Source organism: Heterodontus francisci, chromosome 1, assembly GCF_036365525.1.
Source record: "Heterodontus francisci isolate sHetFra1 chromosome 1, sHetFra1.hap1, whole genome shotgun sequence".
NCBI lineage: Eukaryota > Metazoa > Chordata > Chondrichthyes > Heterodontiformes > Heterodontidae > Heterodontus > Heterodontus francisci.
The window spans coordinates 168,371,144-168,443,232 of NC_090371.1; the positions used below are offsets into that span (position 1 = coordinate 168,371,144).

Below are 72,089 nucleotides of genomic sequence, written 5' to 3' on the forward strand. Positions count from 1 at the left end.
TGGAAATCACGAGGGGTGTGGACAGAGTAGATAGGGAGAAAGAGTTGCCGTTGGCGGAAGGACGGAGAAGCAGGGGCAACGATTTAAAGTGATTGGCAAAAGAAGCAACGGCGACATGAGGAAAAAGTTTTTCCCGCAGCGAGTTGATAGCAAGCGGAATGCAATGCCTGAGAGTGTGCTGGAGGCAGATTGAATGGTGGCTTTGAAAAAAGAATTGGACAATTATCTGAAGAGAAAAAATTTTTGCAGGTCTACAGGAGGAGTGGGTCTAGGTGAGTTGCTGTTGCAGAGAGTTGGCACTGACACGACGGGCCGAATGGGCTCCTTCTGTGCTGTAACCATTCTCTGATATTAATGATTCCAGTTATTTCTATTGTTGTGTCCTTTTTTCAAATGCTGTGCGCCTTTAATACGCTGAGCAGTTTTGTGTATATCCGCCCCGCACAGGGAGGCGAGAGGGAATGTGAGATCGGAGGAAGCATTGAGAAAACAGTTCGGGAATAGGAGGAGGAAGCATTGAGAGCAACAACAGGCTGCACACGTGATGGCCTTGTTTACCAAACACTATAAAAGGAACAAAGCTGTCGCGAAGAGAGCGGGGGCACAAGTGTCTGACGAAGTAATAGGGTGTTCTTTCAATTTGTGGTATTATTGGGCAATAATCGGAAGTAACGAGGCCGGTTTTGAAAGCAGCCTCCTGAAGCAGTGTTGAACTGACAGCTCACTGCAGCTAGTGGAATGGCCACTGAACTCTTCAGCAAACAGCGAACCATTGAACTCCGGCACAGGCACATCGGGTGAGTGCATCCATGGATACTTTATAACGACCCGTCCTGTACCATCCCCTCCTGTGCTTGGTGTGTGGGCTCTGTGAGACTTTATCCGGGAGCTGCTACAGTGTTAATCAACAGTTCTGTGTGAGGGTGGGATAAAAACAGAAAATGCTGAAAGCAGGTTAGGCGGCACCTGTGCAGAATTGCATTCCATAGAATTTGCACATAGAAACAGGTCATGCTGCCCAACAGGTTTCTGCTCCACTCGAGCTTCCTCCCACCCTATTTAACCCCAGCAGTATTTCCTCCTATTCGTTTCTCTCATCTGTTTGCCTAGCCTCCTCTTAAATGCATCAATGCTATTTGCCTCATGAGTTCCACATTCTAACCACTGTCAGGGAAAAGGAGAGAGAAATAGAGTTAATGTTTCAGGTCGATGAACTTTTATCAGAACTAGAAGGTGTTACAGATAAGTAGGTAGTGAGCCTAGGGAAAGGGGGAGGGGGATGCTGGTGCAGGAAATAAAGTGTGATGAAAATCCCACATGCCAAATGAAAATATTAATTTAATCATGTGGAATTTTGCCTGAGATTTTTCCTGGAAATTGTTTCAAATAACATTTTAAACAGCACAGCAAGCAGCCAAAATGGCCATGCACAATTTGCATATGAAAAAACCAGAGGATCAGGCTGGAGACAGATGTAATTAGCCAGAAATATGGGGTCCTGTCTGATTCTTTTATCTGAGATAACCTTGTCAATGTTCATCGACATCCATTGATTTTGAAAGGGGCAACCCCCACCACCGAGTATGTCTGAACAGCCTGAGGGGAGAGCCTTGAATTTCAAAGACCATTCCAGAAGATTCTGATTCAAACATAGAGGTGGTCATGTCATGTGACTGCTTGTGCAACTCTGGGAGTTTGTGTGTGACGTCTCAGAAGGCAGACGGTAACTGAAAATCATCAAGGGAACAGCATCTCTCTCCCCGTCTCTCTGACTCCAGTCGAGATCCAGAGAAGCCTCAAGCTGCAGCTGATGGAAGTCAGGTTTACAGATCCTTACCGTCAGCAATCAGGGGACAAGGATCAAGCCCCTCTTCTGTCTTCCAGAACCTGAGAAGCAAGCCCGACCCATGCAGGTGGCCCAGCAACGACCTCAGGACTACAACATCAACTAAGGACTCTGGGACTAAGCTTCAGTATTTAAATTCCATTTATTACGGACTCTACTCCAAGTTCCCAACTCTGTTTTTCCCTCTATAATCTATTTGTGTGTGTGTGTGTGGCTCTTGTTTGAATGTGGGGCTTGGATGCATAGTGTATTTTAATAATTTTTAATTGGTTTCGAGTGATAAAGTTAATAAACTTACATTTTTTTGTTTAAACTCAAGAAAACCTGTCTGGTTCATTTGCAATTATATTCGAGAACAGGAGCAAGTGCTCACTGAGGTGGTAAGTTCAATCACTGTGTAAAAAGGATAAACCCTGCTGCAGTCAAACCAGAGAAGGGCAAAAGGGGAACCGGAGACCCCCTCCTCACCTAGTCGTAACAAAAGGAATGATCTGTTTGTGATCGGGTGGAGGGCATGAGATCATTAAATTACAGAAGACAAAATGATTTGATCTGATAGTGAAAAAGCACAAAATACTCAGTCGGTCAGGCAGCATCTGAAAACAAGAAAAGCTTGCATTTATATAGTGCCTTTCATGACCTTCAGACATCCCAGAGCACTTTAAAGCCAATGAAGCACTTGTGAAGTGTGGTCACTGTTTGTTGTAACGCAGGAAAGGTGGCAGCCAATTTGTGCACAGCAAGCTCCCACAAGCAGTAATGTGATAATGACCAGATAATCTTTCTTGTGTTGCTGATTGAGGGATAAATATTGGCCAGGATATCAGGGAAAAATGCCCCTGCTCTTCTTTCAGATAGTACCAGGGGATCTTTTTATCTTCACCTGAGAAGGCAAAGGGAATCTCGGTTTAACATCTCATCTGAAAGACAGCAGTTCCTACAGTGCAGCTCTCCCTCAGTACTGCACTGGAGTGTTAGCCTTGATTTTTGTGCTGGCACAAAGATGTCACCTCTGAGTCAAACTTGAGCACAAAATTGAACTAGGTTGCAAGCTTCATGAGGGGTCTTGTATCCTGTTTCAAAAAAACTGGATTCACTTGAAGCACCCAGTATGCTGGGATTTTATCCAGGCGATGGGGGTCTCAACCACCAGCTAAAGCACTGGCGAGAGCCCCGCATCAGCTCCTCTGGAGAAGGCCCACCAAATCAAGTGACAATTAGGTATTTAAGTGGACAGCGGCAGGCCTTTCCCAGGATTGAGGACCCCAGCAGCACAGGTCCTGCCCGCTGAGAGCTGCTGGCCAATCTGAGATCGGCAGCTCTTTCAATGAGCAGCACCACTGCAGAGGCAATGGCTGCTGCCGGTAGAGCACTCACCAGAGGCACTGGAACCATGCCACGGATAAGTCAGGGTGGGAGGGGTTTCATGGGGTGGGGGTCGAGGGGAGTGTAGGGAGGTAGGCAGCAAGAGCAGGGTTGGCTCTCAGCGAACCCACCCACTTCCCGATGCCAATTTCCTCATTCAGGCACTATGTGCTTTTAAATGAGGGACCCACCCCTGGGCCATGCAAGCAACCCGCACAGGTTTGTTTGCATGCTCGCTGTACAGCGACAGGCCTGTCCGCTGCTGGACTCATCCTGCCAACGATGGGATGAAGCCCTTAATTGGGCATTAACTGCCCACTTAAGGGCTTCAGTTTATGGCAGGGTGAAAAGTCCGTTCACAGGCCTTCCTGCCCCAGAGTTAATTTGGGTGGAGGCAGAAAGGTGGCGGGGTCCCCCCCGCCATCATCCTACATGATTATATGCTCTCCCTGCCTCCAAACCCACCACGGGGGAAGCATAAAATTCCCCCCATTCTGTGAAAAATTGCACTGTGTACAGCATGCCAGGTGTGCCTGTAAAGAGTGTGCTGAATAATTGCAAAATAAAGACAAGGTGGAGAAATTGAACATCAATGCATCCGATTTAACGCGATAAAATAATGCTAAATGAAATTCCTAAGGTCCCAACTGGCAAGCTGCATCTGGTCGTCCAATTGACGTCAGCAGTCAACTGGTTTAATTCGATCGGGGCCCAATGCCAAATGTAACTCGGGCCTCTTGCCATCATCTTTTGGCACACGTTCAGATTGTGCTGTCCATTTCATTCTGGAAAGTGACACTAGTTGAATTTCTCCCCCATGATGTTTTGCGATGTAATGGGCAGGTGCAACTGAATGGCAGTCTGACATCCTTCTGGTATATAATGACCCAGGACAGTCTTGATCAAAAGGTACAGGATATGCCAAGTGCTTTACCAAGGGCTGTTAATGGGTTTAAATTGATTTTATCATTCAAGGGAGTTAGATGGAGAGTTGAATGTGATACAAAGATCATTTCAGTTGTCTGTGAAAATCCATTCCAAAAGAAAGCACAACTAAATAGCTCAAGACTGATTGGGAAAGTAATGGAATGTAAATAAAAGAATTCAGCAGGAAAGTGATGGAGATTTGTTGGAATCAATGTTTGAGCCAGAGGACTGAAGAGTGCCTGGAGGAAAATGAGGGGCTGTTGGTTAAACTGGTTGTAACAGCATGGGAAGTCCGAGAGAGAATGGGAGGGGGAGTTATGTGGAAAAGCAGCAAAGGGTAAGTTTTGTCTTTCATAGAGCTTTGCACACCAGCAACACATATCAGATATTAAAGAGGCCTTCTATACATGGTAAGAGGAAATATCTGAATTCTCTTAATGCACTCCCAGCAAACAAAGTGCTCCAACAGGAGTGCCAGAATTTACCTGGGGTAAGTCAGGAGACTTTTGACTTCATAAGCCCTCCACCATCTACCCCCACCATAAGATGCCTCTCCCATACAAATATCCCTGGGGTCCACCAAGGGGTCAGGGATCAGACTTGACCCTCCCCCCTCCCTCCCACTGTGATCAGAAACTGAGCCCCCCAGGTTGTGGATTGGACCTACCTACTCCAGCATCCTCCTGCCCAACTGGAAGCCAAGCCTGTCCATTAGGCTGGTAAACCTGTCAAGGACAAGAGATGCAAGGTATTTAAAACTCCATAGCAGGTGGGGAAATGCAGACTTTGAGGTTTCCCATTCGAAATTCCGCACCCCTGATGATGTAAGCTGCCACTGTTAATATCCAGGCCTTTGTATTTGAGTTCTTTAGAAATGGCCTCTTATTCCCTCAGTTTTACTATCTTAGCAAAAAAAAAAGTGATTTAAAACATAAAGCCTTTGATCACTACCATTCTCCTAATGAAACAATCTCCAGTAATCTCTTCCCAACCTAGCCTGTGATCTCCCTGGCTTTGTAACTCCTGACCACCCCCGGCTTCAGTTACCCATGATGCTAACAGCCCAATCTTGGTTTCCTGCTCACCAGCTCTATTGAAATGAGGCCTGAGGCACAATATCAGGGGTACTTTGGGCCTCACTATTCAGGCATTCTGTTATGTTGGGCCATTGTCAATTATTTTGTTGCCCATTGGACTATTCAAAATAAAGTCCCGAGCAGAGGAAGATGTTGCACTTTAATGCAAAATGTTCAATGCTAACATCTCAAATTTCTTTAGGCTAATAACTGCCACATGAGTAGTCATTACATACATAACTGGTTCCTTTATTGTTAATTCTTCAAACATATTTGGGCAGCTGTTTTGTTTCATCATGTGTCAATGGCCACTCAGAGTTGATTAACCATCTACTGGGACAAACCTCTTTTAGGTTATATAACCTGTAAATGTTCAGACCCATTTTTTCTTGTATGAAAATACTGAATAACGGTTTCACTTTTGACCTCTATTACTTGTTTCTATTCAGGCCATCATGCAAGGTGTTCTTTTCAAAGGACCCACTCAAGATAATCCGTGCCCAGGGCCAGTACATGTATGATGAGAATGACACAAAGTTCTTGGACTGCATTAACAATGTAGCTCATGGTAAGGAGCTGCTATTCATAACTCTTTAGATTGCAACATTCTGTAATATTGATACTAACTTCCCAGCCGAGCATTGAAGTATTTATTTTAAAATTCAAAAAGATCGGGCGATGCTATATATTTTTTTTCAGCTCTGCTCGTTGCTTTTGAATCCAGCGCAGACTTGTGGGGTGAAAGCTCAAGCTGCAATACAGTGTAAGGGATTGTAAATGAAATGTGTCTGGCAGTCTCTAGCTGGATTTTAGAGGGTGAAAGAGGTTGCCCTCATTGGCTGGCTTGTCTTTTTCAGGAATGGCTGGTATGAAAAAAAAAACAATGCTGTTCATGTGTGGTTAGGTGTATCTTTTTGAGGTTAGGGTGAGGGACTTTGCTAAGGTTAAGTAGAGGGAGTTTGTTAATGTTGGCGAGTACTCTAGCTTTATTGGAAGCACAGTCATAAAGGGTGCAAGAAAAGTGTGAATATCTATATTGCACAATAATTAATGACATGCTGACATATCATCAAGGGCAATTAGGGATGGGCAAAAAATGCTGCCCTAACCAGCAATGCCCACATCCCATGAACAAATAAAAAAAAAAACCTGCATTCTATGTATTGCATTCCTGTGATTTTTGCTAGTAGGTGGCCAATCATCGGCAATATCAGGCATTCTGTTGTTTTTTTATGCTTAGAAAGGAATTTCAGCCTTGGATGTGATTATGCTTTCGTTTGCAGTTGAACATCCTTTTTTTTCCTTTTTTTAGTGGGACATAGCCACCCGGACGTGGTGCAAGCTGCTGTCAAACAGATGGAACTGCTGAACACAAACACTCGTTTTCTGCATGATAATCTCGTCCAGTACGCTAAAAAGCTCACTGCCACTCTCCCAGCAGCACTTTCAGTTTGCTACTTTGTCAATTCAGGGTAAGGTCTGCTACTGTTTGCATGTTTTTGAGAGGAATTGTTGGTATGGGGAGTTGCACATATACACATTTTATGAAGGCATTTGGTGGGGTGGGGGTGCATTATGTGATCTTTGGGATCCATTAGTGTGAAAATATTGACATCTTTAAGTATGATTTTATTTTAACACAGATTTTAATGACATTGCACTTCACAGACATAGGTACAATCATGAGAGATTTGGGGTCCCTGCTCCCTCAAGTATGCACATGTATTATATCCCCCTCAGTTCACCCCATGGAAACCTCTAATTTACCATTGATGTGCCCTCTCTAACTCTTTATATGTGGTTGTGCTTGAGCAAGGAGAATGTTGAATAAAATGGCCTCAGTGCTGCCACGCTAAGATGAAATGAAAAGAAAATCAAATCAATGATTAAAATTGTCAGGTTTGTTTGATCAGATCTCTATTGTATGAAGGTAGCTTACAGTGCTCCTCAACATCTCCCAACATTCACACTTCAAGCCCTGTCATGAAAGGTATACACTCTGGTTTTAGTATAAGATGCCCATTTTTGTTCGCTTAAGTTTAAGGTTTCTCTCCCCCTTACAAACAACACTTTATTTGCTGTCATGTGGATGAGGGTGTTCAGTTAAAGTAATGTGCGTCATGAGAAGGTTGACCATTTAACTCTTCTTCCTGTGTAAAGTTGTAACTTGAATATTTCCAGGAGTCTCCTGCACTCTTAAATCTTGTACTGGCTGTGAACTTGGCAACATGGGCACCTGCCCGATATGATCTTGTTGCAGTACACATTGGTTAATTCCATTCTTGTGATGTTGTATTTTCTTTCAACAGCTCTGAAGCTAATGATCTTGCTCTTCGATTGGCTCGCCAGTATACAGGTCACCATGATATCATAACCCTTGACCAGTAAGTAGTACAAATTTACAGGAAAAACATATTGAAATTACACATTTTTAGTCCTGAAAGTGAGATCAGAGTTAAACATAAGAACTAGGAGCAGGAGTAGGCAATTCAACCCCTCAAGCCTGCTCCGCCATTCAATACGATCATGGCTGATCTCATCTTGGCCTCAACTCCACTATTCTGCCTGTTCTCCATAACCCTTCAACCCATTACTAATTAAAAATCTGTCTATCTCCTCCTTACATCCACCGGACTCTGGGTAGTGAATTCCACAGACTCACAACCCTTTGAGAGAAGTAATTTCTCCTCATCTCTGTTTTAAATCTGCTACCCCTTATCCTAAAACTATGACCTCTCATTCTAGATTGTCCCAGTAGAGGAAACATCCTCTCTACGTCTACTTCGTCCATCCCCTTAATCATCTTATATACCTCAATTAGATCTCTTATTCTTCTAAACTCTAGAGAGTAAAGGCCTAAACTGCTCAATCTCTCTTCATAAGACAAACCCCTCATCCTTGGAATCAATCTAGTGAACCTCCTCTGAACTGCCTCCAATGCAACTACATCCCTCCTCAAGTAAGGGGACCAAAACTGTACGTAATACAGAAGCCAACTTTAAACTAGGAACTGAATAAAAGAATGAGTTAAACACTGTCCTTTTGCCTCTGGCAACTGGGTTCAAATGCAGTCCATTATGCTTTTATGGTGATGGTTGCTTAGTTTTGAATTGTGGGAGAAAGACCTGCTATACGTAGGCTCCTTCTGTTTAGGCCAGAGTAAAATGCTTCTCTTATCCCAGCTGCTGGAATTGCTAAGCTACTCTTTTGTGTCAATTTAAAGTACAAGAATAGAATTCCACCTTACTATTCTTGCTGTTTTACCATAAGGGTAAAAAGCAGGCAGTTCAGAGAATTATCAGAGCTGTGGCATGCTACAACATTAGTTACTTGCATTGGCTCTTGACATTGAATTCAAGCCTTTGCTACCAAGATTACTGGACAGATTCCTTTCTTCTTTTTCAGCCAGAAAATAGGTGCTGATGGTTTACCGCATGGGAGGGAAGCAGGAAGTCTTCTAGTATTGTGACAGTTTACTTCATGCAGCAGGAAGCATAAGACTTAGAATAGCAAATTGGGTAATGTTACAACCAAGGCGGAAGGAGTGCACTGTTTATTATAGTTCCACATCTCCATGGATCACAACATATATTTTTTTTTCCATTTACCAATATGCTCAACCATAGACTATTTTTTATCCCAGAATAAAACACACCAACCAGGTTTCCTTAAACAACAAAATTATCAGTTTGTTATAAAACAAGTCTTAACCAGTAATGAAGCAAAGCATAAACACACAGATTGAAGTAGAACAGTTCCCTTTTTACCTTAGCCACTCACACACAAATACAACAGTTAACCGGAAAAATAAATGGATGTTTGTTTTTAGAGCTCTATTACAGACAAAAAAAAACACGGGCTGAATACTTGCTCATTCTTGAAGAAACAACAGATGGGATATGTTGTGTTCCAAAACTGGCATACAGTCTGGCCTCCTATTACACGTAGACGGGTCACTGGGATCTTTTAGAACAGTTCTTTTCAGGCGGCATTGAGAATTTAGCAGGCTTTTCTTCAAAGACAGAAGATGAGATGAGTTGACACACTGGACTTCTCAGGGTCTTTTAGAGAGGTGCTGGAAAGCGAGCTGGGTTGTGGTCTTCTCTCCTTCCTTGGAAATTCTCTTCCTTTTTATACAGTTCAACTCCAACTCAAAACAATTCAAAAGCGAAACTGACAACAGGAGGTCAACCTTTTGACCTCCATCAATCTTGAACTGTCACTTCTTTGTAAACAACTTCTCCAGGTGTCCAAAGTTCTCTGTTTATTGGAAGTCAGGTGATTTGCCGGAAAGACTTGTTGTTGCTGGAAGACAGGTGGTTTCCAGGAAAGGCTTGTTTTCCTCAAGACCTCTGTGCCCCTTTTAAAAACATCTCCAAGGCCTGTTTTTCAAAGTCAAATGGTCTTTACATGAGCCCCTTTGAAAACCCCAAAGTTGAACATTTCTTCAATCTTTCAAAAATGAATCCTCAAAAAATATATTTAACAAAACAGAGGCACTTTCGTAACAGTAATGATAATCAGAGTATGGCAAGACGAGACAGAGCGTGCAAGCTTAAGAGTACACTAGCAGTTAAGGCCAGAGATTGCAAAAATGGTGAAAAGAAAGAGACAAAGGCTCTGTATCTGAATGTGCACAGCATTCCTAACAAAATGGATGAATTGTTAGCACAGATAGAAATAAATATGTATGACTTGATAGCCATTTCAGAGACGTGGCTGCAAGGTGACCAAGACTGTGACCTGAATATTGAAGGGTATTTGACATTTCAGAAAGACAGGAAGCTAGGAAAAGGTGGTGGGGCAGCTCCTAATTAAGGATGACATTATACAGTAATGAGAGATGATCTTAGCTGAAAAGGACAAGATGTAGAATCTCTGGGGATAGGTTGTCTACCAATATCCATTATAAGCCCACTGACTCCAACAGCTATCTCGACTACACTTCTTCACACCCTACCTCCTGTAAGGACTCCATTCCATTCTCCCAGTTTCTCCGTCTCCGACGCATCTGCTCTGATGATGCCACCTTCCATGACGGTGCTTCTGATATGACCTCCTTTTTCCTCAACCGAGGATTTCCCCCCACTGTGGTTGACAGGGCCCTCAACCGTGTCCGACCCATTCCCCGCACCTCTACCCTCACCCCTTCCCCTCCCTCCCAGAACCGTGACAGGGTTCCCCTTGTCCTCACTTTTCATCCCACCAGCCTCCATATCCAAAGGATCATCCTCCGCCATTTTCGCCACCTCCAGCGTGATGCCACTACCAGTCGCATCTTCCCCTCCCTTCCCCTGTCAGCATTCCGAAGGGATCGTTCCCTCCGCGACACCCTGGTCCACTCCTCCATTACCCCCACCACCTCGTCCCCATCCCAGGGCACCTTCCCTTGCAATCGCAGGAGGTGTAATACCTGCCCATTTACCTCCTCTCTCCTCACTATCCCAGGCCCCAAACACTCCTTTTCAGGTGAAGCAGCGATTTACTTGTACTTCTTTCAATGTAGTATACTGTATTCGCTGCTCACAGTGTGGTCTCCTCTACATTGGGGAGACCAAGCGCAGACTGGGTGACCGCTTTGCGGAACATCTCCGCTCAGTCCGCAAGCAGGACCCTGAGCTTCCGGTTGCTTGCCATTTCAACACTCCCCCCTGCTCTCATGCTCACATCTCTGTCCTGGGATTGCTGCAGTGTTCCAGTGAACATCAACGCAAGCTCGAGGAACAGCATCTCATCTACCGATTAGGCACACTACAGCCTGCCGGACTGAACATTGAGTTCAATAATTTCAGAGCATGACAGCCCCCCACTTTACTTTCATTTTTAGTGATTTTTAGTTATTTTTTTCTTTTTTTTTGCATTCCTTTTTACATTTTTTACAATCTTTTTTTGCATTTATTTCATTTCATCTTAGTTTGTTCAGTTTGCTTACCCACTGTTTTTTTCAGGTTGTTTTTCTTCAGGTTTGCACTTGCTGATGTTCAATATTCAGTATATTCACACCTAATCTGTACTAATGCTTTGTCTTTTAACACACCATTAACATATTGTTTGCCTTTGCTCCGTGACCTTTTGGTCAGCTATGTGGCCTGGTCCAATCTGCACCTTCTCCTTTGTTATCTCTTGCCCAACCCCCACCTCACTTGTTTATAATCTGTGACTTTTCTAATATTTGTCAGTTCCGAAGAAGGGTCACTGACCCGAAATGTTAACTCTGCTTCTCTTTCCACAGATGCTGCCAGACCTGCTGAGTGAATCCAGCATTTCTTGTTTTTGTTTCAGATTTCCAGCATCCGCAGTATTTTGCTTTTATTTAAGATGTAGAATCAGTTTGGGTAGAGATAAAAAATAGGAAAGGTAGGAGGTAACTTGTGGGAGTAGTTTACAGGCCCCCTAACCGTAGCTACACTGTAGGACAGAGTATACAGGAAGGAATAAATGGGGTGTGCAAGAAAGATACTGCAATAATCATGCGTGTCTTTAATCTGCATGTAGATTGGATGAATCAGATTGGCAAAGGTAGCCTGGAAAATGAGTTCATGGAGTGTATTTAGGACAATTTCTTAGAGAAGTGCATTCTAGAGCCAACTGGGGAGCAGGCTATTCTCGACCTGGTAATGGAAAGAGTGACAAGTCAGAGGATTGGACAGATTTTAAGAACCAGCAAAGGATGACAAAATTATAATAGAGGGAGAAATTGGAGTATGAGAGAGCCAGCTAGAAATATCGAAAAAGTTAGTAAGGGTTTCTACAAATATTTAAAAAGGAAGAGAGTAACTAAAGCGAGTGTTGATCATTTAGAGTGAATCTGGGGAATTAATAATGGAACACAAGGAAATGGTAGAAGCGCTGAACAGGTATTTTGTGTCTGGCTGCACTGTAGAAGATCTAGAAAACTCCCCAAAGATAATTGAAAATCAAGAGGAGCTGGCTAGAGGGGCCAAATGACCTACTTCTGCTCCTAATTCGTATAAGAGGCAAAAGATGGGGAGGAACTTAAAATAATTATCATCAAAAGGGAAAAGGTACTGGGAAAACTATTAGAACTAAAGGCTGACAACTCCCCAGGACCTGATGGCCTGCATCCTAGGGTCTTAAAAGAAGTGGCTGCAGAGATAGTAGAGGCATTGGTTATAATCTTCCAAAATTCCTTAGATTCTGGAAGGGTTCCAGCGGATTGGAAAATTGCAAATGTAACACCTTTATTCAAGAAAGGAGGGAGACCGAAAGCAGGAAATTATAGGCCAGCTAGCCTAACATCTGTCATAGGGAAAGTACTAGAATCCATTATTAAGGAGGTTATAGCAGGATACTTAGAAAATCATAATGGGATCAGGCAGATCCAACATGGTTTTGTGAAAGGGAAATCGTGTTCAACTAATTTATTAGAGTTCATTGAGGAAGAAACAAGCAAGGTGGATAAAGGGGAACCTGTAGATGTAGTCTACTTGGATTTCAAAAAGGCATTTGATAAGATGCCACATCAAAGGTCACTACACAAAATAAGAGCGCACGGTGTATGAGGTAACATATTAGCATAGATAAAGGACTTGTTAACTAACAGGAAGCAGAGAGTAGGGATAAATGGATCTTTTTTGGATTGGCAAACTGTAACAAGTGGAGTGCCACAGGGATAAGTGCTGGAGCCCCAGCTATTGGCAATCTATATAAATGACTTGTATGAAGGGACCAAATGTATGGTAGCTAAATTTGCTGATAACCCCAAGATGGGTAGGACAGTAAATTGTCAGAGGAGGTAAAGCGTCTACAAAGGGATATCAGTAGGTTAAGTGAGTGGGCACAAATTTGGCAGATGGAGTATAATGTGGGAAAATGTGAACTTGTCCACTTTGGTAGGAAGAATAGAAAAGCAGTATATTAAATGGAGAGAGATTGCAGAACTTGATGGTGCAGAGGTATCTAGGTGTCCTGGTACATGAATCACAAAGTTATTATGCAGATATAGCATGTGATTAGGAAGGTAGATGGAATGTTGATGTTTATTGCAAGGGGAATGGAATATAAAAGTAGGAAAGTTTTACTGCAGCTGTACAAGGCCTTGGTGAGATCACATCTGGAGTACTATGTACAGTTTTGGTCTCCTTATTTGAAATTGGATATAATCGTATTAGAAGAAGTTCAGAGAAGGTTCACTCAACTCATTCCTGGGATGAAGGACTTGTGAAGAAAGGTTGAACAGGTTGAGCCTTTACCCATTGGAGTTTAGAAGAATGAGAGGTGATCTTATTGAAAATTAGAAGATCCTGAGGGGACTTGATAGGGTGGATACCAGGAGAATGTTTCCTCTAGTGGGGCAGACCAGAACTAGGGGACACAGTTTAAAAATAAGAGGTCTCCCTTTTGAGATGGAGATGAGGAGGAATTTTTTTCTGAGGGTTGTTAGTCAGTCGAATTCTGTTCCCCAGAGAGCAGTGGAGGCTGAGTGATTGAATTTATTCAAGGCTGAGTTAGATAGATTTTTGATAGACAAGGGAGTCATGGGTTACGGGGGTGGGGGGGGGGGAGGGGAGGGGGCAGACAGGAAAGTGGAGTTGAGACCGCAACTAGATCAGCTATGATCTTATCGAATGGCAGAGCAGGCTCAAAGGACTGAATGGCCTACTCATGTTCCTATGTTCCTTCCTCATAAAAATGATGCCCTGTTGTTGTAGCTTAATTTGAATATGTAGGTATGTCATATCATTATAATCTTAGTTCACCTCACAAAGGCCTCCCAACCCTTCTGTTGAAGCGTAACTTCCTCCTAACCAACTATTCTCTCCAGTTATTCTGTTTGCAACCTCAGGGTCCCTATTTTACCCTGAAGTCAGCCTCTAACCCCATATATGCTCTATCATAGGGACCACCTACCTCCATCTCCATAATCTCACAGATCTCTGCCCCTGCCTCAGCCAATCCACTGCTGAAAATCTCTTCAATGCCTTTGTCATCTGCATGCTTGACTATTCCAGTGCTCTCCTGGCTGGCCTCCCAGCTTCCATCCAGCATAAACATGAACTCATCCAAAACTCTGCTGCTCGTATCCTAACAAGTACCAAGCCATGTTCACATACCATCCTGTGCTCACTGACCTCCATTGGCTTCCGGTCAGCCAACTGAAAATTCTCATTCGCTTGTTCAAATCCTTTTGTAGCCTTGTCCCTCACTATCTCTGTAACAATCTCCAGCCCTGCAACTCTCTGAGAAATCTGCGCTGCTCCAACTCTGGCTTCTTAAACATCCCCACCTCCCTCGCCCCACCATTGATGGCCGTGCCTTCAGCTATCCAGGCCCCAACCTGTGGAATTTGCTCCCAAAATCTCTCCGCCCTTCTCTCTCCTCCTTTTTAAGACCTTGCTTAAAGCCTACCAATTTTTGGCCACCATTCCTAATATAGTGTCTTGAGACATTTTCCTACATTAAAGGTACTATCTAAATGCAATTTGTTATTAGCATTGCAAGATTATCAATTTTTCTCCCTTTGTATATGTTATGATTTTACGAAGTACATATAGGGCCAGACCATATTCTCCTCCTGACGATGGGTTTCATGGCAGGGTCGGGGGTGGTGGCCAGAGAATCTGAGTGGCAGTAAAACAAGGTGCTCTCCCTGCAGGCTTGGGGGGCCCTCCTCTGTGGGCAATTTGTGGCCCAAGAGGACCCCCACTGGGAACCAATTCACCCCACCCTCCCACTGGATTGCACGACTGCTCCATTTCCCCCCCCCACCCCCGCCCCTCACCGGGACCTTCCAGACTGGCTCTGGCAACCCCGCCTCACCTACCTCTTCTCCAGGGTTCCAGCACTGGGCCTGGGTCCAAGGCCTCTGCAGTACTGACAGTGGCCCCCACTCCCAGTGGTGCTGCCGTTACTGCTGAGCTACCGACCCTGTGATTGCCGGCAGTTCTTTGGGGGGGCGAGAACCCTGTCCTGATTAAGTGTTTAAAGGGACGGGGAATCCCGCCTCCTTAAACTTAGACCTCAAAACACCGGAGGATCGCACTGGTGGGACTGAAAAAATGCAGAGGTGGGGTTCCCCCGTCTTTTCGGCCTGGTGCCGGGAGCCCTGATTCCTGCACAAAATCCATTCCATAATTTCTGAAATTGCTAGCATTTATATGGAAAAATGCTCACAGGAAGGCACAAAAATCTGGAGATTTTAAGAGATTTGCATTCGAAAAGAGATCTTCATTACCATTAGAATCATAGAAAAATTATGGCACAGAAGGAGGCCATTCAGCCCATTGTGTCTGTACTGGCTGAAAAATCTAGTCGCCCATCTAATCCCACCTTCCAGCACCTGATCCATAGCCTTGCAGGTTACAGCACTTCAGGTGCAAGTCCAGGTACCTTTTTTAAATGAGTTGAGGGTTTCTGCCTCCACCACCATTCCTGGCAGTGAATTCCAGACACCCACCACCCTCTGGGATAAAAAGTTTTTCCACATGTCCACTCTATACCTTCTACTTATCACCTTAAATCTGTGCCCCCTGGTAATTGACCTCTCTGCGAGGGGAAACAGGTCCTTCCTGTCTACCCTATCTAGGCCCCTCATAATTTTGTACACCTCAATTCAGTCACCCCTCAGCCTCCTCTGTTCCAAGGAAAACAACCCTAGCCGATCCAATCTTTCCTCATAGCTGCAATTTTCAAGCCTTGACAACATTCTTGTAAATCTTCTCTGTACTCTCTCCACAGCAATTATGTCCTTCCTGCAATATGGTGACCAGAACTGTACGCAATACTCCAGCTGTGGCCTAACCAGCATTTTATACAGTTCCAGCATTACATCCCTGCTTTTGTATTCTATACGTCGGCTAATAACGGAAAGCATTCCACATGCATTCTTTACCACTCTATCTACCTGTCCTGCCACCTTCAGGGACCTGTGGACGTGCACTCCAAGGTGTCTCACTTCTTCTACTCCTCTCAATATCCTCCCGTTTATTGTGTATTCCCTCGTTTTGCTTGCCCTCCCCAAATGCATTACCTTACACTTCTCTGGATTGATTTCCATTTGCCACTTTTCCGCCCACTCAACCAAACCATTGATATAATTCTGGAGTCTACAGTTATCCTCTTCGCTATCAACTAGACGGCCAATTTTTGTGTCAACAGCAAATTTCCCAATCATGCCTCCCACATTTAAGTCCAAATCATTAATATATCACAAACAGCAAGGGACCCAACACTGAGCCCTGTGGAACACCACTGGAAACCGCTTTCCATTCACAAAAACCTCCATTGACTACTACCCTTTGTTTCCTGTCACTGAGCCAATTTTTATTCCAACTTGCCACATTCCCCTGCCTCCTATGAGCTTTCATTTTTCCAACCAGTCTGCCATGTGAGACCTTGTCAGATGCCTTACTAAAATCCATGTAGACAGTATTCACTGCACTACTCTCATCAATCCTCCTTGTTACTTCCTCAGAAAACTCAATCAAAGTTAGTAAGACATGACCTTCCCTTAACAAATCCATGCTGACTATCCCTGATTAATCCATGCCTTTCTAAGTGGCAGTTTATCCTGTCTCTCAGAATTGATTCTAATAATTTACCCACCACCAAGGTCAGACTGACGGACCTATAATTATTTGGCCTATCTCTTGCACCCTTTTTAAACAATGGTACAATGTTCGCAGACCTCCAATCCTCTGGTAGCTCGCCAGTATCTAGTGAGGATTTGAAGATGACACTCAGAGCATCCGTTGTTTCCTCCCTGGCTTCCTTTAACAACCTGGGATACAATCCATCCCCCCTGGCGATTTATCCACTTTCAAGGTTGTCAGACCCTCGAGTATTTCCTCTCATTATGATTTTTTTTTTAGATTAGAGATACAGCACTGAAACAGGCCCTTCGGCCCACCGAGTCTGTGCCGAACATCAACCACCCATTTATACTAATCCTACACTAATCCCATATTCCTACCAAACATCCCCACCTGTCCCTATATTTCCCTACCACCTACCTATACTAGTGACAATTTATAATGGCCAATTTACCTATCAACCTGCAAGTCTTTTTGGCTTGTGGGAGGAAACCGGAGCACCCGGAGAAAACCCACGCAGACACAGGGAGAACTTGCAAACTCCACACAGGCAGTACCCGGAATCGAACCCGGGTCCCTGGAGCTGTGAGGCTGCGGTGCTAACCACTGCGCCACTGTGCCGCCCTCATATCTAATCTTATCTAATATTTCACACTCCTCTTTTACTACAATGTCTGCATCATCCCTCTCCTTTGTGAAGACCGAGACAAAAAACACATTAAGAACCCTGCCCACACCTTCTGCATCCATGTGTAAGTTCCCTTGTACATCTCTGATAGGCCCAACCTTTCCTTCGTTATCCTCTTGCTCTTAATGTGCTGATAAAACATCTTTGGGTTTTCCTTGATTTTACCTGCCAATAATTTTTCATGTCTTCTCTTTGCTTTTCTAATTTCCTTTTATACTTCACCCCTGCACTTTCTATATTCCTCTAGGTTCTCTAAAGTATTAAGTTTTTTGTGATCGTCAAAAGCTTTCTTTTTCTGCTTTAACTTACCTTGTAAGCTTCTAGATAACCCGGGAATCTCTAGATTTGGCCGTACCACCCTTTATCTTTGTGGGGACATGCCTACAGTGTGCCTGTAGAATCTTGCTTTTGAATGTCTCCCACTGGTTTACCACTGATTTTCCTTCATGATGCTGTATCCAGTCCACTTTTGCCAGATCACCTCTTAGTTTCGTAAAATTTGCCTTCCCCCAATTTAGAACTTTTACTCCTGTTTTATATTTGTCCTTTTCCATGATTATGCTAAAACTAACTGTATTATGGTCACTAGCTCCAAAATGGTCACTCACTGCTACATCACTTGCCCAGCTTCATTACAGAAGACTAAATCTAAAATTGTTTCCCCCCCTGCCCACCCCCCCCCCCCCCCCCCCCCCATTGTTGGGCTCGTTACGTGCTGGCTAAAAATGTTGTCTTGAATGCAGTTCAAGAATTTTGTGCCCACTGTGCCCTTCACACTGTTTGTATCCCAGTTGATATTAGGGTAATTGAAATCCCCAACTATTTTTGCACTCAGATATTTGCCTACATATTTGTTCTTCTATCTCCCTCTCACTATTTGGGGGTCTATAGTACACTCCTAGTAGTGTAGTAGCTGCCCTTTTTTTATTTCTGAACTCCACCCATATGGCCTCATTTGATGATTCATTTGGCATATCATCCTTCCTCACAGCTGTCATTGATTCCTTAACCAATAATGCTACACCCCCTCCTTTTTTTATTCCCCTTTCTATCCCACCTGAAAACTATATGTCCAGGGGTGTTGAGCTGCCATTCTTGCCCCTCTTTAAGTCATGAAGTTTAGAATTTTAAAATTCTCATCCCTGTTTTCAAATTCCTCCATTCATTGCCTCGCCCCTCCTTTCTCTCTAACCTCCTGAAACTCTACAACCCTCCATGATATCGGCCCTCCTCCAACTCTTGTACATCCCCGATTTTTAACCACCCCACCATTGTTGGCTGTGCTTTCAGCTGCCTAGGCCCTAAGCTCTGGAGTTCCCTCCCGAAATCTCTCTGCCACTCTTGCCTCCCTTTTCTCCTTTAAGATGCTCCTCAAAACTTATTGCTTTCTGTCGTAATATTTCCTTGTGTGACTTGGTGTCAAATTTGTTTGATAAAGCTCCTTTGAAGCGCCTTGGAATATTTTATGATTGTTAAAGGTGCTATATGAATGCAAATTGTTGTTGTAAACCCCTCTGACTGAATTGTGTAAAAGTGCTGTTCACTTTACCCTCTGAAATTTGCAGCTGTTATGTGTCTCCATCAAGCAAGCTCTCTAAACACAACTCAGTGCTCAGTCTAGAAGTGGAAACTGATTTGAAAGACATTTTATCACATCTCCCAGCAGTTGAGGCTTTGTAAAGTGTGAAAATTAGCCAGTGAGGGCAGCAAACATTCTAAGGCAGGAGGAGGGAATAGATTGTTCCTTAAACAATCCCACACATTGAGAACTGAGGAGATGGGGGGGGATATACAATTTAAAAGTCCTCCTGCTGGTCCTTAGCAAACCCGGTTGCTAGTAACAAGCTGTAGTCATTTAGTTTAAGCATTGCTGTGGCACTAATGGTAAAATTATGATATGGTGCCACCTAATTTGTATACACTCATCTGCGTTTGGGCAGCTTTAGTTGTCCACCATCACCTGCAGTATATAATTCCAGAAGCAGCGGTGATGAGTGTGGAGCTGGAAGAACAGCTTTCTAGCCGATTTCCTGCTCCACCCATCCTAGTACTGCTTTAAAATCAGAGGGTAAAACTGAGAAGATCCCAGGACACCTGATCTTCTTCAGTATGATGTAAAGCTGGAAATGAATTAGTGAATGCATTGATATATCATTTCTCTGCTGTTTTAGCATGGGCATTGAGCCATTTAAAACATGGAATACAGTAGTTGGGAGTCTGTCATATGAATGCATTAAATGTTTGGCTGCTGTTAGTGCATGTATAATTTCTAGGCACTGGTGTAAAAGCAGTCTAGCACCATCTGTCCACATTGAGTAGCAGGGGGAGAAATTGCTGAAAGTATTTGGTTTGCTGAAAATGTTTAGTCTTGTAAGACAAAGAATCACGTGATGCAATTGCACACCTGAGTGCCCAAATTCCATGTATTTGGATTGATCTTGGATTGCTTTCACTTCCCATACAGTGCCTACCATGGACACGTTACGTCTTTGATCGACATCAGCCCCTATAAATTCCACGAGCTTCGGGCAGGAGGTCAGAAGGAGTTTGTGCATGTTGTGAGTATTGGTAACAGTTAAATATTTCTTGCTTTTTGCAAATGGCGTTAGCGAACAAACAGACATCTGCAGTAGGCACCGTTACCAACAGAATACCTGCCAAGACTCTTAAAGCTTCCCATGATTCCAATGTAAAAGCAGCATATAGTATGGAATCAAGCCTTATGCGCTAGGTAGGATCCGTCTTCTCCCGCTGGTCTGCTAAGTAGCTGATCTCGGAAGTAGGGGAGCTACAATCAACCTCAGTGCGCCTAGGCTGGGCAGAGGAAAAATCAGCTAAGTGTCCTGCTGCTGATTTGCAACCCACTGAATTGTGAAAAAATGTAAGTGTTGACAGAATCAGACTTGGTTGTGAAGCTTGTAAGCTCATGCATAAAGAATGGCCACTTGGGTGAGGTATCTGGCAGTGCTACTGTCCATGAATCTGCACCCAGCACCAGTCAGCGTCATCTGAAGAGAGTTAAAGGAGTAAAAATAGATATTGTGAGTTATCAGCTCAGAGTAGCATGATGGTGTGGTCATTTTAATCATATCTTACAGGAAAGTTTCTTTATTTCTGTTCAATGGAGCCACTGGAAATGGATCCAGCACTCTGAAAACTGAAAGAAATTGGATGCAAACGAGTTTGGACAGCCTAGAGACACTAGTGCCTGAAACTCTTGTATTCTGGCTATTCCCGCCGAATGTGGATTTGTAAATCGAATTGTACAGTTTTACTTACCCTTTTTCAGGCACCATCCCCAGATACCTACAGAGGAAAGTATAGAGAGGATCATCCTGATCCAGCCTCAGCCTACGCAGATGAAGTAAACTTGCTGATTCAAGAGGCGCAAAAGAAAGGCCGTAAGGTTTGTAGCCAGTTTAACAAAAATATGGTGGGAGTAATATTATCGATCCAGATTTTAGGTCAGAATTCAAATTATCCAGAGAAGATGAGATTAAAAACGTGTCTCTTTTTTTCTTCGCTCCCTGGCCTGAAGTAGGAACACCATTACTTTACATTACTAAGCCTTTGATGGTATTGATATATAATTTGCTGTATCTTTCTGTGCATATGTTCACTGACAAAAATGTAGTTCTGACCTTTTGTGATGAGCTTTACTTCTTTGAAGTATAGTTTCTGCAAAAAGACTTTTCCCATACTTTTATTTTTTGTGGACCTAGTGTTCATTTGCCAAAGGTGCTGCAACGTGAAACAGGTTTGAAAGTTTTTTTAAAAAGTGAAAAGTTTGGTAGTATATTTCAACTTATCCCAAGTCCTGGATAAAAGTTGCTTTGGTAGGAAAGCACAGTAAAGCTGTTCAAATGAGGTACAGTTGTGCTGTAGTGTAACAGAGATGGCAGCTTGCGGTATTTAGTAAAGACACCTCAAGCTTTCAACCCTGGCTCTTTTTCAACCCTGAGAGCTGAGAGCAAAAGCAGGGCAAACTGATGGGATGAAAGTTTCCTCTGTCTGTTAGCTGGAAGGGTACAATGTGAAATGAGTTTGGGCAGTCTTGGTCAAACATCAAACTCTTTCCAATTTAGCGCTGATTGGGTCTGCCTGAGTGATTTTGCCAACTTTGGTTCATGTGGAAATAGAAGAAAAAAATTGTTGAGTGGAAGGTGTTTCTGTAAGTTTGGAGCTAAAGCACATTGTTGGTAGTTAAGGGACCTTTACTCTTTGTCGAGCTCTAAGTGTTTATGCTTACATGAAGTACCAGAAATGGGAAGTGTCCATGTTCGCTGAAACTTGGAGAAATTCTAAGAAAATAAGGTTAGATAGAAAACACAAGAGGATATGGATTTCCCTGGTGGTTGGGAGGCGGGGGGCATAGGGCAACAATTTCCTCTGATCGTCCATCGTAGACCTTGGCAGAAGTCCCAAAAAACAGCACTCCCTGTGGAAATTCATCCCCAGAGTCTGTGGATTAAATATGACAAGTTGCCATCCCGATTGCATCATAACATACAAACTTATTTCTTCGCAGTGCTGTAATGACAAGCTCAAACTGGGATGCTGGCATTCAAAAATTCTGACTGATTTGTGAGATGGGCCTTGAAATGTCAATGAAAGAATTGGTCCTGACACTATAATTGCCCACTCCTTGTGTTACAAAGTAGTGCTAATGAACTTACTGCCTGGGAATTATCTCAGAGCTGCTCCTGCTCTAGCACCATCGCAAATTCACCAGACATGCAATGGGATTTCCACCCCACTTCTGGCAAAGTTATGACGGCGGATTAGGAGCAACTCCAAGGAAATTCCCAATCGGTGTCCTGACACACTGTTACAAATTTAGTGAACCATCAACAGGGCAAGTGATTTGTTGCAATTTACCCATTAGACCCACTCAAACATCACTTCCTCCAGCACTTTTTATGCAAAATGTTGTAATTTAGAGGATATCAGACAGCACCATGTCTTGCCAAATCACTTGTCCTGACCATCAGTCCAAAAGCTTAGGTAGGTCATGACTTTATACTTTTCTTCACTAATGGATAGTTTTTTTTCTTTTTTTTTCCCCTTTTGTTGGATATTTTTGCAGGTAGCCATGATGTTGGCCAGTCGCAGAGAGAGTAAAGGCTAGTGCCATGTGTGCAAGTGGCATCTCTGGTGTGCAGTAATATATTTGAAGCACCAGCTTGCTCAGTTACTCTCTAACTACTTCATCAAGGCCAGAGACGTGGTTTATTTCCAGGAGGACCATCTACTGTGGAACTGTAATATCCAGGGAGGGTCTTAACTTTTTATCTAGTATTTGATAACTTTGAAAAGTCAGACAGAGAACTTGAGTCCATGTGTGTTTGGAAAATGACCAAGTAAGATGTACTAACGTGGAATCCTTGTCCATCGAGCAGCCTCAGATGAAGCACGTTGCATATTGTGACTTTGACCATTTCTGATAAACATTGGCATTATCGCTAACAGACCTTCTGTTCATAGCAACACGTGCAAAACTAGACAGGGGTTGAAATTCCACTGAAATAAACCAAACCAGTCAACAACTTTGTTGAAGCAGTACGTAAATTAAATTTTACTTGGGGACATTAACCAATTCACTAAAGATAACAGGAGTGTTATCAGTGGCACTTCAGTCCCAGGTACTGAAATGTTCATTATGACATATTTTTACGAATGGCATTGCAAGCTTGAAGAAACAGTGGAATACTCTGGTGGACAAAGTATGCTGAAGATGTACGGTGATTTCAAATGTCCTTGCTTTGTTGTATGTGACTGGAAGTGATTAACTGTTCTGTCTCTTGGCTTTCAATGCAAGCACTGACTATTTGTTTAATTCCTTTCTGCACAGTGTAAGCTGGAGATATGCAGTATTGATGTCATCTTCTTTTGCATAGATGGCTGCGTTTATTGCTGAATCCATGCAGAGTTGCGGAGGTCAAATAATCCCACCACCTGGCTACTTCCAGAAAGTGGCACAGTATGTACAATGTTTCTGTTTCTCTTCCTCTTTAAGGAAAGAAGAGCTGATATAGCTTTTAATTTACTTTTTAGTTAAAATCTTCTATCTTTGTTTCCCCAGCGTAAGAGTACGATTGGGCCTTTACTTTGTGCTTTGGGGTGTACTAATTTGAAATTTCTGGATGTTATTTGCATATTATTTAACTTACTTTGTGGAAACTGTCTTTATATTTTCTCCCTTACAGTATTGTTTCCCTATTCTACATATTAATGCCCTGAAGATGAGACTGCGTAAATAACCTGTACTCAGGCCTCCATCAGTGCCTTTTTTGATCCACCTGCTAAGAACATCTCAAGAGCAACCTGAGTAGCTCTTTAAGCTTTTTTCTTTCTTCCATCCCTTTCAGGAATTGCCTGGATTCTACTCTGCCCCACTCTGACATTGTGGCTGAAATAGGCAACGCAATGATTATCTAAACACTTCACATGTCAGCATATTGAACATAATCTTTTTTATTCCACATTTTCAGTTCATAATACAAAATAATGAACCTCTATTTTTCCCCAAAGTCTTTTTTTGTTACTTAATAATTTTGAAATTTTACTCTATAACCCATATTAAAAGCCAAACTCCTACTAAATATTTTGGTGTATTTATCAGGAGCATCCTGAAGTAAAAACACAAATCTGGGGGAAAGGAAAATGATTTGTTGTTTGTTTACTGTGCTTATAAAAGAAAGATATTTACTAGCATTTGGTTTCTCAGTGCAAATACGGATGTAGAGTAAAAGCTGATTTTATATTGAAAAACAGTCAAAGCAATGTCATAGGAAGAGATTTCAATTTGTAAAGCATTTTGACACATTGGCAGAATTTTAATCCCAAAATACAGGAGGGTGTGGATTGGATGGGAAGTTCAAGTGTTAAAAACCTAAGACCCAACTCCAACTCTCCTGTTTTTAGGGAGATGGGCGGAGGGGGTGTGCGCGGACGACCAACCTGCTTGCAGGAGGCAAGTTGGCAATTTAAATATTATAGCGAGGCTGCGTGCCTCATATATATCCCCTATTTCAAATTTAACTTTGGCTGGTCGGATTTCCTCGGCATTTGCCCCAGGACCACCAGATGCTTCCAATTTCCTTTTGAAATCTTTTGAACCCCTGCCCCCACCCCACTGCCCTTGCATCCAATCCCTCGAGCTTCCAGTCTCGGACTGCCTCCTCCCAACGCCCCCCCCCCCCCCTGCCAAAAATCTGACACCAGAGTCGGGGATTGGATCCTGCTCAACTCAAAGCCAAGCATGTCAATCAGACTGACTTCCAGACGGGAAATCCATCAGGCATCTCACACACTGTGGAGTTAAAAGTCCACAGCATGTGGGAAAATATGGACTTCTGGGTTTCTCCGCATGCTATTGGGCAATGACACTACCCCTCCCCCACACCACCTCTAAAAGTTAAAACTCTCCTCTTGGTCATTGTGTAGGCAGACATAGAAGTCAAGTTGCACCCAGGTAATTTTTGTTTAGTAACATTGGTCGAGGGATAAATATTGTCCAAGACACTTGGGAGAACTCTCCTGCTCTTCGCTGAATAGTTGGGCTTAAATCCACAGCCTTCTGACTTAAGAGATGAGAGTGCTACCAGTGAGCCGTGGTTGGAGGGGGTGGGTGGATGGTTAGTTCTTACATGGGCTTCAAGAACCAAATTAAAAATCTCTCACATTTCAAATTAACATTAAAACATCCAAACCCCAGTTCTAAATTCTCCTCTATGATTCTCACAGGTTAAAGTATAAATCACATTTTACAGGCAAAATGTTCTTCTGAATTGACCATCTGAAGAAATCTAACAATGTATAACTGGAGCAAAGATACATTTTATCCAAACCCTAATTTGCCTCTGTGGATAAAAGGATCTGTTCTGCTGTTTGTGGTTTGTTTGTTATCATGTCTGGTGGAATTGGATTGCTGCTTTTGTTTTCAGATACATGCATAATGTGGGGGGAGTGTTTATAGTCGATGAAGTCCAGGTGGGCTTTGGCCGAGTCGGGAAGCATTTCTGGGCCTTCCAGTTGCAAGGAGAGGACTTTGTTCCAGACATTGTCACCATGGGCAAACCCATCGGAAATGGCCATCCCATGTCCTGTGTGATTACAACCAAGGAAATTGCAGAAGCATTTGGAGCATCTGGGCTTGAATATTTTAACACTGTAAGTCATTGAAAATTCCAGTTCACTAACGATTTTAGAGCATTCCAAGGGTAAAATGGAGCCATACAGAGCATGAAGGTCCTGGATCCCAACTGCTAGGTCAGTGCTGAGTTAGCTAATCTTAGCTGGACTGGTGGTAGGTCCACTAAAGTTGACCACGACATCCTGATCTAGGGAGTATAAAAATTAGCTAAAAGTTCCTGATTTTGATCACAATCTGAGGCCACCATTCCACCCCCAATGGAAAGTATATGAATATGGATATCTAGTACTGTCATAGACTCTGTAGTTGAATAACCAACCAATATTCACTTCCAGGCTCAAATGTAGGATGGGTGAAGTGCCAGAGGCTGCTGCTATATGTAAAATGCAGCGAGATTTAGTAGTTTAATGAGAGGAGGATGAAAAACCAGGGGCTTTGGTTGGGGGTGTGGAGGGGGTGGGGTCAGGAAGTGTTGGTTGAAACTTTCACTTGCTTAAAGAAAACCTAAATAATTTTTGAGGGTTAAATTGTAACATAAATAGTGCCTGATCATGAGGATTTTTTGTAGAGGGAGTTTCACTGTCTTTGACTTTTTGAAAAAAACTTTTTTCTGGAGGGAGCTTCGATTGCGCCAGAAAACTGGCTCGCAGGAGCGACTGTTGCTGGCAGTGCAAGGAACTCAATTAGTTGTTGCTGAAATAACCATTGCCAATAAATCTTGAGAGTATCAATTGTGTCTCCATAGAACTAATTCTTTCCTAGTCTCCTCCCACCCTTTGAAAATCTCCCCTATGCTCATAGGATTCTCTGGTGGTATTTTTAACGTTTTTCTCTTTTCCCATTTAATTAGAGAATGCAGATATGAATTGGCAAAGAAGAGAATTGACCCAGTCCAAGTGTCCTTTCAATATTGTTCACATGATGACAACTACTACTATATGTGCACAACCCAGTACTTGTTGCTGCACCTGAATTAATTCCAAAAGGGAGTAGCTGCTGTTAAGTCAACAACAATAACAACCTGTATTTATTTAGCACCTTTAACATAGTAAAAGGTCCCAAGGTACTTCACAAGGGAGATATCAAATAAAATTTGATGCCGAGCCATTTAAGGAGATATTAGGGTGGCATTTGGTCAAAGAGGTAGGTTCTATGGAGCATCTTAAAGGAAGGAAGAGAGGTGTAGAGGTTTAGGGAGGGAATTCCAGAGCTTCAGGCCTTGGCGGCTGAAGGCACAGCCACCCATGGTAGAGTGATTAAAATCAGGGTTGCTCAAGAGGTCAGAATTGGAGGAGTGCAGTTATCTCGGAGCATTATGGGGCTGGAGAAGATTATGGAGAGAAGGGATGAGGCCATGGAGGGATTTGAAAACGGATGAAAATTTAAAATCGAGGCATTGCTTAACCGGGAGCCAATGTAGGACAGCAAGCATAGGGTTGATGTGTGAATGGGACGGTGCAAGTTAAGAGACGGGCAGCAGAGTTTTGGATGACCTCAACTGATGGAGAATGGAATGTGGAAGACTGGCCAGGAGTGTACTAAACAGTCAAATCCAGAGGCAGCAAAGGCATGGATGAGGGTTTCAGCAGCAGATGAGCTGAAGCAAGGTAGAGTTGGGTGATGTCGAGGAAGTGGAAAAAGGCAGTCTTGATGAAGGAAACACAAAAGCAAAATACTGCAGATGCTGGAAATCTGAAATAAAAACAGAAAATGCTGGAAATACTCAGCAGGTCAGGCAGCATCTATGGAGAAAGAAACAGAGTTAACGTTTCAGGGCAATGATCTTTCATCAGAACCACAGATGCTGCCTGACCTGCTGAGTATTTCCATCATTTTCTGTTTTTATTTCAGATTTGCAGCATCTGCAGTATGTTACTTTTGTAAGGTATATAGTTGGATGGAAGGCAGGAGAGATTAGATGACAAAAGGGATAATGGTGTGAGGCAAAAGGAGATGGTAATGGGACAGATAAAGAAACAAAAGATGGGTCTAGGTGTAAATGGGAAAAAGCAGAATCATCACCAACAGCTGCTATCCAAAAACAAAAATAAGAGGGAAAAAAAGTGGACAGATGTTATGATCTGAAATTGTTGAGCTCCGTATTGAGTCCAGAAGGCTGTAAAGTGTGATGAGGTACTGTTCTTCGGGTTTATGTTGAACTTCATTGGAAATGTGTAGCATGCTGAGAACAGAGTTGGGATTCGGCTGGAATATTAGGTGATGATGCAGATATGTGATCGGAAGCTCCTGTTGGGGTCGTGCGCTTTATAAATGCATTTATGTTTTGTGTTGACAAAAATAAAGCATTTTTGTCTTAGTTCTAGCATAATCTTGGCTTCACAGAAAATTAACTGAGTTTAACTTAACACAATTGTTGCACAAAATAATCAATTTCTATGAGACCTGTGGCCAAGCCATCAGTTTAAGTGAAGGTGAGTGTACAAGTCCATTAGTAAGGAGAGGTGGGGCCTGACCCATAGGCTGAAAAAATTCTTTCCACACTTATTTTGCACATGCCGCCCACCCCCCGTGCCCCGGCACAATCCCTGCCCCAGGAGCAGCCAGCTTCTGCAATGATTCCCAGTCTCTCCAGTCTGGCAGGTGCCTGAGATGCTCTCTTAGTGGCATGAGGACCCACCATTGACTCTTAAGTAAAGTGATTGCCCCTTGACCCTGCATACTTTAGCAGAGTAAGCACTGGAAGTCACCAGTAAGCAAGTGCTTTTACTCAGGGGATCAAAAGAGTACAGTTTTTTTGGGATCCTATTACTTGTCTGTTTAATAAATTTGTTTGGCAGTTAAAAGCCTTAATCAAAGTCCAGTACAGCAATATTCTGCTGCGGTGACTATAATTTACCATTTTGATGGAGCAATAGCCTCCCCACCACTAGGTCATCACCTCCCCATAACCATGGTAAACAAATACTTGTTTGGATTTATTTGGATAGGCTGTGGTTGTTTTCTTTGGAACAGAGGATGTTGAGGGGAGATTTAATTGTGTAAAATTATGAGACACCTCAATAGAGTGGATAGGAAGGACCAATTTCTCGGAGCAGAGAGGTTAATAACCAGGGGCATAGATTTAAAGTAATTGGATTAGAGGGGAGTTGAGGAGAAATGTTTTATCCCGACAGTGCTGGGAGTCTGGAACTCAGTGCCTGAAAGGGTGGTAGAGATAAAAAACCTCAGTATATTTAAAAATACTGGAATATGCACTTGAAGTGCCATAACCAATAGGGCTACAGACTGAGAGCTGGAAAGTGGAACTATGCTGGATAGCACTACTTCGGCTAGCACAGACACGATGGACCGAATGGCCTCCTTCTGTGCTGTATATCTTTCTATGTTTCTATATGAAGCTTAGCATAGTGATCCGGCAGTCTGGTACTTTGCTATTGCTACCACAGGTACTCATGCAATTAAAATATCTCCTTTATTGGAAAGGCTGTAGTTTTGTGAAAAGGTAGCACGTGCATTTTGTAGCTTCTATTTTTTTTGAAGAGTGTGTATATTTCAAGTTCAGTTTTGGTTTTGAGGGGGAAAGTTCTTGACCCTAACCTACCCTGTACATATCTCAGTTTGGAGGTAACCCGGTCTCATGCGCTATTGGTCTGGCTGTCCTGAACATCATCGAGAAGGAGGATCTCTGTGGTAATGCAACAAAAGTAGGAAATTATCTGATGGATTTACTGAAAGAACAGCAAGCCAAACATCAGCTTATTGGGGATGTCAGGTAATGTTTTTGCCAATCCGGATTGTTAAGAGTATGTCAATGAATCTAAACTCCATGAGAGAGGATACATAACAGATGGAAGATTGCTGTGATGTATTCTTAACACAATCCAACCAGTGACTGATAGCCGAATTCTTCACATAGATTCATGGCGACATTGGGGGTGAGGATTGTAGACCCCCAAAAATGGGTGGGTTTGAGTCTGGTGCGATGCTAAAATGTTAAAAATCTCAAACCCCATCCCAACCTGCCTCAATCCCAACCAACTTACTGTTTTAACTAGGCAGGACGAGAGGAGGCAACCAACCCACTCCCAGGTGAAGTGTTGCTCATTTAATATTTTAATGAGGCTGCATGCTTCACATTTTACTGCCATTTTAAATTTTAGGTTGGCCAGCTGGTTTTCCCTCTCCAACCGTACGCCTGGCCTCAGTCCACTAAGTTTACTGTAAACCAGTCTCGTGATCAGTCACCTCTGCACCATAATCTCCCACCAACTTGGCCTTTCCAATCTCTCCCTTCCCTCATTGGAACATAGGAGCAGGAGCAGACCATTCAACCCATTGAGCCTGCTCCACCATTCATTATAATCATGGCTGAGCATCCACTTCAATGCCTTTTTCCCACACTATCCTCATATCCCCTTGTGTCATTTGTATTTAGAAATGTTGTCAATCTCTGCTTTAAATATACTCAATGACTGAGCTTCCACAGCCCTCTGGGGTAGAGAATTTCAAAGATTCACAACCCTCTGAGTAAAGAAATTCCCCTCATCTCTGTCCTACGTGGCTTCCCCTTTTTTTGAACTTGTGTCCTCTGGTTCTAGACTCCCCAACCAGGGGAAACATCTTACCTGCATCTATCCTGTCTATCCCGTTAAGTATCTCTGCTCCGCATCTGTGGCCTAGTGCCGAAGGCTGTGGGGCAGGTAGGCCTATCAATCAATCAGTCTAGCTGCCTGTGCCCAGGAAACCAAAACACAAGATGTTAATCTGATCCAGCCATTAAACTTTGCAGTGCCTGAGGGAACCCGTTCTTCCTGGTTTCCGAATGCAAAACTGCACCCTTCCCTGTCCCCACTCCCACCCTCACCCTGATGATTGCTCCCCGCCTCCCTGTAAACATTGGGGCCATTATTGCTGGTTACTGTGCTGCTCTTTTTTATATGTGAAAAATCACATTGCCAAGTTTCTGTTTGGCTGATACTGAATTTATGTCCTCTCCTTTAGGTACAACCCCCACTTGCCTAAGTCCAAAGGGCTTAGGGGAGGTTGGTAAGAACCAAGGCTTAGGGACCTCAAAGTGTGCAGAGGGATATTGCTGGAGTTCAACCAGCTAAAAGTGTGCAGCATACTATACTGATGAGCTTTCCACTGGTATTCCTGGGAAGATCATCCTACTTGTAGCATGGTTATCTGCAGCCTCATTGGAAGAGCTCCAGTTGCCAGCAGTGGGTCAACTCCTCCTGGTTCCATTAGTGAACCAAACTGACTGATCATGTTGTTCCCGTGATCTTGCTGCTCTTGTTCTTCTCACTGGTAGAGGTCACGGGGCTGGGAAATGCTGCTGAAGTAATCTTGATGAGTTGCTTCAGTGCATCCTCTTTGTACATACTGAAACCACGGTGATAGATGGGTGGATATTGAGTCCAGTAGCAGGAATGTCAATGAAGTGCTGTCAAGCTTCTTAACTGGAACTGAACCCATCCAGACCAGGCATGTATTCCATCCAATTTCTGACTAGGTCCTTGTAGATGGTAATGAGGCTCTGAGGAGTCAGGAAATCAACCAATTATTACAAAGTACCTAGCCTCTACCCTGCTCTTGTAGCCACATTCTTGATAGGATATTCAATTAGACCTGGTCAGTCAGAAATGGGGGAAATTATAATGGGAACAAAGAAATGGAAGAACAATTAAACACATACTCTGGTTTTGTCTTCACAAAGGAGGACACAAATAACCTCCCAGGGAACCAAGGGTCTAATGAGAGGGAGGAAACGAAGGAAATCCGTATTTGTAAAAAAAAAAAACAGTGCTAGGGAAATTATTGGGGTTAAAGGCTGACAAATCCCCAGGGCCTGATAATCTATATCTGAGTACTAAAGGAAGTGGCCCTGGAAATAGTGGATGCATTGGTGGTCATCTTCCAAAATTCTATAGAGTCTAGAACAGTTCCTACAGATTGGAGGGTGGCAAATGTACCCTACTATTTAAAAAAAGGTGGGAGCGAAAAACAGGGAATTACAGACCAGTTAGCCTTACATCAGTAGTGGGGAAAATGCTAGAGTCTATTATAAAGGATATGATAGCAGAACACCTGGAAAGCATAAGCCGGATTGGACAAAGTCAACATGGGTTTACAAAAGGGAAATCATGCTTAACAAATCTACTGAAGTTTTTTGAGGATGTAACTAGTAGAATAGATAAGGGAGAACCAGTGGATGTGGTGTATTTGGATTTTCAGAAGGCTTTTGATAAGGTTCCACATAAGAGGTTAGTGTGCAAAATGAAAGCACATGGGATTGGGGGTAATATACTGGTATGGATTGAGAATTGGTTGACAGACAGGAAATAGAGTAGGAATAAACAAATCTTTTTCTGGGTGACAGGTAGTGACTAGTGGGGAACTGCAGGGATCAGTGCTTGGGTCCCAGCTATTCACAATATATATTAATGACTTGGGTGAGGAAACTAAATGTAACATTTCCAAGTTTGCAGACGACACAAAGCTGGGGGGAATGTGAGCTGTGAGGAGGATGCAAAGAGGCTCCAATGTGATTTGGACAAGTTGGGTGAGTGGCCAAATGCATGGCAGATGCAGTATAATGTGGATAAATATGAGGTTATCCACTTTGGTTGTAAAAACAGAAAGGCAGATTATTATCTGAATGGTGATGGATTGGGAAAGGGGGAGGTGCAACGAGACCTGGGTGTCCTTGTACACCAGTCACTGAAAGCAAGCATTCAGGTGCAGCAAGCAATTAGGAAGGCGAATGGTATGTTGGCCTTCATTGCAAAAGGATTTGAGTACAGGAGCAAGGATGTACTTTGGTGAGGCCACATCTGGAGTATTGTGTGCAGTTTTGGTCTCCCCATATGCCATGGAGGGAGTGCAGAGAAGATTTACTCTGCTGATTCCTGGGATGGCAGGATTGACGTATGAGGAGAGATTGGGTCGACTAGGCCTATATTCATTCACTAGAGTTTAGAAGAATGAGAGGGGATCTCAGAAACCTATAAAATTCTAACAGGACTAGACAGGCTAGATGCAGGGAGAATGTTCCCGATGGCAGAGGAGTCCAGAACCAGAAGTCACAGTCTCAGGATACGGGATATGCCATTTAGAACCGAGTTGAGGAGAGATTTCTTCACTCAGAGGGTGGTAAACCTGTGGAATTCTCTACCACAGAAGGCTGTGGAGGCCAAATCATTAAATATATTCAAGAAGGAGATAGATATATTTCTTGATGCTAAAGGGATCAAGGGATATGGGGAGAAAGCAGGAACAGGGTACTGAATTAGACGATCAGCCATGATCTTTTTTGAATGGCGGAGCAGGCCCGAAGGGCCAAATGGCCTACTCCTACTCCTATTTTTCTATGTGATGTCAGGACGTTGATGGAGGAAATGCAGTGATGGTGGTGCCATTGAAGGCAAGGGAGAAGTGGCTGGGTTTCTTTTGTAGGAGATGGTCTTAAGTGGTGTAAATATTACTTGGTACCTATAAGACCAAGTCTGGATGTTACCCGGTTGTAGGCTGGCAGGGGCTGCTTTTTTATCAGAGAAATTGTGAATGGATCAGGACACTGGAATTGTCAGTGTATAGTCCCAGTCCTGACTTTCTAACTGAGGGAAGGTCATTGAAGTAGCTGAAGATGATTGGGCCCAGAATGCCCTGAGGAACTTCTACTGAGATATCCTGCGTCTGTGCTGACTGGCTTCCAACAATCACCATAACCTTACTGGCCTCAGACCTGGTTTACCTTCCCTGCTCCAAGGGGGATGTTCTGAACAATTCCCAAAGACTGTAAATGACTGACAGATCTGGTCTTGTGTAACAGGTTAAACATTCTGTTTCTCTACTGAGCTTAATATTTCTCCCACTGCAGAGGTGTAGGATTGTTTATTGGAGTTGACCTGGTTAAAGATCATAAGAAGAGAACATCAGCCATGGCAGAAGCACAGTATATCATCTACAGGTAAAGAGCAAGCATGCATCTAGGGCCCTCTGTTTTGGTAACTGTTAATTGAAAAACCAGAGTGACAAGAAAGTCACAATGCCTGGAAGTGTGAAATAAAAACCGAAAATGCTTAAAAGGCACAAAGTCCGTTGCACTCGAAAGGTAGATTCTCGTTTCAGATGTCATCAGCACAAACTGACAATTTCAATTCATATTTTGCCCATCAATCCAGAATGTTGTTAGTCAGTAGGCTGATCTGATATTTTGAAGCAGTCAGTGGGTATCATGGAGACTGTGACCTGGAAATACTTCCCCACCACTATGGGCGCAAAGGTAACAGGGCAGCCACTCCATGCATCCATTTGTGCTAATGTGAGGCCCAAACCAAATTCAGGTTCTACTCCCTGTTTAAATGCCACCAGCAAGCTACAGGCACCAAATGGGTGACCCACTGTAGCATGATGGTTGTGCCAGAGGGGGTGAGAAATCAGATGGCTGCTGTGCTACACTGGCATGCAGGTCAGGACTGTGGGAGGAGGAAGGGAATCCCAGAGAAGCCTCAAACACTCCTGCTTCTCCTGGGCACTAAAATAAAAACTCAAAAGCCTGGAATTTCCTTTGTTTTTCTTGCCTTTAAATATGGTATATGGGCAGCGTAGAGCTGATTTTTAGTGAGGAAAATTGTGGGTAAGTGATTTCCACTGCTTTTGTGCTGAAAAATTGCTACAATGAGTTCCATCGCTCATTTAGGCCTCTTCCACCACCTGTCTGTCAAAACCCCGAATTGCTGCTTTCCGTAACTCCGCCCCCATTCAACAGTGCAGTTGATGTGAGGTGCTGCTCAATGCTCCCAGTGTGCCGACCGAGATTTCCACCTGGGTGTGAGAAGCACAGCTTGGCCCCATCACCTGATATGACTGTTTAAGGAGTTTGAGCACCAAAGAGTCCCTAACATTTTGTTGGATTTCTGCAGTTTGCTTGTGTGTTTCCGCGTGATTTTTAAAATACTTTTTCTGGGTGAGACCTTCACTATAGATGACGACACTGCTGTCTGTCTCACTGCAACTAACAATTTTTAGAACGCTGACACCCACATCACCCCCGCAACATGTTCAGTATAGTTGAGCAGCAGGTGTGGGCTAACCAGTGGGTGAATCTCTATATATTTCATTATAATGGATGGGGAAGAGAAGCAGCAGAGTAAAGAGATTGAGTGAGTGTGTGGAATCATGACAGAGGTCAGTAGCCCACTCCACCCATGCACCCCCCCCCCCCCCAACCCCACCACCACCCCCCGCTTACCAAACCCAGAGAGTGTAGGTCACACCAAGACTTTTGAGGCGTAGTGTACCAGGAGACTGTGCTTCTCCAAAGAAGCCATAGGACACGTGTGTGAAATTTTGAAAGAAGACCAGAAGCCACAATCAACTGCCTGCAGAGAGCTATCTGTACAGATAAAGATCACCATGCCTCTGAATTTTTATGGTTCTATATCTTTGTACTCAGCCATGGGGATCAATGTAATATCTGCCAGGGAGCTGTAAGGGCTTGCATTCACCAGATGGCAAACGCTGCCCTTTTCCAACAGACACCTTACTCCAGCAACTATTGCATGACTCATACAACACCATTTGTCTTTTTTTTTAATTCATTCATGGGATGTGGGCATCACTGGCTAGGCCAGCATTTATTGCCCATCCCTAATTGCCCTTGAGAAGGTGGTGGTGAGCTGCCTTCTTGAACCGCTGCAGTCCATGTGGGGTAGGTACACCCACAGTGCTGTTAGGAAGGGAGTTCCAGGATTTTGACCCAGCGACAGTGAAGGAACAGCGATATAGTTCCAAGTCAGGATGGTGTGTGACTTGGAGGGGAACTTGCAGGTGGTGGTGTTCCCAAGTATTTGCTGCCCTTGTCCTTCTAGTTGGTAGAGGTCGCGGGTTTGGAAGGTGCTGTCCAAGGAGCCTTGGTGCATTGCCGCAGTGTATCTTGTAGATGGTACACACTGCTGCCACTGTGCGTCGGTGGTGGAGGGAGTGAATGATTGTAGATAGGGTGCCAATCAAGCGAGCTGCTTTGTCCTGGATGGTGTCGAGCTTCTTGAGTGTTGTTGGAGCTGCACCCATCCAGGCAAGTGGAGAGTATTCCATCACACTCCTGACTTGTGCCTTGTAGATGGTGGACAGGCTTTGAGGAGTCAGGAGGTGAGTTACTCGCCTCAGGATTCCTAGCCTCTGACCTGCTCTTGTGGCCATGGTATTTATATGGCTACTCCAGTTCAGTTTCTGGTCAATGGTAGCCCCTAGGATGTTGATAGTGGGGGATTCAGTGATGGTAATGCCGTTGAATGTCAAGGGGAGATGGTTAGATTCTCTCTTGTTGGAGATGGTCATTGCCCGCCACTTGTGTGGCGCGAATGTTACTTGCCACTTATCAGCCCAAGCTGTATATTGTCCAGGTCTTGCTGCATTTCTACACGGACTGCTTCAGTATCTGAGGAGTCACGAATGGTGCTGAACATTGTGCAATCATCAGCGAACATCCCCACTTCTGACCTTATAATTAAAGGAAGGTCATTGATGAAGCAGCTGAAGATGATTGGGCCTAGGACACTACCCTGAGGAACTCCTGCAGTGATGTCCTGGAGCTCAGATGATTGACCTCCAACAACCACAACCATCTTCCTTTGCGCTAGGTATGACTCCAGCCAGTGGAGGGTTTCCCCTTGATTCCCATTGACCTCAGTTTTGCTAGGACTCCTTGATGCCATACTCGGTCAAATGCTACCTTGATGTCAAGGGCAGTCACTCTCACCTCACCTCTTGAGTTCAGCTCTTTTGTCCATATTTGAACCAAGGCTGTAATGAAGTCAGGAGCTGAGTGGCCCTGGCGGAACCCAAACCGAGCGTCACTGAGCAGGTTATTGCTAAGCAAGTGCCGCTTGATGGCGCTGTTGATGACACCTTCCATCACTTTACTGATGATTGAGAGTAGACTGATGGGGTGGTAATTGGCCGGGTTGGACTTGTCCTGCTTTTTGTGTACAGGACATACCTGGGCAATTTTCCACATTGCAGGGTAGATGCCAGTGTTGTAGCTGTACTGGAACAGCCTGGCTAGGGGCGCGGCAAGTCCTGGAGCACAGGTCTTCAGTACTATTGCCGGAATATTTTCAAGGCCCATAGTTTTTGCAGTATCCAGTGCCTTCAGTCGTTTCTTGGTATCATGCGGAGTGAATCGAATTGGCTGAAGTCTGGCATCTGTGATGCTGGGGACTTCAGGAGGAGGCCGAGTTGGATCATCAACTCGGCACTTCTGGCTGAAGGTTGTTGCAAATGCTTCAGCCTTATCTTTCGCACTGATGTGCTGGGCTCCCCCATCATTGAGGATGGGGATCTTTGTGGAGCCACCTCCTCCAGTTAGTTGTTTAATTGTCCACCACCATTCATGGCTGAATGTGGCAGGACTGCAGAGCTTAGATCTGATCCGTTGGTTATGGTTAGCTTAGCTCTGTCTATCGCATGCTGTTTACGCAGTTTGGCATGCAAGTAGTCCTGTGTTGTAGCTTCACCAGGTTGACACCTCCTTTTGAGGTATGCCTGGTGCTGTTCCTGGCATGCCCTCCTGCACTCTTCATTGAACCAGGGTTGGTCTCCTGGCTTGATGGTAATGGTAGAGTGGGGGATGTGCCCGGCCATGAGGCTACAGATTGTGGTTGAGTACAATTCTGCTGCTGCTGATGGCCCACAGTGCCTCATGGATGCCCAGTTTTGCATTGCTAGATCTGGTCAAAATCTATCCTATTTAGTATGGTGATCGTGCCACACAACACGATGGACGGTATCCTCAATGTGAAGGCGGGACTTCGTCTCCACAACGACTGTGCGGTGGTCGCTCCTACCAATACTGTCATGGACAGAAGCATCTGCGGCAGGCAGATTGGTGAGGAAGAGGTCAAGTATGTTTTTCCCTCGTGTTGGTTCCCCCACCACCTGCCGCAGACCCAGTCTAGCAGCTATGTCCTTTAGGTCTCGACCAGCTTGGTCAGTAGTGGTGCTACCGAGCCACTCTTGGTGATGGACATTGAAGTCCCCCACCCAGAGTACATTTTGTGCCCTTGCCACCCTCAGTGCTTCCTCCAAGTGGTGTTCAACATGGAGGAGTACTGAGTCATCAGCTGAGGGAGGGTGGTAGGTCGTAATCAGTAGGAGGTTACCTTGCCCATGTTTGACCTGATGCCATGAGACTTCATCGGGTCCGGAGTCGATTGTTGAGGACTCCCATGGCAACTCCTTCCCGGCTGTATACCACTGTGCCATCACCTCTGGTGGGTCTGTCCTGCCGGTGGGACAGGACATACCCGGGGATGGTGATGGCAGTATCTGGGACATTGTCTGTAAGGTATGATTCCGTGAGTATGACTATGTCAGGCTGTTGCTTGACTAGTCTGTGAGACAGCTCTCCCAACTTTGGCACAAGCTCCCAGATGTTAGTAAGGTGGACTTTGCAGGGCCGACAGGGCTGGGTTTGCCGTTGTCGTTTCCGGTGCCTAGGCCGATGCCGAGTTTACTGGCCTCTCTAAAGGTCAGAGGCTACTCAGTGGTCGCCATGAGGCTCTGAAGGTGCCAACTCAGAACCCACTGTCATACATCAACAGGAAGGGATACCACTCTCTGAATGTGCAGATTCTCTGTGATGTGCAGCAACAGATGCTGCATGTCAACACATGGCATTTGTGAATCTATCACAATGCATTCATCCTGTGGCATTCAGTCATCAGTTATTCAGGGAGGAGCAACAAATCAATGGGTGGGTCCTGGGAGAAAGGCCTAGCCCCTGATTTCATGGCTGATGATTCCATTCCAGAATGCAATGCATTCTGCACTGAAGCAGAGGAACATTACAATTGAGCCCATGCAGCAAGCAGGCAGGTGATGGAGAGGACCATTGGGCTTCTGAAAGGTCCATTTGGATGCTTGGAGAAGTCTCAGGCTGACTTGCAGAATGTACCAGAAAGCATGGCAAGAATGATTGTGGTCTGCTGCACATTTCACAGTTTTGTCTTACAGGAAGGGCTCAGTCTTGACATACCTGGCGAGGAGTCCTTTGCATCAGAAGATCCTAAGCTGCAGGCCCCAGAGCTCATTGGTCATAATAGCGTAGATATGTCATTGTTTAAATCTGCCAGGACTCTCAGATGGCAGCTTGTTAGAGGTCTTCAGCTTCTATTTGCTTCTCCCTACAGAACGCAGCTTATCCACTCTCCAGTAAAGATTTGTCTGAAACACATCCAAGCACAAGATGGTATATCAGCCGCCTTTGCCTTGCCATGTCTGCCAAGTATCATCACCTGAATGAATAAGTCAGCACCAAATGAATGCACTACTTTTTTTTTTTCTTTCATGTGGTGTGGGTATCGCTGGCAAGGCCAGCATTTGTTACCCATCCCTAATTGCCCTTGAACTGAGTGGCTTGCTGGCCATTGCTGTGGGTCTGGAGTCACATGTAGGTCAGACCAGGTAAGGACAGCAGATTTCCTTCCCTGAAGGACATTAGTGAACCAGATGGGTTTTCCAACAATCAATGATAGTTTCATGGCACAATTACTGAGACTAACTTTCAATTTGAGATTTTTAAGAATTGACTGAATTTAAATTCCACCAGCTGCCGTGGTGGGGTTTGAACCCATGTCCCCAGGGCATTAGCCTGGACCTCTGGATTACTAGTCTAGTGACATTACCACTACACCACCATCTCCCCATAATGTGTGTATGCCAGGGATCTCCATGATTCAGAAATAAGTGCACATTCAATCTGAATTCATTAATAGTGAAATAAAATCCAGCCTCCATTGAACACTGAATCATGAGAAAGGGATGTTCACAGGCAAACAGACCTCCATCAATAAGTTAGAACAGAATAAGGGCACAGTCAATCATCATGCAATTATAGCTCTGTACAAAGCAGCCTATGTGAATAGCTGAGCAAATGAAGTGCACTTTGAACTTGACATAATCAATTGCCAGATATATTCAGTTACCATACTATTTCCTAACATGGTGGATCCTCTGAGCCAGACAGGCCTTTCTATCACTTATTCTAATGCTGCATCTAACAGTGCCCTGAGGGCCAGCTGGGGGCGGGGGGATTGTGGTGGGTGTGGGCAGGGAATGTGTTGGGGTGCCAATGCCAGAAGAAAGAGTCATGGGGTTGAGCTGGCTGCTTACTCACGACAGCCGGAGCCACTGGCATTGAGGTGGTCCTCTCTCTGTGAAAGGATAAATGAAAATGTTGAAAAAACAGAGTATGGAAATGTTTAAAAAGTGAGAAGGAGACTTGCCTCCTACTTCAAAGACTGCTGCTGTTTTTATTATTATTCGTTCCTGGGACATGATCAGCGCTGGCAAGGCCAGCACTTGTTACCCATCCCTAATTGTCCTTGCTGAAGAATGTTATATAAACGGTGCATTTAGAGTACTACACACAAGTTTCTTTAAGCCACTATTGGTTACATCGAAGTTGCATGTGTTCCATGCTGGAACTTACATTTCAGCATAAGGAAATGATGTCCACAGGAAACTGGCATGTAATTTACAGGAGAGATGGGCACAGATCTGGGAGGTGCCAACACATTGAGGACTTTGGAGGTGAAAGGGAGGTTGGAGATGGTGTATTAATTTACTGGAGGGGTCGAGCCTGGGTTTTCAGAAGAGGGGCGATGACAGTTTTGAAAGGGAAGGGAACAGTGCTTGAGGAAAGGGAGCCATTTAGAATGTCAGCTAGCATGGGGGCCCAGAAGTGGTGTTAGATGGTCATGAAAACAGGGAAGCCTGAAAAATTGTCTGATGAGTTTTTAGGTGTCCTGGGAAACCTCCTGCTGCTATTTCACATCCACATAACAAGCAGAATAGGCCTAAGTTATGCATGGTCTCCATCTTAATGACAAAGAAGTCCTCACCCCTGCTGTTAAAAGTGAGGCTGAAAGTGAAAGGGGGAGGGATTTACGAAGGCATTTGGTAGAGGAGACAAGATGCTGGGGACTTCCTTACTTTCTGAGATGATGCTGAAGTGCTGGGCTGTTTTGACAGCAATGCATGGCCCGATAGAGCATAATATGGTCCAGCCACATTGGAGATGGATGGCTAGACTAATTATGCAAAAGATATGTTCATGCCTGCACCCCTTAGATTTGAGGGAATGAAGTTAGACGTATGAGGGAGAAGGCTTAGCTGGAGGTAAGGCTATCACAGCTGGAAACGAGGTTACAAGGAGAAATGTCCAATGCAGTAAAACTTGTTTTTTTCACTCCCATAGGCTCAAGGAACAAAATATATTGTTGAGTGCTGATGGGCCCCATCGGAATGTTCTGAAATTCAAACCACCAATGTGTTTTACTATGGAGAATGCCAAGTTTTTAGTAGAGAAAATAGATGGAATTCTCTCAGGTATGCTATACCATAGTCAACTAATACAAAATCACAGAATTGTTACAGTGCAGAAGGAGGCCATTTGGCCCATCATGTCTGCACCAGCTCTCCGAATGAGCATTTCACCTAGCGCCATTCCCCTGCCTTCTCCCCATAACCCTGCACATTCTTCCTTTTCATATAACTGTCTAAGTCCCTTTTGAATACTTCAATTGAATCTGCCTCCACCACACTCTCAGACAGTGCATTCCAGACCTTAACCACTCGCTGTGTGAAAAAATGTTTTCCTCATGTCTCTTTTTTGCTTCTTTTACCAATTACTTTAAATCTGTGCCCTCTCGTTCTCGATCCTTTCGTGAGTGGGAACAGTTTCTCCCTATCTGTATTGTAGAGGGACGGATGCAACTTCTGACTGCTCCCGCCCACCCTGACGTATCTTTGTGGCACAGAAAGCCTGCTTGAGGAAATTCCGATACATAATATTTTGAAAACTGCTCCAACTGTTTTTGATCTCATTTTTATGAGTAACATTTTCTTTATTCCGGATTGAAACACAACTGCCAAAATGTTTTTATTTCAGGATACCAGCATCTGCAGTATTTTGCTTTTATATTATTATGACAAAATATACTATCAGGAACATAAACCCAGATTGATAAACAGTCCACCATGCGTAATGTCATTCTCACAAATGGTATACTAGTATTCCAGCACATACTCTCTGTTCTAGCTCGTGACTGCCTAGCTTCCCTTTGCTCTCAAGTCTAGAAGGGAGATGGGGTATGAACTAAACACAGTTCTCCGTTAAAGCTGGCTGCCTATCCTTGGGTGTTGTACATCTTTCCAAATTTGATGCAAACTCCACCTTCCCCACATAATAACATTTGGGCCCATTTCATTCTTGGGGAGTGTTGTGCTTTTTAAAACATTGCATTGTAAGTATAAATGCTGGCCTATTGTAATCTGACAACTGGGTTTAAATTGAGTGCAAATGATGGGATGCAGATCTCCCGTTTCGCACCGTAAGTGTCTAATGTAAAATGAGTTTGGACAGTCTCAATTCAACCCCAGGTGGATGTGAGCCCACTGAAATACTGAACTGGGAGTCTCACTCAGATAGGCCATATGGATGGCTTGTATGGGAAATGGTAACACCACACTGGGGTGATGTTGTGGCCCGGGGTTTTAAGACACACTTTTGAGGCAGAGTACTGGTTGCCCAAAAGGGAAAGTCTGCTATTTTCCAGCATTGTTATATCCCATCATGAGCACAAAAATACAACCAAAGTGAAAAGAAACTACACAAGCATGTATTTTTATGGGTGTCACTTCAAAATGGTAGTCCTAGTTTTATCTTGTGGTCCTGTGATAGCTCATGATTCATAGAGTTCCATGCATAAAAGCTTGAATTAATAAAAGTTAAGATTCAAAGTTGCAACATGAGAGAAATGAAAATGTTTAAACTGTAATAGAAGAAACCCTGTTAAAAGTAACTGCTTTCCAATGTGTAAGCAGAAGGTAGATATTATGTACCTGGATTTTTCAAAAGCCTTTAATAAAGTGCCACACAAAAGGATACTCAGTAAGGTTGTGTCTTGTGGATTGGCAAGCAGATATTTGGTTGGATAGCAATTGGTTACATTTCTGTAGAGAGGTTAGTTAAAATGGTAGTGGCTCGCTTGGGGATCAGTCATTAATGGAGTCCCACAGGAATCCATGTTATTTTCATTGCTCTTCACCATCTTTATTTAAGAATTTGGATGAGAGTATAGGGGAATGATATATGTGGGAATTCCTAAATTCCTACATGGAAAATTGGGATCATAGTTTTAAAAAAATAGTTTGCCAGTAGATGTGGACACATTAGGGGGATTGGCCTCTGATTGGATATTTTTCAATAAGGCAAACAAAGCATGATGCATTTGGGCCTGAGCCCAATAATACACCATGCAGGAATTTGTGCACAAGGCTGCTGAGCAGGAAAAAGTTCTGGTCCATGGGCCGAATGGCCTCCTCCTGTGCAGTAAATGACTCTATGACTTTGCAAAAGTAGTATGGGGATGTATAGCTAGGATAAGTAAATATAAAACTAGAAGTACATTTCTGACCATGGTCTGGCCATATTTAAAATACTGTTTCCAGTTATGGTCCCCACACATGGCACATGGTGGCTATCCAGGCCCTGGAAGTGGTTCAAAGGAAGACCAAACAATAGTAAAAATGTCCATAGTTACCAGGACAGACTTAGAGAGTTGCAGGTTTTTGCACTGGAGAAGTATAGACTTCAGGGAGATAGGAATGAGATTGTTAAAATAATGAAGGGAATGAATTCTTCCTAGTGGCGAGATTATTTCAGCTAGTTAGGCAAGGGATGATCAGATGGTATCATGCAAATTTGCAAAAGCATGGTTTGGTTAGGACCAGAAACTACTACTTTTCACTGAGTTATCAATCTCTGGAACAGTTTGAGTGTATGCAGGGAGCATGGACCCACTCCACTGTAGGCCTTCCGAAAAGGGCTACGAGTCTCTGTGGGGAAGAAATCTTGTGTTACAAAAGGTTAACTGGGACTGTTGATATCAGGCAGCATGGTCTCTGGAAACTCATTTCATTGCCTCAATCAGAGAAAAAGTTCCCAGAGTTCTTTCCTAAATCAACTACAGTTATTTTCTCTTTATTTTGCCTCTCCCAGGAGATGGGTCGGTGCACCATATCAGGATGGGGCAGACTTGATAGAGCAACTTGTCTTCCTGTCCTTTTTTTGTATGTTTGTAAATTAGCAACCTCCTTCTTATATTTTGTGTTGATGTTTACAGATCTCGAAAAAGGAACCAAGGTGAGAGTTCCAAATGAGGAGTCGAGGCCAGTGGAAAATGGAGTACCCCTGACACTCAGTGGTAGCAAGAGAAAGGCACGCATGTTCTTATTCTCATTGAGAAAATCTTCTTGGGCATTCAAGTTCAATGTGAATTTAAAGACAAAGATAGCATTAGAGCTGAACTGGTTCCAGGTTAATCACCTTCAACCTTGATTCCAAAAATAAAACAAACAACCACATGAGCCAAGCTAAGTTTGGAATCCCATGTTATCTGTGTGCAGATTTGGATTGCTTCTTGGATTATCCCAATTACAAGGGCTGAATGCCCTAACATGGTTAGGAATTTAGCATAAATCTGTGTGGTATACGAAAAATAGCGCACAGAAGAAATTAAACCCTATAGTAGGTAGTTACATCATGTGGTCTGGTACTGAGCCATAAAAACCAAGCAGCCTTCCAAGTTCAATCATTGCTGTGTGAAGTCAGTCAGGACACTGGTGAGGGAACTAAAATTGGCCCGCGCACCTCGGAGCTTGGAAACCGTGAAATTCGCTGCAACCACTTAGAGTTGATCAACATTTGCCACTGCACCTGCAACAAAATGCTAACCCCTGCAAAAGCATTGTGCATTTGTGGATATCAACTGTAAACACAACCAGTTCAGCAATAGCTCACCGTCCAGTGTCAGTTATATACTCAGTGATAGCCCACCGTCCAGTGTCAGTTATATACTCAGTGATAGCCCACCGTCCAGTGTCAGTTATATACTCAGTGATAGCCCACCGTCCAGTGTCAGTTATATACTCAGTGATAGCCCACCGTCCAGTGTCAGTTATATACTCAGTGATAGCCCACCGTCCAGTGTCAGTTATATACTCAGTGATAGCCCACCGTCCAGTGTCAGTTATATACTCAGTGATAGCCCACCGTCCAGTGTCAGTTATATACTCAGCAATAGCTCACCGTCCAGTGTCAGTTATGATGCTCAGTGATAACGCTCATTGGACGGTGGGCTATCACTGAGCGTCATAACTGACAATGGACGGTGGGCTATGACGCTTCAGTGATAGCTCACTGTCCAGACACAGTTCTACACTCAGTGACAGCTCACTGTCCAGACACAATTCTACACTCAGTGATAGCTCACTGTCCAGACACAATTCTACACTCAGTGACAGCTCACTGTCCAGACACAGTTCTACACTCAGTGATAGCTCACTGTCCAGACACAGTTCTACACTCAGTGACAGCTCACTGTCCAGACACAGTTCTACACTCAGTGACAGCTCACTGTCCAGACACAGTTCTACACTCAGTGACAGCTCACTGTCCAGACACAATTCTACACTCAGTGACAGCTCACTGTCCAGACACAGTTCTACACTCAGTGACAGCTCACTGTCCAGACACAATTCTACACTCAGTGACAGCTCACTGTCCAGACACAGTTCTACACTCAGTGACAGCTCACTGTCCAGACACAGTTCTACACTCAGTGACAACTCACTGTCCAGACACAGTTCTACACTCAGTGACAGCTCACTGTCCAGACACAGTTCTACACTCAGTGACAGCTCACTGTCCAGACACAATTCTACACTCAGTGACAGCTCACTGTCCAGACACAGTTCTACACTCAGTGACAGCTCACTGTCCAGACACAGTTCTACACTCAGTGACAGCTCACTGTCCAGACACAGTTCTACACTCAGTGACAGCTCACTGTCCAGACACAATTCTACACTCAGTGACAGCTCACTGTCCAGACACAGTTCTACACTCAGTGACAGCTCACTGTCCAGACACAATTCTACACTCAGTGACAGCTCACTGTCCAGACACAGTTCTACACTCAGTGACAGCTCACTGTCCAGACACAGTTCTACACTCAGTGACAGCTCACTGTCCAGACACAGTTCTACACTCAGTGACAGCTCACTGTCCAGACACAGTTCTACACTCAGTGACAGCTCACTGTCCAGACACAGTTCTACACTCAGTGACAGCTCACTGTCCAGACACAATTCTACACTCAGTGACAGTTCACTGTCCAGACACAGTTCTACACTCAGTGACAGCTCACTGTCCAGACACAATTCTACACTCAGTGACAGCTCACTGTCCAGACACAGTTCTACACTCAGTGACAGCTCACTGTCCAGACACAATTCTACACTCAGTGACAGCTCACTGTCCAGACACAGTTCTACACTCAGTGACAGCTCACTGTCCAGTGTCAGTTATGATGCTGAGTTATATCTCACTGTCCAGGTTCACTGATGACGCTCAGCAACAGCTCGCCGTCCAGACTTCGTTATGATGCTTGGTGTCCAAGCTGAGTTGACGAGTGTTGGCCACTTTTGTGAGACACTAGTGGGCTGCTGAAATCCATGTAACCGAGCTCCACAAATTGTGTGAACCTCATTTAAAAGGGGGGAAAGCTGGGGTGCAACGATCTCCAGATTCCATGCGCAAGTGGTATAGAAATAGCAGGATGAACCAGATGAATGCATAGCTGGAGAGATGGTGCAGGATGAAGGACAGGCTCTGGGGAAGATGGGATCTGTATCGGCTGCACAGTTTGCACCTAAACGTAGCCAGGATAGATTTCATTGCGGGCGATTTGCTAGTGGTATTGGGAAGCGTTTAAACGAACTTGCAAGTGGTGTGGGAACTAGGAGCTTATATCAGAGAGGAATACCAAGGTGCACAGAATACTGGGAGAGATAGTGTTACAACCAAGGCGGCAGGAGTGCACTGTTTATTTAGTTCCACTTCTCTACGGGTCACAATATATATTTAAATTTTTACCACTTACCGATAACAGTAAATCATAGACTCTATTTTTATCCTAGAATAAAACACACCAAACAGTTTCTTAAACTGATAATTTTGTTGTTTATTAATTATAAAACAGTAATGAAGTAAAACATAAACACACAGATGGAAATTTTAAAGCTCCTTTTTACCATAGCCCTTCTCGCGCGCACACCAGTCAACCGGAAAAATAAAAGGGATTTTAGCTTCTAGCGCTGTTAGAAAGAAAACAGAAAATAAACACTTAGGCTGAATGCTTGCTCATACTTGAAGAAAAAAAGAGATGGAAAGATGTCCTTTGTTAGATAGACTTAATAGAGTAGGAAATAATAAGTTATGAAGTGGGTTCAGAGTAAGGGAGAAAGTAATAAAGTCTAAATTAGGGTTGCCGTGCATCTATGTGAATGTGGGGAGTTACAGTTGCGGAATGCCATGTGGAAATATGATGTTGTGGCTATAGTTGCGGCACAGTGGCGCAGTGGTTAGCACTGCAGCCTTACAGCTCCAGGGACCCGGGTTCGATTCCGGGTACTGCCTGTGTGGAGTTTGCAAGTTCTCCCTGTGTCTGCGTGGGTTTTCTCCGGGTGCTCCGGTTTCCTCCCACAAGCCAAAAGACTTGCAGGTTGATAGGTAAATTGGCCATTATAAATTGTCACTAGTATAGGTAGGTGGTAGGGAAATATAGGGACAGGTGGGGATGTTTGGTAGGAATATGGGATTAGTGTAGGATTAGTATAAATGGGTGGTTGATGTTCGGCACAGACCCGGTGGGCCGAAGGGCCTGTTTCAGTGCTGTATCTCTAATCTAATCTAATAACAGAGACCTGGCTCAAAGAAGGACAGGACTGGGTATTAAATGTTCCTGAATACATTTCTTTTGGGCCTCCTTATCTCGAGAGACAATGGATACGCGCCTGGAGGTGGTCAGTGGTTTGTGAAGCAGCGCCTGGAGTGGCTATAAAGGCCAATTCTGGAGTGACAGGCTCTTCCACAGGTGCTGCAGAGAAATTTGTTTGTTGGGGCTGTTGCACAGTTGGCTCTCCCCTTGCGCCTCTGTCTTTTTTCCTGCCAACTACTAAGTCTCTTCGACTCGCCACAATTTAGCCCTGTCTTTATGGCTGCCCGCCAGCTCTGGCGAATGCTGGCAACTGACTCCCACGACTTGTGATCAATGTCACACGATTTCATGTCGCGTTTGCAGACGTCTTTATAACGGAGACATGGACGGCCGGTGGGTCTGATACCAGTGGCGAGCTCGCTGTACAATGTGTCTTTGGGGATCCTGCCATCTTCCATGCGGCTCACATGGCCAAGCCATCTCAAGCGCCGCTGACTCAGTAGTGTGTATAAGCTGGGGATGTTGGCCGCTTCAAGGACTTCTGTGTTGGAGATATAGTCCTGCCACCTGATGCCAAGTATTCTCCGAAGGCAGCGAAGATGGAATGAATTGAGACGTCGCTCTTGGCTGGCATACGTTGTCCAGGCCTCGCTGCCGTAGAGCAAGGTACTGAGGACACAGGCCTGATACACTCGGACTTTTGTGTTCCGTATCAGTGCGCCATTTTCCCACACTCTCTTGGCCAGTCTGAACATAGCAGTGGAAGCCTTACCCATGCGCTTGTTGATTTCTGCATCTAGAGACAGGTTACTGGTGATAGTTGAGCCTAGGTAGGTGAACTCTTGAACCACTTCCAGAGCGTGGTCGCCAATATTGATGGATGGAGCATTTCTGACATCCTGCCCCATGATGTTCGTTTTCTTGAGGCTGATGGTTAGGCCAAATTCATTGCAGGCAGACGCAAACCTGTCGATGAGACTCTGCAGGCATTCTTCAGTGTGAGATGTTAAAGCAGCATCGTCAGCAAAGAGGAGTTCTCTGATGAGGACTTTCCGTACTTTGGACTTCGCTCTTAGACGGGCAAGGTTGAACAACCTGCCCCCTGATCTTGTGTGGAGGAAAATTCCTTCTTCAGAGGATTTGAACGCATGTGAAAGCAGCAGGGAGAAGAAAATCCCAAAAAGTGTGGGTGCGAGAACACAGCCCTGTTTCACACCACTCAGGATAGGAAAGGGCTCTGATGAGGAGCCACCATGTTGAATTGTGCCTTTCATATTGTCATGGAATGAGGTGATGATACTTAGTAGCTTTGGTGGACATCCGATCTTTTCTAGTAGTCTGAAGAGACCACGTCTGCTGACGAGGTCAAAGGCTTTGGTGAGATCAATGAAAGCAATGTAGAGGGGCATCTGTTGTTCACGGCATTTCTCCTGTATCTGACGAAGGGAGAACAGCATGTCAATAGTCGATCTCTCTGCACGAAAGCCACACTGTGCCTCAGGGTAGACGCGCTCGGCCAGCTTCTGGAGCCTGTTCAGAGCGACTCGAGCAAAGACTTTCCCCACTATGCTGAGCAGGGAGATTCCACGGTAGTTGTTGCAGTCACCGCGGTCACCTTTGTTTTTATAGAGGGTGATGATGTTGGCATCGCGCATGTCCTGGGGTACTGCTCCCTCGTCCCAGCACAGGCATAGCAGTTCATGTAGTGCTGAGAGTATAGCAGGCTTGGCACTCTTGATTATTTCAGGGGTAATGCTGTCCTTCCCAGGGGCTTTTCCGCTGGCTAGGGAATCAATGGCATCACTGAGTTCCGATTTGGTTGGCTGTATGTCCAGCTCATCCATGACTGGTAGAGGCTGGGCTGCATTGAGGGCAGTCTCAGTGACAGCATTCTCCCTGGAGTACAGTTCTAGGTAGTGCTCAACCCAGCGGTCCATCTGTTTGCGTTGGTCAGTGATTATGTCCCCCGATTTAGATTTGAGGGGGGTGATCTTCTTGATGGTTGGCCCAAGAGCTCTCTTCATGCCATCATACATTCCTCTGATGTTTCCGGTGTCTGAGGCCAGCTGAATATGGCTGCATAGGTGTTGCCAGTAGTCGTTTGCGCAACGCCTAGCTGTTCTTTGTGCAGTACTTCTGGCTGCTTTAAGTGCTGCGGATGTTAAATCGCTGGGGGCTTTCTTGTAGTTCAAAAGTGCAATGCGCTTAGCGGCTATGACAGGTTCCAGCTCTTCATTATGAGATTGAAACCAGTCTGCATTTCTCTTCGCACTTTTGCCGTAGGTGGTCAAAGCTGACTCATAGATGGCGTCTCTGATGTGGGCCCACTTGGTCTCAGCATCCCCTGTGGGAGTGTTTTGAAGGGCTGTTACAAGTGAATTTAGAAATTTTTGTAACAGCTGTGGGTGAGAAATTCTGCTCGTGTTGATGCGCGGGTGGCCCTTCTGCTTGGAATGATGCAACTTCTTTGGTCTGAGTCTAACCTTGCTGCAAGGCTAGAGCTAAGGAACGAAAAAGGTGCAGTTACATTGCTTGGGGTATTCTATAGGCCACCAACTAGTGGGAAAGATGTAGAGGAACAAATTTGCAAGGAAATTAGAGATGCAAAAATTATATGGTAGTTATAATAGGGATTTTAATTATCCAAATATAGACTAGGATAGAAGTAGTGTAAAGGGCAGAAAGGGGCAAGAGTTCCTAAAGTGTATTCAGGAGAATTTTCTGCATCAGTATTTTTCCAGTCCAATGAGAGAGGAGGAACTGCTAGACCTGGGTCTTGGGAATGAGGTGGGTCAAGTGGATCAAGTGTCGGTTTGGGAACATTTAGGGGACAATGATCATTGCATTGTAAGGTTTAGGTTGGCTATGGAAAGGACCAGGAACAATCCAGAGTAAGAATAGTTAACTGAGGGAAATCCAACTTCAATGGGGTAAGAAAAGATCTGACCAAGATAAATTGGCATGCAAAATGGTAATTGAACAATGGGCTGCCTTTGTAGAAAAGATAGTTCAGTCACAGTCAAGGTATATTCCCGCGAAGGGGAAAGGTAGGTAAATAAATTCAAAGCTCCCTGGATAATGAAAGATAGCGATTAAGATGAAGCAGGAAAACTGCATATGACACATGTCAGGTAGATAATACAATTTAGAAACAAGCCGAATGTAGAAGGTTCAGAGGGGAATTGAAAAAGCAAATAAGAGAAGCAAAGAGAGAGTATGAGAATTGCAGAGGCACTGGCCAATTTTCCTTTCTTTCTTAGACTCAGGGGTGGTGCCAGAGACTGAAGAATTACAAATGTTACACCCTTGTTCAAAAAAGGGTGTAAAGATGATCCCAGCAACTACAGGCCAGTCAGTTTAACCTCGGTGGTGGGGAAGCTTCTAAAAGGGATAATTCGGGACAAACTTAATAGTCACTTGGGCAAATGCGGGTTAATTGAGGAAAGCCAGCACAGATTTGTTAAGTGTTTTGATGAGGTAACAGAGAGGGTTGATGAGGCTAATGCTGTTGATGTGGTGCACATGGACTTCCAGAAGGCTTTTGATACAGTGCTGCACAACAGACTTGTGAGCAAAGTTATGGTTGGCATCCTTCCATCTATCAAAGATGATGGGCATGCAGCGAGCAATCCATTTACGTGTGGTGTCTTCACAGCCATCAGCAAAGGTGCACCAAGAGAAAGCCAATCCATGAGAGGTAGGTTCTACCACAAGTGCTGTATGTGAAGCTGCCAAGTGATAGTTAGTTGTAGCTTATGGAATAAAAGGGTCGGTAGCAACATGGATTCGAAATTGGCAAAGGGACAGGAAACAGAGTAGTGGTTAATGGATGTTTTTCGTACTGGAGGAAGGTTTGTAGTTGAGTTCCTCAGGGATTGTATCCTTGCTTTTCCTGATCTATATTAATGACCTAGACCTTCATGTACAGGGCACAATCTCAAAATTTGCATTTGATATGAAACTCGGAAGCATTGTGAGCTGTGAGGAGGATAGTGTTAAACTTCAAAAGGACACAGACATGTTAGCGGAATGGGCAGACAAGTGGTAAATGAAATTTAATGCAGAGAAGTGTGAAATGATTCATATTGGTAGGCGGAATGCGGAGAGGCAATATAAAATAAAGGGTACAAACATACGAACTAGGAGCAGGAGTAGGCTATTCAGCCCCTCGAACCTGCTCCACCATTCTATAAGATCATGGCTGATCTGTTCGTGTACAACTCCACTTTCCTGCCTACCCCCGATACCCTTTGAATCCCTTGTTTGTCAAGAATCTGTCTACCTCTGCCTTAAAAACATTCAATGACCACCACCTTCTCAAGGGCAATTAGGGATGGGCAATAAATGCTGGCCTGGCCAGTGACGCCTACATCCCATGAATGAATTTTAAAAAATTGACCCTGCCTCCACCACTCTCCGGGGAAGAGAGTTCCACAGACTCACGACCCTCAGAGAAAACATTTCTCCTCATTTCTATCTTAAATGGGAGACCCCTTATTTTTAAACTGTGCCCCCTAGTTTTAGTCTCTCTCACAAGGAGAAACCTCCTTTCAACATCCACCCTGTCAGGTCTCCTCAGGATCTTATATGTTTCAATAAAATTACCTCTTATTCTTTTAAACTCCAATGGATACAGACCCAACCTGTCCAACATTTCCTTATAAGATAACCCTCTCATCCCAGGAATCAGTCGAGTGAGCTGCTTCCAAAGCAATTATATCGTTTCTTAAGTATGGAGACAAAAACTGTACACAATACTCCAGATGTGATCTCACCAATTCCCATGTACATCTGTACATTCTAGAGGGGTGCAGGAGCAGAGGGACTTGGGTATGTATGTGCATATATCAGTGAAGGTGGAAGGACAGGTTGAGAGAGCAGTTAATAATGGATACAACATCTTAGGCTTCATTAATAGGGTCAGAGAGTAGAAAACAAGGACGTTATGTTAAACTTGTATAAAACCATGGTTCGGCCTCAACTGGAGTATCGTGCCACACTTTAGGAAATATGTGAAGGCATTAGAGAGACTACAAAAAAGATTTACAAAAATTGTTCCAGGGATGAGGAATTTCAGTTATGTAGATACATTGGAGAAGTTGGGACTGTTTTCTTTGGAGAAGGCAAGGCAAGGAGATTTTATAGAGATATTCAAAATCATGAGGGGTCTGGACAGAGTAGATAGGGATAAACTGTTTCCATTGCTGGCAGGATTGAGAACAAGAGGGCACAGATTTAAGGTAATTGGCAAAAGAAGCAAAAAACGACAGGAGGAGATAAAGGCCTGCTCAGGTCAGGGGGGAAAAAACTCGACCCGAACCCGACAGGACCACATCGGACCTGAGCCTGACCCGGCCCGAGTCCCTCCAATTTTTTCCCCACCTGACCCGAGCCTGACCCCAACCCAACCCAACCCAACCACCAGAATGTTTCCTTTACCAACCTTGCAACTCCAAATCTGCAGGAAGCTGCAACATGAGCGCAATGACGTCATAGAGATGCTCGCTCGTCCACTGAGCAGACAGAGTTTCCCTCCTTGACATCCAGCACTCCCAGCTCAGATAAGTTTTTTATTTTTAACACTTACCAGCAGAGCAAAATGCAATTCTTACTTTGTGTCCGACCTAGACCCACCCAACCCAACCTGAGCCAGAAAGCTGGACCCGGAAGAGCGACCCTACCCGATCTGAACCTGACACGTCGTCGAGTCCTGTTGGGTTCAGGTCGGGTAGTAGGCCTTTAGGAGGAGAAACTTTTTCACGCAGCAAATGGTTAGGATCTGGAATGCATTGCCTGAGAGTGTGGTGGAGGCAGGTTCAATTGAGGCATTGTTATCTGAAAAGGAAGCATGTGCAGGTTTACGGGGATAAGTCGGGGGAGTGGCACTAGGTAAATTGCTCCTTCGGAGAGCCAGTACAGACACGATGGATCGAATGGCCTCCGTCTGTGTTCAATTCTGTGCATCTGTGAATTTTTCCATTTCTAATATCACTCTTGGATATGTTTTTTGCCATGGGTAAGCAGTGAAGAAAAAGCATGTTTGTTCATTGATTCTCTGATTATGTTTTAAAACAGACTTCTCATGCCAGCGTTTCTGAGTTGAGCAATTGCCGCATAAATGAGCTCTACAATACTGAGGCTTTACAGAGTGAAGAGCGTCCAGATGAAAACAGTAGCCATTCCAACAGAATTGCTTTTGGGCAACAACAGAGTTCCTGTCGCAATGAACATGGTGCTGTGTCATGCAAACGGATTAGGACATGATATGCAGCCTCATTATTTTTATAAGGTCCTGCTTGCATATTGTCACATTCTGGTTGCATATGAAAGGGTCTGCAGCACTTTAATATGTGCCATTTAGACTGAGCTTCAACTGTCTCCAGGGTTTTAACAAAGGTTTTTATTTTAGCGGACTTGTGCACTGACTATTAACTATTGCTGGGAATCACCTTCAGGGTTCTCCCCATTGGAAAACATTTAGGTGGTGTAACTTGGATTTCCGCCAAAGCTATAGCAGCCAATCAGGAGGGAACACCACCCCAACCCCACCCCACAGGAAAATCCTGGTGTATGGTTTGAATGTGAAGGGGTTTTTTTCTTGACGGGGATGTTTTTATGAAACTATGTTGGCGAGACAAAGTAATTATTATTAGCATTGTTTGTAAGTATGCCAAAGCCATTGCTCCTAAGCTAGTCTGGGGGCAGTAGGTTCCGGGAATTGGCTGCAATTCTCCACTCAGCCCAGCCTTTCCTCCACTGAGGCTGATGAACATCATGGAGTGCACTAAGGTTCTTACCCTGCAGCCTCAAGTTTCCAGCAGTGCAATCCTTTATTTGTACTTTATAAGGACAAATTTAGGAATTCCCTGCCCCCCCCCCACACCCCGCCGCCCCGATGTCTGGAAAATTCTATGTGGCTTTCTGAAATCCACACTGAATTCCTGATGAAGTTCTGTGTTACTAGTGCAAGATTGTTTACTTGTTCCTCTTATTCCTTGTTGGCCTGTCATGTTTGACTTTTGTTGGATTTAGAAAGGAACATATTTACGGCTGTCGCTTGAATTGTGAATAAATCCTAAATTTGGATAAATAGATTTGTTAGTGCCAGCAACTTAACATGAATGCATACTACTGGAAGCATGAAATTAAACTTTATACATGTTCCCTAAGGCTCCACTGTATGCAGGTGTGTGACTCACTAAGACAAAAACTTCTGAAAGTCCTCCAGTTACATTACTATGTCTGTAACTGCAAATCAAGAGGCACAGCAGGACACGTTTTTAATTATGATGCCTACATGAAAGTAAAATTTCTATTTTCAAATTTAAAAATATGAGGCCTAAATTGCACAGGTTATATTATCTCTAACTATTGATGTCCTACTTGATGGTACAAACACTGGTTGAAGCTCAATTCCCCAATTTAAAAATAAAAATCATGACATTAAAACCTCAGATTTGCAGAAAATCTCCATTTGGATTTTCTAAAGTTGATATTTTTTAAAGGTACTCACAGATTATTGTGATTCTGAGACAGCTACTTGGCTCACATTTCTTAATATCAATTTGGATCTTGATTGCAAGTTGAGAAAGAAAATTAAAGTATAAAAATATGTATTAGAAGTTTGGTTTTTAATGAAATGTGTTGAATTTTCAGAAGTTCAAATCAAATTTATACAGAAACTGTAGTTCAGATGTTAGGAAGTCCAACTCAAATTAACCATCCTTTGAGTTAAAAGCAGAAAAATACTTTTTATATAGAGATCTATATAGATATATAATATATGTAAAATTCTATACTCCATGAAACAAGGAAATGTGCAAACCAGAAAACACTAAATATTTTTTAATTACATTTTCTCATAACTCAACCTGAAATGCACTTCTTATTGTCTCATAATTTAGAAGGAGACTTGTTTCTCCCACTGATAACATAGTCACAGCAGTAAACATTTCTTAATATCTTGGCGTAATTCAGAACAAACCCCACCTTCCAAACAGAAAATTAAGACATTGCACTGATGTATATGACAGACAAATGTGTTTTCCTTTAGCTAATTTTAAAATGACCTGCAAAGTATGTGGGCCTGAATTCACTGAATTGGTTGCCATGAGTGAAGATTTCTGCTGCTTGATTGGCCATAGTAAAAATTTTAAACACATTCTTCCTACATGTTTAAACAGACATATGTTTATAATTGCCCTTTTTTTTAAGCAAGAGGCAATCTTTCCCTCATGATCTCTGAATGTTGCCCCTTATGAAATTTGTTGAATAGAAAACATATGTCGAGATCTTAAAAGTGCAGAGCAGAGAGAACATTTACAACATTTATATTGAAAACAAGACTTGTATAAAATTGGACCACAGTACTTTTGAGACTTTCAACTGTTCAGAACAGTTCAAGAGAGTAATTTAAGAGAATTGAGGAACTACCAAAGTGACCAGGAGCAAAATTGCACAGGAAAAGCCTAGATGGTCCATCGAGTCTGTCCCTGAAGTCATGTAATCTCCTGGGAGAGGCGAAAAACCAATTTTAAAACCCAAGGACAATTCAGGGAGAAAACAATTTGAAAGATTCCTCTCCAACCCCTGAAAGCAACAGCATGCGTTCCAGATCATACTGACCATGAGATCCCTCACTCTCCATCACATCTATATTTTGTATACAGTGATATTAGCCTCATCTGGCTTCTCTTTGAAATGTTGCAGCAAATTTGCAATCACCACATGAACCAAAAACTTGTTTTACATGTTGATAACTCTGTGCAGCAAAAATTCTCTGATCATCTGACCTAGGTCAATGGTTATATAGATGGCACTTCATTTTCCCTAATTTATCTAGTTCAGATCATCTGTTGACACAGGCATAGTCTAACCTTTTTGTCATTTTATATACTTCAATTAAATCAACCTGAAGTTTACATTTTTCTGGGGTAAAAGAACCCAGCTGTCTAAGCTTATCATGGTAACTAGTGGAACTTTGACTTTTTTCCAGAGCCTCTATATCACCATGTCATTTGAGTCCTCTCCAGCCTCCACATTGTAAGTGACTACTAGGTTGAGCTGTAATGCATTATGAATGCTTATCAGTTTCCAACATTCATTATTAATGTCTCAACTACCTCTTATAAATTTAATAGCAGCTTTTAAGGTAGCAGTAACGTTTTACTTGTGTGTATTCAATCTGTGGAATCATATGTTTTTAACTAGCTTTTCCCTGATCTGGTGCTGTAATATTATAACAGTTTTCCTGAAGTGGTTTCTCCTCACATTCTGATGTCAGTAGTATAACACCAATCTGTACAAATATAATAAAATCCTTGACACAATTGAATTAGTCCAGTAGTGTGTGTTGGGCCCAGTCAGTCCTCTTGTTACTGCCTTCAAAAGGAAAATTAGCAAATGGTGATGTGTAATTTTGTGTGTTTAGGGGAAATGATGCGGGGATGTTATTTCTATCACCAGGGTACTGTTTCCCACAAGCCTTCATGAGGCCTTTAGGTGTGACCATTAATTAAAAGCAGTGTTGTTATGTGAGTTTGCACTGAGTAGGAACAGTGATAAGATCCCAGACTCATTTTAGTAAACACTTAAAGACCTTGTAGCTAACAGATAAACATTTACTTCATCAACATTTCCTGGCTTTCAACCCAGGTTCTGAGATGAAAGTTCATAAAATGTTTTGCTCTATCACAGTTAGCCTCGGATTGGGCACCATTTTGTAACCATCAAAAAGAAAACCAAGACATAACTAGGACAGGTTAGTCCACAATTCATCATTTGAGCAGATACTTCAGGAGCTCAAGTTTGGGTGGCATTGATGAGATTTTAAAGAACAATTGCTAGAAACCTGAAATAAAACAGAAATTCTGCAAGCATGTAGGTTTGGATTTTGCCACAAGGCTGCAGGTCCCGGTAGCGGGACTGGATGCGGATGCTGTTTCTGTTTGGGCGTTCAGCGGCCAGCCAATTAACTTGGGAGACGTGGGGGCCGTCCAATTGAACTGCAAAGGCAGGAAATGAGGCTGTATCAGGTGCCTGCCTGCTGTGAAGGAACCTTGCCTGCCTGCTGTCACTGTCAAGGAGCCTCCGCTGCCTGCTGTCACTGTCAAGGAGCCTCTGCCTGCCTGCCTGCTGTCAGTGTCAAGGAGCCTCTGCCTGCCTGCCTGCTGTCAGTGTCAAGGAGCCTCTGCCTGCCTGCTGTCAAGGAGCTCCTGCCTGACTGCTGTGAAGGAGCCGATGGAGGGCCCTGGGTGGCCCCACAGTTTAGCAATGCCTCCCTGCAGCTTCTCCTCCAGGCAGTAAGGGCAAGGCGGTTGGGGGGGGGGGGCGGGGGGTCCTCTTCCCGAGGGATGAGAGGAGGAGACCGGCCTGCCTGACCAAGTAAATCTAGACAGAGATTGCAGAGGAGATCAATAGCCATGGGGTCACCCAATAAACCTGGATCGAGTGCTGCAAGCACATCCATATCTCATTTGTTCTTCCAAGGTGAGTACTCCATACCTCTTTTCCCTTTGAAACTTGCATGTGGCAATGCAAGAGGGTGTGCTTGGTGGAAGTGACCACGCAGTCCGTTGCAATAGGGTTAGGCAGCAGCATATGCTGCCAGAGGAACAGGAATGGCTGCATCTCAGTGAGAGGTGCCCGTCTGTCATTTCTGACCCCCCCCCCCCCAAGAGGTCTTTCAAGAGTGGTCGTCTACAGGAGGCATTCGTGTGCCCCCATCATGGACCACTGGGCTGCCACCAGCATAGGCATTGTGCTTGTCTTCGTGGGTAAACCAACAGTATTCTTTCTTGTGCTTGCAGCAGGAGACTGCACACAACGGCAAGGAAAGGGCAAAGACTGGCGGAGGGGTGCCATACCTGCACATCATGACCCCCATGGAAGAGGAAATGGCAAAGCAGGAGTGCCCACCGAAGAGGGTGAGTGGAGTGGAGGGGTACAAGGGTGCATCTGGCACTCAAGGCATACAGCTCATGTGTCCACCAGTGGGCACATGGAACTCTTCTGCAGGGATAATCAGGATGAGGAAATGGGAAGCCCTTAACCCTTCAATGCATTTTTCTCTCGTGCAGGTATGGAGCATGCCGACGAGCAGACAGCTGGAGAGACCGGGGGCCAGCCAGACACCATCTGCTAGTGACACCAGCACCTCGAGTAGCCAGAAGATGACTGCCAAGGTCATCCCAAGCCACGGGGCAGCTAGGACAGCAGCCTGCCTCCACCTCAGCTGACAGCGCAGGGGCGCAACTCATAAGAGATTTGAGGAGCACTTGGCTCTACTTGAGGTTTACGGATGAATAGAGTATGTAGATACGAACATACAAACATTCAAATTAGGGCCAGGAGTAGGCATTTGTTGTGCCACGTAATACAGGGTTCATGCATTATTGCTGCTGCTCCTTTCAATTCTTGCTCCCCTTTGAGACCTCATTTGCAGCCTGGCTCTCTCAATGAGGAGGAACTGATGGACTAAGCCATGGTTGGTCAGCTCCTCAGCCATGCCAATTTGTGCTATGCACCTGGGCACTGATTGACCTCCAACATGCACAACCATCTTCCTTTGCTCTAGGTATGACTCCAACCAGTGGAGAGTTTGCCCCTTGCTTCCCATTGACTCCAGTTTTGCTAGGGCTCCTTGATGCCATACTTGGTTAAATGCTGTCTTGATGTCAAGGGCAGTCACTCTCACCTCACCTCTTGAGTTCAGCTCTTTGTCCATGTTTGGACAAAGGCTATAATGGGATCAAGGGCTGAGTGGTCCTGGCAGAACCCAAACTGTGTGGCAGTGAGCAGGTTATTGCTGAGTAAGTGCCGCTTGATAGCACTGTTGATGACAGCTTCCATCACTTTGTTGATGATCGAGAGTAGACTGATGGGGCAGTAATTGGCAGTAATTTGTTCTGCTTTTTGTCTACAGGACATCCCAGGGCAATTTTCCACATTGTCTGGTAGATGCCAGTGTTGTAACGGTACTGGAACAGCTTGTTTAGGGGTGCAATCAGTTCTGGAGCACAAGTCTTCAGTACTATTACCAGAATGTTGTCAGAGCCCTTAGCCTTTGCAGTATCCAGTGCCATCTGCTGTTTCTTGATATCACGCAGAGTGATTTGAATTGGCTGAAGACTGGCATCTGTGATGCTGGGGACATCAGGAGAAGGCCAAGATGGATCAACCACTCAGCACTTCTGGCTGAAGATTATTGCAAATGCTTCAGCCTTGTCTTTTGCACTGAAGTACTGGGCTCCCCATCATTGAGAATGGGGATATTTGTGGAGTCTCCTCCTCCTGTTAGTTGTTTACTTGTTCACCACCATTCATGACTGGATGTGGCAGGACTGCAGAGCTTCGATCTGATATTTTGGTTGTGGGATCGCTTAGCCCTGTCTATTGCATGCTGCTTACACTGTTTGGCATGCAAGTAGTCCTATGTTGTAGCTCCAGGTTGACACCTCATTTTTAGATATGCCTGGTGCTGTTCCGGCATGCCCTCCTGCACTCTTTGTTGAACCAGGATTAATCCTCCGGCTTGATGGTAATGGTAGAGTGGGGGTTATGCTGGGGCATGAGGTTACAGATTGTGGTTGAGTACAATTCGGCTGTTGATGGCCCACAGCGCCTCATGGATGCCCAGTTTTGAGCTGCTAGATCTGTTCAAAATCTATCCCATTTAACATGGTGGTAGTCCTGCATGACACGATGGGGGGTATCATCAATGTGAAGATGGGACTTGGTCTCCACAAGGACTATGCGGTGGTCACTCCTACCAATACAGTCATGGACAGATGCATCTGCAGCAGGCAGATTGGTGAGGACGAGGTCAAGTATGTTTTTCCCTCTTGTTGGTTCCCTCACCACCTGCTGCAGACCCAGACTAGCAGCTATGTCCTTTAGGACTCGGCCAGCTCAGTCAGTACTGGTGCTACCAAGCCACTCTTGTTGATGGACTTCGAGTACATTCTGTGCCCTTGCCAACCTCAGTGCTTCTTCCAAGTACTGATCCATCAGCTGAGGAGGGGGGGGGGGGGCGTGGGGTGGTGGGCGGTCGGTGGTAATCAGCAGGAGGTTTCCGTGCCCTTGTTTGACCTGATGTCATGACCATGCTGTGGGCCTGGTGTCACATGTAGGCCAGAGTAGGTAGGGACAGCAGATTCCTTTCCCATTACTGAACCAGATGGGTTTTTATGACAATGGTCACCATTACTGAGATTAGCTTTTTTTAATTCCAAATTTATTAATTTAATTTAAAATTCTACCAGCTGCTATAGTGGGATTTGAACCCATGTCCCACAGCATTAGCCTGGACCTCTGGATTGCTAATCCAGTGACATTATCACTATACCACCTCCTCCCCTCTATCCAGATGACCTCCCTTTTTCCTTGAATCATTCCTTTGGAGCAAGTGCCACTGTCCCAATGGCACCGTGGCAGCAAGCCCCCACAGTGCTGGCACCTTTTTTCCCCCCTTCCTTCATTTAGCAATGACCTCTGTGCACTACCCTCCCTGGCACAGCATGCTGGTTCTCTCGATGGCTGGCTGAGAGAGCCAGCCTGACCTCCCACTTCCTTGCTGCTTCCTTTAAGCAGGTGCGGCTCTGAAGACCCATGTTCCTGGGTGCTATCAGTAAAATCAGAAGTGCACCACAGAGTTCCAGTTAATTGGCCTCTTAAATACTTTAACTGCTCTCTCACCACGTCAATGGGTGAAGACCACCCTCCATGTTGGCCGCCATCAGTAAAATCCGGAAACGACGTAAAGACATCAGACTTCCGGTTCAGATTTTACGTCCCCCCCACACCCACCCCCCCACCACTTCTGAACATGTTCCAATTGGACCCGTGAAATTCAGCCCATAGTAGATCAATCAATGTCGGAAAGAAGAATTGATCAGTTGACAGTTTGGATAAACGCAGGTCGGTCGATCTTCACTTTCGATCGTGGAGCTACTGGATCAGCCAGTCATTGTACATCACCCAGTTTTCCTTTCCATTTTCTGGAATTTTGAGGCCCCTAAACCAGCGGGCTGGTAACGGGGGTGGGGTGGGGAGGGGAGCATAAAATTGAGTGGGAGGCGGGGTGGGGTGGTGGTGCCATTCCCGAACCCCTCCTGCCCCGCTTCAATTTTACGCAGGGCAGCGGTGGCAAGAAACAGCCCACCCACCCAGGTCAATCAAGACCCTTAAGTGGCCAATTAACTGGCCTCCTCCCATCACCACAGGTATTCTACCTTCGCTGGCCAGATGGCAGAAGCCTCAAGAACCCTGTGGGCTGGTGGGGGGGCCTCCCAGTGCCTTACAGAGGGCCGTCCCCTATGCCCCAACTACCCCCAATGCAGAACACTGCCCCCGCCCCCTTAACCGACCCCCTTTGCCTTGCTGGTGCCCAGCCAATTGTTTATGGCGAGGCCCTAAAAACGTACCTGTCTTCCAGGTCCATCCTTCACCTTGCTTGCAATGGCCGGGTGTAGTCCCAGCAGTGGTAGCCAGAGCAGCTGGCCCACTAATTGGCCAGTAGCTCCATTAGGCAGGACTTCCCAATTAAGGGCCTGGGGAACAGATAATCCCAGCCTGGCTCCCCAGGCATGGCGGAGGCAGGCTCGCCACCCACTTTTCGGCCGATGGGCATGGCCTCCTGCCCAATGAAAAATTCCAGCCATTGAGTTCAGAGTGTGGAATGGACAGCCAATTCATCACTGTCAAAAGTGAAAATGACAACCCAATCCCTGCCAGTGTGCAACTAAAAAACAAATACTACAAATGCTCAAAATATGAAAGAAAAGCAGAAAAGACTGGAAACACTCAGCAGGTCTGACAGCATCTGTGGAGAGGAACAGCAAGTCAATGTTTTGGGGCTGCAGCCTCTGCCTATTCATTTTTAAATGCTGTTCATCTGTAACTTCCTACAGTTCTGATCGAGGATCGATATCCAAAGTATAAACTTGTTCATTCTCCGCACAGATACTGACTGATCCGATGTGTGTTTCCAATATTTTCTATTTGTGTCTTTTTTTAAACCCAGTATGATTTTTCTTTGACTTAACTCTCAAGCAGATGAACCATAAACAAAAACTGAGTCAGACAGAATGATTATCATTGGTCATAAATTAGTGGCACACAGGATCACTAATCTTTGGCTTTAATGTGCTTTGAATTGGCAAAAACATAGTGGCTCAGTACAAAATTGTACGGTGCTCAAACCCATCCACAGGCTGCACTATCGCAGCAAGTTATAAAAAAACTTCCATAAATAACCCGCTTGCTTTACAGCAAACAGCTGAATCTCAGAAACAAAATACAGAGAGGGAACCTGAAACCGCTGATTAACTTGTATGGTTCAGAATGACTTCAACATTGAGTCATGAGTTTATAGCAAAGGCCAGGATCTGTGGGTGTCATTAAAATTCTATTTTTTTCCTGGGGCTGTGCTTAACTACTAATGTGAGCAATGTCTCAACAATTCTGTATTTTTTATACAAGTTTCTGTTGCTGTATAGTCATTTAAGAACATTTTCTGTGATGAAACTATCTTTGAGAAACCAGGATAGGAGGTCGACAGAAGTATCAAATAATTGCAAAGGGTGTCAAATACAGAAAAGAATTGGAAGCTACTGACCTACAGTCAAGACAGCAGTGCTAAAACATTACAAGTACCATGTTTAAAATCTATCTCTTTGACCAAAAATTTAGCACCGTCCTAATATCTCCATCCTTGGCTCAGTGTCAACTTTTGTTTGATTACACTCCTATGAAGCGCCTCAGGATGATTTCCTACATTAAAGACGATAAATGAATGTTCCAAAGAAGGATCACTGACCCGAAACGTTAACTCTGTTTCTCTTTCCACAGATGCTTCCAGACCTGCTGAGTGGTTCCAGCATTTCTTGTTTTTATTTCCGATTTCCAGCATCCGCAGTATTTTGCTTTTATTATAGTGAATGCAAGCTGTTGTTGTGCTCCTGGTGGTATAATGGTTACTTATCATTGGAGTTGGGAAAGAGAGGGAATGATTAAGCCTCACTGAACAAGAATCTCTCCCCAGTTACAGAGAAAATATCCTTTAATACTTTTTCTCCTCTTCTCTCACAAAGGGCCAGAAACGCTGCAGGGGTTCCATCTTGTCTCCGGGTTGCGAGGGGACTTCCTAAACAGGATGTCTCTGCTCCTCAAGCTCATACCATATTGTTGGTCATTAAACTTAGTGAGTGGAGGCACACTGGATACCACATGGCTGTATGTAGGGTCCATGCCAGCCAAGTGACCTTGAGTCCCAAAGACATAAATATTACAAAATAAATGTCACAATCCTGGCACCAACTTTCCCCACGCTGCTGAAACCTCTGGCCTTGTTCTGTCCTTGAGGCATTTGCACCATTTTTCTGGCATTTCCATAGCACTTGCACCAAAGTTATGGCAGAATATCAGGATAAACCACACAGAAATTCACCCCTATGTTCCTGGTACTCTGTGAGCCCAGTGTTCAGTGGTTCTGATAAAGGGTGCCACCCAAAGTGTCAACCATTTCTTGTCTCTTTCCCTCTCAGTGCAGATACATTTGCTATATTTTTTCTAGCATGTTTTATTTCTGGAGAATGCAACATTATACCAGTTCAAGCATCAAGCACTGCCAGGTCGGTGATGATACAGTTAACCAATGTACATTAACGTTTTCTCCACTCCATCCCAACAATATGCCTTGATCACAAACTCAGAAGAGAGTGTTCCCTCCCCACACGAGTGTGATGTTTCTACTTTTTTTTATTAATTCATGGGATGTGGGCGTCACTGGCTAGGCCAGCATTTATTGCTCATCCCTAATTGCCCTTGAGAAGGTGGTGGTGAGCTGCCTTCTTGAACCGCTGCAGTCCATTTGGGGTAGGTATACCCACAGTACTGTTAGGAAGGGAGTTCCAGGATTTTGACCCAGTGACAGTGAAGGAACGGCGATATAGTTCCAAGTCAGGATGGTGTGTGACTTGGAGGGGAACTTGCAGGTGGTGATGTTCCCATGTATTTGCTGCCCTTGTCCTTCTAGTTGGTAGAGGTCGCGGGTTTGGAAGGTGCTGTCTAAGGAGCCTTGGTGCATTGCTGCAGTGCATCTTGTAGATGGTACACACTGCTGCCACTGTGCGTCAGTGGTGGAGGGAGTGAATTTTTGTAGATGGGGTGCCAATCAAGCGGGCTGCTTTGTCCTGGATGGTGTCGAGCTTCTTGAGTGTTGTTGGAGCTGCACCCATCCAGGCAAGTGGAGAGTATTCCATCACTCTTCTGACTTGTAGATGGTGGACAGGCTTTGGGGAGTCAGGAGGTGAGTTACTCGCCGCAGTATTCCTAGCCTCTGACCTGCTCTTGTAGCCACGGTATTTATATGGCTACTCCAGTTCAGTTTCTGGTCAAGGGTAGCCCCTAGGATGTTGACAGTGGGGGATTCAGTGATGGTAATGCCGTTGAATGTCAAGGGGAGATGGTTAGATTCTCTCTTGTTGGAGATGGTCATTGTCTGGTACTTGTGTGGCGCGAATGTTACTTGCCACTTATCAGCCCAAGCCTGGATATTGTCCAGGTCTTGCTGCATTTCTACACAGACTGCTTCAGATCTGAGGAGTCATGAATGGTGCTGAACATTGTGCAATCATCAGCGAACATCCCCACTTCTGATCTTATGATTGAAGGAAGGTCATTGATGAAGCAGCTGAAGATGGTTGGGCCCAGGACACTACTCTGAGGAACTCCTGCAATGATGTCCTGGAGCTCAGATGATTGACCTCCAACAACCACAACCATCTTCCTTTACGCTAGGTATGACTCCAGCCAGCGGAGGGTTTTCCCCCTGATTCCCAGTGACCTCAGTTTTGCTCGGGCTCCTTGATGCTATACTCGGTCAAATGCTGCCTTGATGTCAAGGGCAGTCACTCCCACCTCACCTCTTGAGTTCAGCTCTTTTGTCCATGTTTGAACCAAGGCTGTAATGAGGTCAGGAACTGAGTGGCCCTGGCGGAACCCAAACTGAGCGTCACTGAGCAGGTTATTGCTAAGCAAGTGCCGCTTGATGGCACTGTTGATGACACCTTCCATCACTTTTCTGATGATTAAGAGTAGGCTGATGGGGCGGTAATTAGCCGGGTTGGACTTGTCCTGCTTTTTGTGTACAGGACATACTTCCCACATCAGTAACCATTGTGACCCAGCAAAGTATGATTGACAATTTCACTACCAATTTGTGTCACAATGGAGTAGCTTTTCACCTACAGACTGTGTCTATTCAACAATCTGATTGGGTGGGCAAATTTGTTTTCCATAAGGTCGTTACAGAGAGAAATGGCTTTCCTCCCATCATCAGTACTGGATTCAAGCCCAGATCCCAGAGGTGAAAAGATCAGTGTGCTGACATGCTGTATCATCAAGTATTTGTCCTTGAATTTTATCATTTTGTTTGTTTGCATTTAGGTAGCAAACATAGCAGTCCTTTGAGTGGAAGAAAACTATTTAATAGATTTATATACCTGATCACAGAACTTATTACAAAAGCAAAATACTGCAGATGCTGGAAATCTGAAATAACGAATAAAAAGTGCTGGGCACATTCAGCAGGTCAGGCAGCAACTGTAGAGAAAGATACAAGGTTAATGTTTCAGCTCAAGGACATTTTATCAGAACTGGTTATTAGAATCCAAGTTGCAATTAACATTACATTTAACACATGTAAATTATACAATTTGTTTCTATTCTCACCAAGTCATGAATGAATTCAGAAAATTTAGATCTAGTAAAGGGCTTGATTCAATAAAAGTTCAAACTCTGAAGCAGGCATTCGAGGCTATAATAAAGAAATAATAATAAATTCCTAGGTTTGTGTCAATGTTAGGCAAACAATCCTGCATGTGCATTAATTATTAATTATGCCACCCACATGGTTAACATAATCACTGAATAACTTCCCAGATTTACTTTCACTCCACTCCTAATAGCTCCTTTTTTCCCCTAATTCTTTTCACTTTGCAATTTGTTCACATATGTATTAAGGTAAATTTTGCGAGATGCTGCACAAAATTGACCGTAAATTTTATAAAGTTACAGTGCTGTTTATCACGTACTTAGAGCACTTTGTTAGTACATTAGGTTAGTTGGCATGTTATATCCATGCTAGGGATAATGGATCAGTGGGTGATCAGGCTGATTGGTGATGGTCCCTGGGCAAAATTGTGGCCTGGATGGGTGCAGCTCCAACAACACTCAAGAAGCTCAATAACATCCAGGACAAAGCAGCCCACTTGATTGGCACCCCATCCACAAACATTCACTCCCTCCACCACCGACGCATAGTGGCAGCAGTGTGGTACCATCTACAAGATCCACTGCAGCAATGCACCAAGGCTCCTTAGACAGCACCTTCCAAACCTGCGACCTCTACCAACTAAAAGGACAAGGGCAGCAAATGGATGGGAGCACCATCACCTGCAAGTTCCCCTTCAAGTCACACACCATCCTGACGTGGAACTATATCGCCGTTCCTTCACTGTCACTGGGTCAAAATCCAGGAACTCCCTTCCTAACAGCACTGTGAGTGTATCTACCTCACATGGACTGCAGCAGTTTAAGAAGGCAGCTCACCACCACCTTCTCAAGGGCAATTAGGGATGGGCAATAAATGCTGGCCTAGCTAGCGACGCCCACATCCCATGAATGAATAAGAAAAATGATGGCGTTCAATGTGAGAAGTGCAAGGTCCTCCATTTTTGGAGCTAAGAAAGATCGATCAGAGTATTTACTAAATGGCAAGAAGCTAGGAACTGTGGAGGAACAGAGAGATTTAGGGGTCTATATATAGAAATCACAAAATACTAATGGACAGGGAGAAAAATAATTTTTTTTAAAAAGCAAATGCAATATTAGTCTTTATCTCAAGGGGACTGGAATATAGAGAGATAGAAGTTTCCCTGCCCTTATATAAAGCTCTGGTTGGACCACATAGACCATACCTGGCACATTGCATTTTGTTCTGGCACTGCACCTCAGGAAAGATAGACTGACTTTGGAGGGGATGTAGCACAGATTCACCAGAATGATACCAAATTCTGTAAAGGGTATTAGAATTAAATTATTAGAACAGGTTGAATAGACTTGACTTATATTCCAAAAGCAAAATACAAGCAAATGCTGGAAATCTGAAATAAAAACAGAAAATGCTGGAAATACTCAGTAGATCTGGCAGCATCTATGGAGAGAGAAATGGAGTTAACGTTTCAGGTCCATGACCTTTCGTCAGAATGGCTAATATTCCCTTGGGTATAGAAGATTAAGAAGCGAGCTAATTGAGGTGATTATGATGATTAAAGAGTGATAGAGAGAAACTATTTTCACTGATGGGGGAGTCTAGAACATGGAGGGAATGGGTGGCAGGGGAATAACCTTAAAATTAGAGTTAGACCATTCCGGGGTCATTTCAGGAAGGTCTTCTTCACACAAATGGGGCTGAATTTTACCAGTTCCTTGATGCTGTCATCGCAGACCTCGGTGCGCCCCCCCACACTCCCCTCCCCCACCACCACCCCCACCCCCCCCCCACCCCCATCCCCCCCCCCCCCCCGCTCGCCGCCTGGCAGCAGGCCCTTCATCTGCACACTTAAATTGACAGTAATGATATTCAAATGAACTTACCTGCCATCCCACGCCTTCAAAGAACAAAGAACAAAGAAAATTACAGCACAGGAACAGGCCCTTCGGCCCTCCAAGCCTGCGCCGATCCAGATCCTCTATCTAAACATGTCGCCTATTTTCTAAGGGTCTGTATCTCTTTGCTTCCTGCCCATTCATGTATCTGTCTAGATACATCTTAAAAGACGCTATCGTGCCCGCGTCTACCACCTCCGCTGGCAACGCGTTCCAGGCACCCACCACCTTCTGCGTAAAGAACTTTCCACGCATATCCCCCCTAAACTTTTCCCCTCTCACTTTGAACTCGTGACCCCTAGTAATTGAATCCCCCACTCTGGGAAAAAGCTTCTTGCTATCCACCCTGTCTATACTTCTCATGATTTTGTACACCTCAATCAGGTCCCCCCTCAACCTCCGTCTTTCTAATGAAAATAATCCTAATCTACTCAACCTCTCTTCATAGCTAGCGTCCTCCATACCAGGCAACATCCTGGTGAACCTCCTCTGCACCCTCTCCAAAGCATCCACATCCTTTTGGTAATGTGGCGACCAGAACTGCACGCAGTATTCCAAATGTGGCCGAACCAAAGTCTTATACAACTGTAACATGACCTGCCAACCCTTGTACTCAATACCCCGTCCAATGAAGGAAAGCATGCCGTATGCCTTCTTGACCACTCTATTGACCTGCGTTGCCACCTTCAGGGAACAATGGACCTGAACACCCAAATCTCTCTGTACATCAATTTTCCCCAGGACTTTTCCATTTACCGAATAGTTCACTCTTGAATTGGATCTTCCAAAATGCATCACCTCGCATTTGCCCTGATTGAACTCCATCTGCCATTTCTCTGCCCAACTCTCCAATCTATCTATATTCTGCTGTATTCTCTGACAGTCCCCTTCACTATCTGCTACTCCACCGCACAGAGTTCCAAGGTGAGAACCTGGTTGGGAGGGGGGAGTAATAAAAATTTCAGGGCGGGAGAGGTGGATGAGCGGGAAAATCAATTTTTATTGGACATGGGGATGGTGGGAAGGGGTTATCGGCCAAATGTTATACGTTTAGGGAGTAAAGTGCGGGTAGGGTCATTTCAGACATTGAAATGACCACTGGGGGGGCATTAGGGAAGGGCCATCCACATATTTCTTAGGGTTTTTTAAAAAATGTAATACTGCTGCCTGTTTAAATATTTTAAGTAATTATAAGGGCTGAAAGCCCTTTAAAAATGGCACCTGTGTGGTGGCACCGGATGCCGTTGCCAGGTATGCGGAGGCCGCCCCTACACATCATAGGGGGCAGGCGGTCCACCCCCACTATTTAAATGAGCCCACACACAAAATATCACGGGGGCTCTGTGGTGGCCGCTGAATGCAGGCACCCTGCCAAGTTCAAAGGGTGCTTTTGTGGAGCGCAGCGCCCGAATAAAATTCAGCCCATGATAGTGAAAATCTGGAACTCTCTTCCCCCAAAAAGCTCTGGAGGCTAGGTCACTTGAAAATTTTAAAACTTAAATTGATAGATTTTTATTAGGTATATCCTCTCCGTCATTAAGACCGCCTACTTTCACTGCTGTAACGCTGTCCATCTCCACGCCTGCCTCAGCACACCTGCTGCTGAAACCCTCATCCATATCTTTGTTAAGTATTGACTAAACTATTCCAATTCTCTCCTGGCTGGCCTCCCACCTTGCACCTTCCATATATTTGAGCTGATCCAAAACTCTGCTGTTCATATCCTAACTTGCACCAAGTTCTGTTCACCTGTCACTGCTGGGCTCGCTGACTACATTTGCTCCTGGTCCAGCTTAGAAAATTTTCAGCCTTCTTTTCAAATCCCTCCATGGCCTCCCCCCTCCCTATTTCTGTGACCTCCTCCAGCCCTGCAAACTCTCCGAGATCTATGCATTCCTCTAATTCCGGCCTCTGTTCACCCCAATTTATACTGCTGCACCATTGGCAGCTGTACCTGCAGCTGCCTCAGCCCTGAGTTCTGGAATTCCCTCCTTAACCTCGCTACCTCTCTCTCCTCCTTTAAGACGCCCCCTAAAACCTACCAAGCTTCTGGTTAAATCCTAATATCACCTTACGTGGCTTGTTGTCAAACTTTGTTTGATAACGCTCCTGTGAAGCGCCATGCAACTTTTTACTATGTTAAATGTGCCATATAATTGCAAGTTGTTGTTGTAACACTCCTGAGAAAATTTTTAATTGTTCATGTTTAACTTCATCGCCTTTGAGAGACCAGGGGCTGGATTTTATTTGGCAGCCTTCTGACACAGAACTGTCGCTGCACAGCCCCTTGATATTACACATGGGGGCTTCTTTAAATAGAAGGGCGGAGCAGCCACGCCCCCTGATGATGTCATTGGGGGCAGCCGCAGCATCCGCGGCAATGGCGTCCGGCGCCACCACACAGGCACCAGCACCATTTTTAAAGAGCTTCAAGCCCTTCAGTTACATTTTATATTTAAAGGTCCCGATCTCTGGGAAATAAAAACAAAATGTTATTTCAACTGTAAATCACACCTCCCACCCCCTCAATGGGTAATTTATACATTAATTACCCTTTCCCCCAATAGTAAACTTTTATTAATATCCCGAACTTCTCCCCCTGAAATTTGTTCTCTTTGACCCTCAACCCCTTCCCACCATCCCCATAGCCAATAAAAATTGATTTCCCCGCTCCTCCACCTCTCCCGCCCTGAAAATGTGATTCCTTCCCCCTCCCCACCAGGTTCTCGCCTCGGAACTCCGTATGGAGTTCCGAAGGCACGCGAGGTACAACGGCGGCCGTAAAAGCGGCGTGGGATGACCGCCGGCAGCGGGTAAGTGCATTTACATATAATTTAGGTTGATTTAAATATGTAGCTGAAGGCGCTGCTGCTTGGCGGCGGGGGGGGCTGCACCGAGGTCCCCCCGCCGCCGGTAATATGCGGTGGGTCCGTCCCGACGTCGGGGGTCGAGGTGGGCCTCTCCCCGCTGAATTTTACGGCGCCCCCCCTCCCACCCCCGCCGCCATGACCCATGGCGTTGAGGGACTGGTAAAATTCAGCCCCAGGACTTCCTCACTGAGTGAATCCTATATTCAACACTTCCACGTTAAGTATCTTTTGTGTATCCAATAAATGTCAATGGGAGGTTGAACTGAAATGTGATACTTGGGTAGAAATCTACCAACATTTTTCTTATATTAACCAACAACAACATTAATATTGATCCAGATCAGCAGGAATCGGTGGTGTCAGGTTTCAATTGAAATGAAGGGTCGCTATGCCCATAAATGCTTGTTTGTACCTTCTGTTTTTCTAAATACAGTATTAAAGAGTTAGTGTTAGTGTCTGCACATTTAAACTCAAACAAATACAAAGAATAAGAGTTAACTTTAACTTTCTTTTGTGTCAGCTATGGCTCAGTGGTCGCACTCTCACCTCTGAATCAAAAGGTTCGTTGGCTTAAGTCCCATTCCAGAGCACAAAATCTCGGCTAAACTCCAGTGCAATACTGAGGGAGTGCTGCACTGCTGGAGGTGCCATCTTTCAGATGAGATGCTAAGCAGAGGTCCCATCTCTGCTCTCAGGTGAACATAAAAGATCCTATGACATTATTTGAAGAAGAGCAGTTCTCCTGGCCAATATTTATTCATCAAATAACAGCACTAAAGCTGATTATCTGGCCAGTATTGCATTTCTGTTTGTGGGAGCTTGCTGTGTGCAAATTGGCTGCTGCATTTCCTACATTACAACAATGACTGCGCTTCAAAAGTACTTCATTGGTTGTAAACAGATTTGAGACATCCTGAGGCTTTTAAAAGGGTTATATAAATGCGTCTTTCTTTCCTGACTTTTTCTTAATTATTTGAGGGGAATAATCTGTCTGAACACTAAACGTTAGAATTATTGAACTCGGCTATCCAAGGGAGCTGAAGCTTCCAGGTTAATTATTGTGCCTTGTCTGGTTGGTATTAATTACATTTCTCAGTGAATGATAGGCTCAGCAACCACTCTAAACAA

General features: G+C 44.4%; 1 protein-coding gene across 2 annotated transcripts; it reads left to right on the forward strand.

Annotated features, from left to right (window-relative positions):
• The first annotated feature begins 460 nt into the window (after positions 1–460).
• Positions 461–56,750, forward strand: LOC137373221 (ethanolamine-phosphate phospho-lyase-like). Of its 2 annotated transcripts, none has more exons than XM_068038078.1 (13): positions 461–797; positions 5,664–5,782; positions 6,527–6,686; positions 7,524–7,598; positions 19,919–20,012; positions 20,744–20,860; positions 23,352–23,434; positions 25,401–25,626; positions 29,188–29,342; positions 33,453–33,542; positions 40,836–40,966; positions 43,765–43,859; positions 53,497–56,750. In XM_068038078.1, exons 1-13 carry the CDS (start codon positions 739–741, stop codon positions 53,683–53,685), a joined length of 1,593 nt encoding a protein of 530 aa, XP_067894179.1. In that variant the 5' UTR covers positions 461–738; the 3' UTR covers positions 53,686–56,750. The 2 variants fall into 2 exon arrangements, with proteins under 2 accessions (XP_067894179.1, XP_067894184.1); XM_068038083.1 differs by lacking the exon at positions 461–797 and adding an exon at positions 1,733–1,973.
• Positions 56,751–72,089: the final 15,339 nt, after the last annotated feature.

Bases quoted from the DNA above. Each gene is read 5' to 3' on its own strand.
- LOC137373221 (XM_068038078.1), top strand. From the start codon at position 739: ATGGCCACTGAACTCTTCAGCAAACAGCGAACCATTGAACTCCGGCAC. The intron at 5,783-6,526 runs GTAAGGAGCTGC...TCCTTTTTTTAG, and splicing joins CATTAACAATGTAGCTCATG to TGGGACATAGCCACCCGGAC. The intron at 7,599-19,918 runs GTAAGTAGTACA...CTTCCCATACAG, and splicing joins GATATCATAACCCTTGACCA to TGCCTACCATGGACACGTTA.